This window comes from Drosophila erecta, unplaced genomic scaffold, assembly GCF_003286155.1.
Source record: "Drosophila erecta strain 14021-0224.00,06,07 unplaced genomic scaffold, DereRS2 tig00000021-arrow-pilon, whole genome shotgun sequence".
Classification (NCBI taxonomy): domain Eukaryota; kingdom Metazoa; phylum Arthropoda; class Insecta; order Diptera; family Drosophilidae; genus Drosophila; species Drosophila erecta.
The window spans coordinates 10,133,667-10,194,614 of record NW_020825198.1 but is presented as its reverse complement, the minus strand read 5'-3'; the positions used below and the strand labels follow the sequence as shown (position 1 = coordinate 10,194,614).

The 60,948-nt window shown below is 41.9% G+C and overlaps 6 protein-coding genes across 8 annotated transcripts; 2 read left to right on the top strand and 4 right to left on the bottom strand.

The window, feature by feature from the left end:
• Positions 1-6,178: 6,178 nt before the first annotated feature.
• LOC6546098 (N-alpha-acetyltransferase daf-31) lies at positions 6,179-7,897 on the bottom strand. Of its 2 annotated transcripts, XM_015158419.2 has the most exons (3): positions 7,812-7,892; positions 7,210-7,330; positions 6,179-7,115 (listed from the first exon to the last, which is right to left on the bottom strand). In XM_015158419.2, exon 3 carries the CDS (start codon positions 6,916-6,918, stop codon positions 6,328-6,330), a length of 591 nt encoding a protein of 196 aa, XP_015013905.1. In that variant the 5' UTR covers positions 6,919-7,115; positions 7,210-7,330; positions 7,812-7,892; the 3' UTR covers positions 6,179-6,327. The 2 variants fall into 2 exon arrangements, with proteins under 2 accessions (XP_015013905.1, XP_001972255.1); XM_001972219.3 differs by lacking the exon at positions 7,210-7,330 and having other exon boundaries at positions 7,812-7,897.
• Positions 6,816-7,890, bottom strand: LOC6546097 (small integral membrane protein 13). Its single transcript, XM_026976835.1, has 3 exons — positions 7,812-7,890; positions 7,210-7,330; positions 6,816-7,115 (listed from the first exon to the last, which is right to left on the bottom strand). Exons 2-3 carry the CDS (start codon positions 7,286-7,288, stop codon positions 6,958-6,960), a joined length of 237 nt encoding a protein of 78 aa, XP_026832636.1. The 5' UTR covers positions 7,289-7,330; positions 7,812-7,890; the 3' UTR covers positions 6,816-6,957.
• A 209-nt stretch (positions 7,898-8,106) lies between the features above and the next one.
• Positions 8,107-9,105, top strand: LOC6546096 (protein TSSC4). Its single transcript, XM_001972217.3, has 2 exons — positions 8,107-8,568; positions 8,628-9,105. Exons 1-2 carry the CDS (start codon positions 8,254-8,256, stop codon positions 9,018-9,020), a joined length of 708 nt encoding a protein of 235 aa, XP_001972253.1. The 5' UTR covers positions 8,107-8,253; the 3' UTR covers positions 9,021-9,105.
• A 29-nt stretch (positions 9,106-9,134) lies between these two features.
• On the bottom strand, positions 9,135-12,122 carry LOC6546095 (caspase Dronc). Its single transcript, XM_026976834.1, has 2 exons — positions 11,243-12,122; positions 9,135-10,403 (listed from the first exon to the last, which is right to left on the bottom strand). Exons 1-2 carry the CDS (start codon positions 11,687-11,689, stop codon positions 9,495-9,497), a joined length of 1,356 nt encoding a protein of 451 aa, XP_026832635.1. The 5' UTR covers positions 11,690-12,122; the 3' UTR covers positions 9,135-9,494.
• A 45-nt stretch (positions 12,123-12,167) lies between these two features.
• LOC6546085 lies at positions 12,168-13,295 on the top strand. The gene is made up of 4 exons (XM_001972215.3): positions 12,168-12,411; positions 12,470-12,677; positions 12,736-12,829; positions 12,894-13,295. The coding sequence occupies exons 1-4, from the start codon at positions 12,225-12,227 to the stop codon at positions 13,041-13,043; spliced, it is 639 nt and encodes a 212-aa protein (XP_001972251.1). The 5' UTR covers positions 12,168-12,224; the 3' UTR covers positions 13,044-13,295.
• A 1,655-nt stretch (positions 13,296-14,950) lies between these two features.
• LOC6546084 (SCY1-like protein 2) lies at positions 14,951-35,312 on the bottom strand. 2 transcript variants are annotated; one of them, XM_026977343.1, is made up of 19 exons: positions 35,130-35,312; positions 34,558-34,683; positions 34,367-34,465; positions 32,108-32,263; positions 31,906-32,026; positions 31,721-31,816; positions 31,362-31,507; positions 30,788-30,918; positions 27,968-28,082; positions 27,457-27,602; positions 26,284-26,437; positions 25,690-25,866; positions 25,545-25,617; positions 24,726-24,862; positions 24,445-24,658; positions 22,419-22,672; positions 21,601-21,660; positions 18,604-18,753; positions 14,951-15,516 (listed from the first exon to the last, which is right to left on the bottom strand). In XM_026977343.1, exons 1-19 carry the CDS (start codon positions 35,310-35,312, stop codon positions 15,490-15,492), a joined length of 2,565 nt encoding a protein of 854 aa, XP_026833144.1. In that variant the 3' UTR covers positions 14,951-15,489. The 2 variants fall into 2 exon arrangements, with proteins under 2 accessions (XP_026833144.1, XP_015013901.1); XM_015158415.2 differs by lacking the exon at positions 21,601-21,660.
• Positions 35,313-60,948: the final 25,636 nt, after the last annotated feature.

Genomic DNA, 60,948 nt, shown 5'->3' with positions numbered 1-60,948 from the left:
ATGTTTTGCTCATTTGTAGTCATCGCAAATTTCTCACAGTGTACTGACGTTAACTGCGACCCCAGCGATAACCGACATCTTGCTTGTTTTGTGCTCAACCCAACAACATCGTGAGAGTTGCGTGTTTATTTTTTTCACCTCAGACCCACTGCCTTATTTTTTCTGTTCTTTTATTTTTTGTCACTTTCAGCTATCAGTGGGTGGATGAGTGGTTGTACCTCGGAAGTATGTGGCCCCCAAAAAAAGGGGGAGTGGCAGTGTATTAAAGAAGCATCTGGCAGACCGCCCTTTGCTTTGCCAGCAAAGGCAACGCCCTTATCCTCGCCGGCCTGCTTAAATTTAATTTAAAGGCTCAGGCCGAACAAACAAGTGCTCGTGAAATCGGGGGCGTTGTCCCTATTTATGGGCGTGGCTGCAACGGCATTGACACAGCATTGAGCAGCAGAAATTAGCGTGACCAAGCCTTAATTGTGGACCAAAGTGGGGCGCTTGTTGGCCAACTTGGGCCAACTCGAAATCTAGTGTAAACAGGCAGCAAGTCAGTGGGCAGCAGTTGGAAATTTGCACAGACCACTCGAATATTCGGGGCCACCAAGGGGTTAAGGCCTTTGCTGAACCCAGGACCTTTGTCAGATTTAAACACTTTCGGACACTTCAGTTTGACACTCGTTATTGAGACTTCACTGTAAATTAACATAATTTCTCCTTTTCTATTTCGGTCGCCCATTTTTTATTTTAGGCGTAGACCGACCCTTCGATTGTAATAGAAAGTAATGCGCTTTGTGCTTCGACCCGATGATGATTATTACAAGTTTCATTTTGGTCGCCCTTTTCATTGCTCAACCTGGGTTCGTCCATTAACCGAAATGAGTGCAATTCAAAATAATATCCAAAGGACCCAACTGGGATGACACTTTCGCCGGCAACCAGAAACTTTGCCTCCCAGCAGGACATTTGTGCTGATTGTTTTGCAAAGATTTGCACCCTGAATTTTTGGGCCTTCGTATGGGGATTCGTTCATCGGCAGCTTTCGGTCGGCCAAAAATCATAAATCTTTTTAATTTCATTGATCAACTTTGGCCGGGCAAAAACTTTGGCCTGCCCCAAGGAAAGTTTCGCACTCGACTCCCCCAGGGCATATTTTGCCTGACAATTAAATCGATGGCAGATAAATATTAAACTTAAACTCTCCATTCATTGCTGCAAAATTATGTGTTGCTCGAGCAGCTCGAATTTTTGTTCATTTTTTTTTTCGCTCGCTTGATGGAGCAGCAATAAAAAATCACAGTTTATGAGGAACACGAACTCCGCAGGGGATGCAGGAAAACATGGCGGAACCGGAAAATAAATAAATGCCATAGCACAAACAAAGGAAGAATGGCGAATTGGGCGTAGTTGTGGCTCCTACGGTCCAGATAAAGAACCTTATAAATTGAAACAAAGTGGACAGTGATTGGAAAAATCAATGGGGCATACAGACAATGTATCCCAAAAAAAAGTAACTCCTTGGCGGATACTTGTGAAGCTGAAACTGGAAAGGATATAGTTAAGCGTACTGCAAACATAATGAGACAAAATGCCAAAATTCAAAAAGGCCAATATTAAGATTCTAAAATGAATCAAATCAAATATCAAGCCACTTTGACATTTGCCTTGAAGAGGCCCAAGAACTCGTAATTTGCTTTGCTCTTTCAAACCCCGAAATCCTGATAACCATATTCGTCTTGAAGGCATAAGGGTCAACTTTTAATGAACATGCCCCTTGCCTTAGTAAAAATTTTGATTTTACAACTCGTGTCCTTTGCAGCAGCGCTTCAAGAACTTACATATTCGCACTCGTTAATAACTTTTCATGTTGTGGCAGCACAGCATCCTCGTTCCTTGTTTCTGTAAATAAGTTCTGAGAAAATGTTTGCGCAGTATGCAAAACTTTTCGATTGTGGCAATCGTTCCTTGGGCGCAGTACACGTGCATCCTGGGAATCCGATTGCTGAGTTGAATTCAGAACTTTATAAATGCGGCAAAAATGTGTAATGAAAAGCGCCGATATTCTTATGAATACAGCCAGGCGAGAAGCATTGACAGCAATAAATGCATTGGGTTGCGATTTAAAAGATTAAAAAGAACCGTCCTTGCAATCATCGCCATTCAAGGAGGATTTACATATTAAAATATACAATATGCACTATGAGAGCGATGGTTAAATGGCATTTCCATGCCATGTCCGCTCACTGGAGTCGCCTTTTACGACTGGCTCATTTGAGGAAATATTTAATTTCGAGTAAATGAATTATAAATGCAATTTGCTGGCAGCTCTATTTCTTGTTTTGCCGCCGCCTTACTTATGATGCGTCTTTGTCCTCCGAGGGCCCAGTCGGAGAATTAATTACGCCGCTGAAAGTTGATTCCCGCCATAGATGGGGATGCGGATCCGGATGCGGATGCGAATGCGGATGCGGATGCGAATGAGGATGCGGAAGCCCTTGTGCCAATGCGACCACAACTGACCCAGTTGTTTAATTGAATTGAAGCCATAAACACTTGCAGTAGAACGACCACAGCCGCGCAAAACGAGAACGCGTCGGGAATGAAAAATGGCCACGGCCAGGAGCACTCGCTAAATAACTTTAATTAGTAGTGTGAGTGCGGCCATCAATCACCTTTGCTAGCCTGCGACAGAAAGAGATGGCCAGAGAGCCGGCCAGCGGAAACGGAAATGGCAAGCGGAAACGCCAACGGATGCCACGTGGCCATTGCTAAGCATTTTGACAGCTGCGCCTGTCGCCCATGCAACAAAACACACACACTGCTGCACAGTGTATCCGTGGGAACTCAAGTTTTGTTAACTTATTACTTAAGCTATGCGAAAAGCATATTGTAAAGTTGAATGTGTAGTAAGCTTATGGATTACTTCTTTATACTATATAAATTAATATTTTTTAAAAAAGTTATAGGGATGTCTTTGCCAGGCTTTTACTGGTTAATTATTGTTATTTAAAAGCCATGCGTATATTATTATTATTAATTTAGTTCTGATGCTGCATGTTGCATACAATGTTTTAGAGAATGTTGATGCATTTGTGCAAGGCTTCATATCTTTGTTAGCTCCTTTCATGCTCTAGAAATTAAAGAAATCCTGCAAAGGAGGAAATTAATCAAATTGCAAATTTCATCAGCGTGGCCAGAAAGAGATGCATAAAAACAACAAAAGCAGATGCGGGGAGTTGTGCTGCAGAGGAGCTGACTTTTTTTAGCGAGTGGCAGGCAAAGTTGTTGACATCTTGTGAGCCAACACGTACCGCCAGCCAGCAGCAACAAAAACACACATAGCAGCACACAAAAAGTAGTAAACACTTGACGGGAGCAGCAGAAACAACACGAGCAAACAGCCAGTAGTGCCAAAGAGAAGGAAGGACCAGAACTGGAGCTACAGCAAATGTTTGCTTAAAAATGATGCGAGCCCCACGAAAGAACAAGAATTTCGAAATGGGATGGGTTTTGGGATGGTTTTTTTGGTGGCTGGGGGATTGGCAGTGGGGGATCGGATGCTTCTGCTGCCACTGACAGATGCAAGACGCGTTGACAGTGACAAAGACAATGATGACGACGACGACGACGACGACGATGGTTATGTTTGGGGCTCATCATCAGCAGGCGATGACGGGGGTGTACGGATGGAGGCCAGCATTTGGCATAATCCTGCTGACAAAATGCCATTACACCATCCACACATAGTGAAGATGCCTTTTGAAGTTTTCCGTGAAGGCGGAAAAGCAACTGCAAGCTTAAATAAATAAATATGCCTTCCCGCTGACAGGAAAAGTTCGTTCGGTTAGCATGTGCACAAGTCTGGGTATTTCCATATCAAGGGGAAAAAGTTTTCAAGAGACATTTGCTCAAATTACAGTGATATTTAAATAACCCAATATTTTGTTGGCCTTACTTCTGCGATTCTTGGTTTATCACTTCGAAATACTTCATTTCCCTAATGGCTTTTTGTAGCTATGATTTATTATCGCACATTTTTAAAGTGCGTGGGCAGCCACCGCACTATCTATCTGCTATCACTCAAACTTTTATGATGATATTAACCCATTATGCCTCTTAAATGGAAATAAAATTGAATGGCACCTAACATTTTATATCTTTAGTGCGCAATACAACTTTGATGGGAACTTTTGAAATTATGGGTTAAATGCAGCTGGTACCTTTTGCTGCAAAGTGTCCAGTGCAACCAGGTATATGTTACATGTAGTCCTGTTGACTTACCACAACACTTTCGCAGTAGTCCTTGTTCCGGAGTCTGTTGCAGCTGCAGTTATTCCACTTTTCCCGAGGATCGGCAGTCACGCGAGTGGCCCAGTCATTGACAAATGGCCAGGGAACTGCTATTGTTTTACTTTTATTATATTTTACTTCTCTTCATTTCCAGAGCGCTTTTCGGTGGCGCTTTTCCCCGCTTCCTCGCGAATTGGCCTAGTTTGTTGTCTGGGATTTGGTGTTGTTTTCCAAATACATATGTATGTGTGTGGGTTTTCGCCTGGTTTCGGTAGGCCTGCAGTTTTGAGTTACTTGGCACTTGGCTAATGCTTTTGTCTGCTTTTCTTCTGCTTCTCCTATGCTTTTCTTATGCTTTTTTCATGCTTTTCTGCCAGACGGGCGACGCAGTGTCTTCGCTTGCACTTGAGGAACCGTTATCTGGGTGGTGTACGAGTGTGCGAGTGTGCGATGGTGTGTGCGTGTTTTGTGTGGTTGAATTAGCGAGTGAGACACGAACTTTTGACCCCGTTTCGACAATAACAACACGAGAAGAGCAGAGGCTTGGCTTCCATTCTCCGGCTTTTTGAACCACTGGCCGGCTTTTTGGCTTTTTGGCTTTTCAACACCGAAAGCGCTTATATTTATGTCCGTGACTGTTTTGTGGGTTTCTAAGGATTTGCCCGAATGAAGGGTTTTCTTAAGTACGCTCGCCTTATTGATTTACCGGGGCCTTATAGCCAACAAATATAACACAAATCAGTCATTTCCCATTCGATTGGGGTTAACTTTCGCGTCAATAAAGTGTGTTTACCGTTTAGAACTTTACGCACTTTCCCTATTTACGGGTTAACACACAACACATTCACAGTTCCATATGTTTAAAAGGGTTTTTCATTTGCGAATTGTTTATTGTTCATTGTTTCCGCGTTTTGTATTGATTCAGCAGGGCGTTTTTATTTCACAATCATAACAAATGGCAGTCATATCCCGTTAGTTTTTTATAACCCATCAGCCGTACTTCCCTCGCTCTTCCTCTTCCCCTTGTAAAGAGTGGAGGTACCCTTAAGGTTTTATTAGCACTTTTCACTACAATAGCTGAAGTTGCGATTTGGGTTTTGCGCACGTTTTACGTAGCTAGCCGCGAAGTGATAAAACATCCGCATACATGTTGTTTTTGCTCAGCCAGCGCCTCACGAACTGAGTTTAAGAATGGCGAACATACGCGAAAAGCCAGCATCTCAGCTCAGCTGTGATTGCAGTACTTTCGCTCTCTCTCTTTGGCGCCATCCGGAAAAGTACCGTTCTCCACGTGGCTAGCGAACAGCTGTTGCCGCACATGTTCCACTGGGCACGCGCAAAAGAAGCTCTCCGTGGAAAACTGGGAATTTGTAAAGCTCCGTTACTGGAAAATCGGTTGAGCTGGGAACAGTTTTTCGCCATTTTCATGTACCATAAACGTTTTTCCACCAGCACGACACCTACAACTTGATAGCATTGCGAAATAGCACCCAAAAGTTGGCGCGAAAGTCAACACTTCGCACATAAAGACATCTTTCCGCTTGGCCAACTTTTCGGGCCAACAAACTTTTCACATCACAAAAAGCCGACATTTTTTAACCCACATTTGGCATGAATTTACCCATTGCTTGGGGTAAACGGACCTCTAGCACAAAAGAATGTTAAATCATTTAAGGAATTCAGAAAAAATGTACCAAAGGAAATGAACACGTTTCAGAAACCATTTCTGTAGAAAGCGAAAAACTCTACTTTACAGATGGAAATTAACAGCAAATAGTTGCAATAGCAGGGTTACAATTGCAAAAACAGTTGTATTTATAAATTTTCGATTGACAATAAAAAAAAAGTAAAATTTTAAAGAAAAAATAAATTTACTCTTTAGAATCACTGAATTCATGGCTTCTAAACCCGCTTTTGTTAAAAACATTCGCGTTTGTCATTACTTTTGTTTTAATTTTAATTAAGTTTTATATGTTAATTAATTACAAAACCCTAATGCACAAAAATGCAAAAAACGTCGAAACCCGCATGCGCCGGCAGCGAAAGTGTTCAGCAACAATGGCCATCATGACCGCTGTGGTTGTGCGAGTGGCCGTGTCCGCTGGATCTGTGGGCCACCTTGTCCTCCTCCTCGCCCGCCTGCTTCGAAGCCTTGGCCTGATCCTCATCCGCGAATTCGCTGAGGTCGCGCCGCATTGCATAAGCATCCTCGCCATCGGCATAGTACTTGGGCTCCACCTCAATGATCTTGAACTTGAGGGCGTTGGTGTAGAGGTTCAGGGCAGCCCGATTGCTCTTTCTCACGTGCAGGGACACGTACTGGGCATTGAAGCACTCGACCATGGCCTGGGAGGCCTGGTTCATGAGCTTTTGGGCCAGGCCCAATCGCCGATAGGAACGCTTGACCGCTAGCGAGGTGATGTGCCCATGGCGGCTCTCCTCATTGGGCTCCGGCTCCTCCATCTTGGCCAGGACATAGCCCACAATGCCCCCCTTGTCGTCCTCGGCCACGTAGCTAAGCTGAGGCCAGGTGAGTCCGTGGTAAAAGTAGTACTTCATCTGGTAGTTTTCGGGCAGGCACAGCAGGTTGCAGTGCTGCATGGTCATTAGGTCTTCCGGTTTTGCGCAGCGGATGTTCATGTTGAGGCTGTGTTGATGGGATTGTGGATTAAGTGCTTCCTAGTCTCGGCGAGCTTTCCTGGCTCGGCCGTGCTGTTGTGGCTGTTGATTCTGGTGATCCCAAGCAAGTGGTTGCTGCTCCTCCGGCTCCTCCTGACCCAACAACTCGCGAACCAGACGAAATTTCGATAGAAACGCCTTCCAGATGAGGAACCAGCCTGCAAAACAGAGTCAAATATCCGGATGAGTTGTAGCTCGGAGCATAGAAATTCGAAGCCAATATAGCGTGATCGTCTGCGGGCGCCTGCTTACCCAACAAAATAATTGCTGCGACGATACTAACAGAGGCTAATATGGTGAAAATGAAAGCCAAGCCCGTTTGCAGGGACATTCTAACGGGGTAGCACGAAATCAGGAAACTATAAACATTAAACTATAAATGGGAATTGAAAATAATAATTAAAACTACTTTTAAATGTTTAGTTTTAGTTTCTAGCAGCGTATTAAATGGATTTTTTGCCCGATTTTGGAGTGCTATCACAATAAAAAACAGCTGTCCTCTAGGTGTGGCCGTTTTGCAACACTAAATAATACCAGGGATGCATTTTTTTTTTACCAGAAAGAGACAAATTGGGATATATTTGCAAAAATTAACAAAACCACAAATAAAAAGGTTACAATCAAATATTTCTATTAATTTGTTAATGTATAAGTATAGCTGATCTGGTTTTAACTTTTATTTAAAAGGTCCTAGCACAAATAACTGGTGTTGCCACCAAAAACCGCATGGGGTTAGGAGTTCCACTAAGCAGTCTGTAACCCTTTTTGGTTTAAGCTGTTCTATGAATCGTTCTTTGCGAAATGCACACAATACTTATAGTCCCGCGTTTGGGTTAGTTTTATTCAATATCCACCTGGCTGTTTAATTTATTTATATTCGCGAATGAGCACACTTCTTGCACACTAATTTTATACACCGGCACCAGTATGACCAGGGCTAGCGAGGGTCGACACTCCACAATATACCAGCATGAGGCCATGTTACAAAATATACTGTCTTCATACCGCCCTTGGCTTAAATATAATTGGAATAATTCAAAAAAATAGTTTTCCGAAGCAAAAATAACTGTTATAACCCTATAACGTGTGTTATAGGCAATGCCCACCCTCCTGTAAAAGATATTTAATAGTAGCTTAGACAGTCAAAAATACTTCAAGTTACAGGAAATGGAAAATACCAAAGCGATAACAGTTTTCATGTATGCATCTAAAAACAGCTGTTTTGCAGCCAACAATTTACCTGGACAAACACAACGCAATTAAACAAATGCCATTTGTGTAGTACAACTAAGTAAAATGCAGGAGTTTTCGGCCAAACGGGACGCCTTATTTGCATGTCTCGACGATGCGAGCAAGGAGTTGCGGGGAACTGCCTTGGATCAGAGCAAAGCCAAGGCGTTTTCCATCAACGCCCTCGATCGAGGAAACAAATCCGGAAACGTCTCCGGATCCGGACAGGTGATGAACTACCGCCACGGCCGCAGCATTGATACTGGCCTCGATACGGAGGATGGAAGACTGCGACGGATGCGCGGCAAGGAGAGCATTTTCAAGAAACCGGAACTTCCTATTGGACGCTGTTTGAAGCCCAGGAAAACGCCAGATTACCAGGTTAGACTCCAGTCCTTTCCATTTTGATTGACCCTATTAAAGCTCGACTTACTCCCCAGGTAAATCCACACAAATGGAAGAAGTACTCCCTGTCCGATGTGGACATTTCCGATCAGAGCAACTCCGCCGCCGCCTTGTCCTTCCTCCGGCAAATGGATGCACAGCGCGAGGCTGAGGGCGAAGATAACGAATCTCCGCCTACAGATGGCAAGATCGAGTTCAAAAGGACCAGCAAACTCAACCGCAAGCTCAAGAGTCTCAAACAGCAGGAGGTGGAGGATGTGGAGCTGGATAAGCCCCAGTTAAGGGGTTCCAAGCTGGTCATGCCGGAGTATGTAATTGGCCAAAAGCCCCAAAAATCAAGGAAATCCAAAACCAAATCGGACCAAAGTCGTGCAGCGGGAAAACTACAACTGTCTCACTTGGCGGAGGAGGATGAACAGGATGAATAGGTTAAAATTTATGATCCTAAGATTTAACAACTAGTGTCACCATGGACTTTTAGGAATGTAAATAGACTTTTATTATATAAAAACACTTCGCTGTTTGTCGAGAAATTTAAATTATTTTATTTTATTTTCTAAATGTACACAATCAAAGATCAGACTGGAGAATTGCTTTACATTTTGAGTAGTTGTTCGATTTCAAAAATCTGGCTGTGTATACTGGAATTGTACTATTTGTAAATTTCTGGCAGTTATCACATAAATTACATAATTTCGTACCTCCAAATGAGGTATACAATACGTATTAAAAAAACACTTAGAGGAGTCTTTGTTACAAAATATACATGCATAAAGAAGCACGCGAGCACAAAAGCACATAATCTAAAGGTCATAAATGCGACGATAAGAACGTAAATACGGTTAAAAAAAATGCATATACTCAGTCGGGAATGCTGCTTTCATCATGGGCAGTGGCTGTGACTACTCGATGTAAAAACCGGGATTGAAGTAGAGTTTCTTGTTGAAGCCAAGATTATCGAAGGCACCGGTCTGCATCGAACCTTTCTTGGTACGCCTATTACCCACGGAAGCGTGTGTCTTCTTTAGGATATCCTCGAGGCTTGTGTCGTGGGCATGTTCGGCCATCACTTCGCAGAACTTCTGGATGTACCAGCTGCCCATGTCGGGATCCCGGTGGGTAACATAGCCCGGCGTATTGGCATAGCAGACCAGAGTGTCTGCGAGAGTTGGCACATTAGTGCTCAAGCTGGATATGCCCTCTGTCTGGGCGTCAGGCAACTCCTCCGGTTGCAATGTATACATTGGCTCCGTGGGATTGTATTGATTCTTTGGCTGCCCCAAATCATAACTATCACCGCGGCAAAAGGGGAATATAAGCACCTTTGGCTTGTGCACCAAAAAAGGACTGATGTTCGCTTGGAAGTGGTTCTTGATCTTTTGCATATCGACCACAGATCCATCACAAAACTCCACCTTGTCCATCTCGCGCACACGATTGCCGTGTGTCATCAGTATCATCACGAAACACTCGGTGTTCTGCACATACGACGACGAGGTCACCTTGTTCAAAATTTCGAAGAACTGATGCTGGTTCAGGTTCCCGTAGGGGAAAATCGTAAACCCCAGTTCGAGAAACAAGTGAATCAACGAGTTGCTGTCCACCTCGGCTCCCTTGCGTTCGCGGGCTGGATCCGGAAAGTCCATTATGTTAACCATTAGCAAAACGCCGCGGTGCGAACGGGATTGCATCTTATATGTGCCCACCACGTCATCCGTGTATATTTTGTTCGACTTCTTTATGACGCGTTGGGGTCCCTCAATTGGACCCGTGTACGGGGTGAGTGGTCCGAGCGGATCGTGTACGGGTCTCTGTAAGAGATAATTTGCAATGAAGATAAGGTTTTATAAAGATAGGGGATTGGTTTCCCGTACAATCTGCAATATAAAACAATTAACCCAAGTGTGAGTGACGCGCACAGTGGAGAGGCCATATTTTTTTAAGGTTCTGTTCTCAAACATTCCCTACTGAGAAAATTAGTGGGATAGGTAAGTTATCAAGCACTAGACTGAGTAGGCCGGTAGTTCTACAATCTCTAGCGTTTTATTGTTCAATTTGTATCGATCGATATTTAAATTATTATTATTTATTAGGATCTAATAAATCGATTCTCAAATAAATAAGTGAAATGCTTGGCCACTTGAGCCAGAATCTGATTACCTTATATGGTAGGTACCTTATCTGATACCTTATATAACAGATCAGCAAAAGTGTATGTGCATAATTGCATAGTCAGAGTTCTCACACCGACCTAGTGATGATTTAACACCATGCGTGCCCATCACTCCGCCTTCTGCAGCGCCTAGCAACTGCGCCATTTCCAGAATACATAAATATATGTATATAAGATCGCGGCTGCAGGCTACGGAAGATTGGAACTAATTCTACAGCTTGCTATATTGTGATATCTGAATTCATTCTTCGCACCAAATCGAAAGCAAGTACGTTAAATGAGTTAACGGTTTACAATGAATTTCTTATCTAATCACATTGTATTCATAATCAAACTGCGCAGAAATTTGTAACTTGTGCCAAACTCCAGTTTTCGTATGTAGTTATGGATGCAACTGAGCGGTAATTTCACCACCATTTCACATTGCAAAGTGTACCTGTTGAACATGTGATGTTTTTGTTGTATGCTTATGATTACCTTGCTGACACTGGCTCCTTCGCAGTCTTGTGGTGAACGGGTGTCCACAATATCGGCCGACTTCCGGGAGGAATTCCGTTTGCTAAGCGAGATATATGGTGGCCTTGAGCCGGACTCATCGACGGATTCCAATAGCAAGGCGGCTTCCTGACATTTGGCCTTGCGCAGGGCATCGATCAGCTGGTTGTAGGCGGTGGGACCTCGCTGGGTGATCTTCAAGAAGAGCCGTCGATGCCTTTCCAAGCGCACATCCTTATCGTCCATGTTGAATATCTCCCCATTGAGATCCTCCGTATTTCGCAGCATCTGAACGGACAGGATGCCCAGGAGCACGCACTCCTTTGCCAGCAGCCCGTAGTTCGTCTTCTCAACCAGGAAATCCAGATTCTTGCGGATGTGCTCGCGATGCCTCTTCGGCATTCCAATTTCGCGTTCCGTCGGCTCCATTCCGGATATGGCTTACCCACTTGTTCCGGTGACTCCGCTTATTGGGAGCGCCAAGGATGATGCAGTGATCAGTCTCCAATTGGCAGTGGTATTGGCAGTGGTATTGGCAGTGAGTCACCTCAAGGTTGTTCCGTGACAGGCTTCGTTTGGCGCTTGTTTTCGTTTCTTTGTCTCCGCTTTGTTGTCGCCTTTTTGTTCTTGTTCTGCGACTTTCAGAAAGAGGCACAAATCCGCGGCCTGCTGCACTGTCCTTATTTTTCCAAAAGCAAATTACCTAGTCTACGTATTGCACTAGACGATCCTCGCAAGGATCGGGGTTCTTTGAATAAGATTTCTTTTGAAACAAAAGGACTTTGGAGCACTTTGCGCAGCCACCGTCTCCACTAAGCGAATAACTAGTACTGTTTCGCATTTCTACCACAAAGCGCGTGAGGCGTTAATACTTCAAACGTTTCTTGGTAGAAAAAATACTAAATTATAAATACTGAATGCTGTAGAGGGTCACGCTAACAAAAGGTAAACATAAACAATTGAAATGGAGGAGCAACAATTTACGCCGGAAGCGGAAAACTGCGTTCAAAAAGACGCAGTAAAGAATGCACGCATTCCGAGGGATGTGAAACTGAAGCTGCAAAGGCACCTGAACAAACTAGGCTACTCACAGCAAGTCCTGCTCGAAGCATCCACGCACCAAAACCGAAACTATTCAAACGCCGTTCTTCGTGAGTTCCACAAATGGTAATGCGCAATGTAATAGTACATACGGCCAATCCTTTCCAGAATATGTGGCCACCACGATTGGCAGGAGCGAGGAAATGGTTAAGAATTGCGACTCTGTTAGTTTAAACAACATTACCCAGTGGCTGGAACTCATGAAAAGCTCCCAACTCTCGGAACTCTGCGAATTTGAAGCAGCCGCCGCAGTGAACTATATCATCCAAAATGAGACAAAGCCATCGCCAGAGGAACTGAGTGGCATTGACTTGAAGTAGGAATGGGTTTCATTCAATTTATTTGTAATTATTTATTTGTAATATGTAATTCAGTGAGGCGTACAAATTTGTGGAAAATGCTTTGATGGGCCAGCCGCAAAAGACGATGAGTGATGCCACCAAGGCATTTTTGTCCAAAGAAATTGAGGTGAGCGGAAGGAATCATCTTTCTGAAGTAGTATCTAACAACCAACCCGTGTCCCGTGTAACAGCTCCTTATAGAGATGGCAAACACCGACGAATCCGACGATGTGGCACGCAGCATGGGACAGCGCCTATATGACCACAAGAGCTTGGATTACATGGAACAGCGGCAGAAGTGCAGCTTGGATCCACTTTTCCTGGACGAGAATCTAACGTAGAGGCTGGAGGGTAATTGAGTACAGACCATTTATTCATTTCCACACATTTATTAAACATTTAAATTCAATTTTTGTTAAATACGTACATTGTCACACGCATTTGCACCTTTCCCTCATCAATCAACCATCGATCCCACGTTTATACATTAGTACTACTATGCCAAATGCCCCAACCATTGTACGTATTAATATTCGATAATTACACTCATAATTAAGTACTTGACTATAAACAGTTTTAGCACATTTAAAATCTAGAATTCCTTTAGTTGTACACAATTACTTCGAGTAGTGTAAGAAAAAGTTGTGGGTCTTTGGCCTTGGATTCTCTCAATTGCATAACATTTATTGTGCATGATTGTTTTCAATAGTTCGGGCTGGCAATTAGCATTGCATAGACTAGAGTAGAGATAGGTAATTTAGTTTTGGTTTTGCTTCGATTAGCTTTGTTTTAAACTTTAAGAGGCATAAAAACAGTTGAGTGCTGCTTGACTCCCATAGCATCACAATAGAATCACAAGAGACAGAGTTGGCTTCACTTCAATTCGTTAGAGGATCTAGGATGGTACACTTACGATAACATAACGTACATACGATCAAAGTTACATACAAATTCGAATACAAATATAATACCCTTTAAGTTTAACCGCAGTTACTCTCACTAAAACGATCTTCACACAATCAAATGCAATTCAATAATGTACATAATATAACTCTTAAATGTTCAGTCCAGTTTGAGCTTTTGGTTTTCCCCTCTTTTCTTTGATTTTGTTTTAATCTTTTTTTGTTTTTTTTTTTTTTTTTTGTTTTTGGGTTGTTTAGTTTTCTGTCTTGTCACGTAAACATTAATTAAAATTAAGTAAATCTAATTATGTATACGTACAATTAAACGCTAGTAAACCATATCGATATGCTTGTCTAAGATGAAATAAACAACAAATTCTGACCAAACAAAATGCAAAGCAGTTTCAGGTGCATGGCAAGGATATGCTGGAGTTTCAGGATCATATTAGCATTAGCAGATTGGCATTCACCAAACGCCGATCCAACGAATCAAACAAACACAACGACAGCAACGTAACTTAAAATTGATATAGAATTAGTGTCGGTTGAATTTTGATTGTCCCGTTCCCGTTCGTGTGTTTCAGAGCACAGAGTATATCATATCATGTAGTAGAGTAGGTTGTATCGTGTCCTAGATAGAGTTCGTCCTGCTTTTGCTTGTATACATATATAAATTCATATTTTCGGTTTTCACTTCTACGCCGCTAAACATAGCACAACAATAATAATCGCTTTAATTGCCGTTTACGTAATGAATACATCTATGACATATAGTCTTCACTATATAAAGTTTCAAGAGTTTACCATTACCATTTACCACACTTTTACGCATATAGCTGCCCAACTATACAAATTGACTATAAATGTGAGTTTGGATTTGGGTTTGAGATTGAGATTGCCTTCGGGAACAGCGGCTTCAGTAATTACTGGTTCTGGTTCTATTTCGAATCGTTGGACATTGGATCGGTGGACCTTGGGTTGGATTCGTGTATTCACCTTAGTAGTAGTTTTGGGTGTATTTGGAGTTATCTATCGGTTACCAGTTGATCAAAAAGTGTATATATGATGGATGATGGGTGGAGATATATATATTGATGTGGGATTCATCACTATAAAGCGCAGGCGGGAACTCTCGAGGTTCTTGGCTAAAAATTAACGTCCCTTTCGTAATCAAGGTTATTCATATTCATTCGTTATTTTTTTTTTTTTTTGATTGCGTTTGCTGTAAAGCTCTGTGATAAGTTTGATTTCTATGGTGCTAGGTACGATGTATGTAGGTACACGATTCTCTCTTATTTGATTTCATATTTATCATCGAAATAGCGATCTGATTGATGTTTGCAAAATAAATACACAATATATGCTTGTTTCTTTATCCCTTGCAGTGTGATATGGTTTAAACTAAGTGAGTGTTTTTGTATGATTTAGGCGAGTTCAATGTAGAGGTATATTTGACATGTTTTTTTTTGTTTTTTTGTTGTTTTGCCTAGCGTAAACATTCACAATAAATATATTCAAGAATAGTTCGGATTTCTAGGAATTGATTGCATTCTGCATAGTGTTCATATGTTTTTATCTGGATTGTGTATTTCTGGTGATTATTGGGTTGTGTTTGACACTTTTGTTTTTTGATAAATAACAATTAATTTGGGATTATAATGTTGTTTTGGTCACATCAAAGTTGATTGGCTAACAACATTTAGAGATTTGACTGAAAATACTTAGTTATGCTTCCGCTTGGTATACGTTTACAATTTTCATAATTTCATATATTTATACCGCTAATATAAGTTGATTACTGGTGTTTCATAAATGGACCGAAATTGCATTAAAAAGTAATTGGATTCTTTTGAATGTATAATTATCTGATTGCGTTTCTGTATCTTTAGTTACGTCCGGAGAATAGTTGATACTGTAATAGAGTTGTTGCAAGATAAATAGATAGACCATCAATCTGGTTGTTCGGCTTCAAACGATTTTCAAAATACATACATAGGCTATTGGTATTGTTATTGGTATTGGAATTGTTACACAATTAGGTATTTTCTAGCTACTGGGCAAATATATTGGGAACTGCTGAAGCTACTTGGTATCGAAGTATCTCGCACTCCGTTACGGATATAACGTATATTACGGGTATTAAGAATACGGGAAAAAACACCAAATGATTGGAGACAAGAAGGGGAAGGGGGCACACACAATACACTGTTATTATAAGGAGTATATATATACATATATATGTATATGTATTAGCAAAATAGATGGGACTAACATCGGGTTCGGTTGTCATGCATCGATTCGATTCTCGGGTTTGGATCCTATATCCGGTATTGGCGGGTTGGAGTAACTGGAGTAACTGGATTATCTGGGATCTGATGTACACATACATATACGAGTATATTGGGTTCAACGGGTTACGCAATGCAAACTACGAACATTTAACTAGGGTCCACTTAGGGCTAAATGTACGTGTGTGTGTCGGATTTCCACCGGATGTGAGTGACTACAAAACTACTACTAAGGTACAATTGTGGATGAGTGTGGGTGTTCTCGGGAGGAGTTTCCGGTGACCCCTCGGTGACCTCTCACCTTCGGAGCTCTGGTTGACTTACGAGCATTGCTTGTCTAGGTATCGGTAGCTACTCATCCTCGATCTCATCAAGTTAGTTATACAATGTATATAGATAGTATGTATATATTCTTTAAGATTTGTCGCACAATCTACGCACTACGCACTTGGAATGCGAGAACCTTTGAACTCTTAAGGCACATTTCGAAGTAGAATCATAATCATAAGTACGGCGAAAGCGAAATAAAAATCTTAAATGCAAAAGCGGGTGTTTGGGGGTGGGGGTCGAAGGTCAAGGGTCAAAGCAACACTGATTGTGCAATAGCCAAGTGTACATTAAACAGTTACAATAAATTCGCATAAATTCGACTTAATCGTAGTAGAGTAAAATACAATACAAATGCATATATAGAGATCTGGTAAGTCAGTTAACAGATTCATATAGTTCAGATCGATATAGTAGGTATGCACGAGAGCAGGTATAGCAGCCTTCTGAAGCCTTCAGTGTCAGTCAATCAATCAAGTTTACACATATGTATGAATGTATATATATTACAATATCTCCGTGATCAGCAGCTTAATTCGATTTGTATTCAGCTTTCGTTCGCTCGTTTGTTTATCTCATTTCTCTGTTGTATTTCCAGAATATATATATAGTGCACTTCAGATGGGCAGAAAGTAAAATGGCAAGTCAAGTAGTACAGACACATTCAAAATGCCATGGAAAACGTCAATTCCAAAACACTTAGGAACACCACAAATATTGTACAACTGGATTAAAAAGAATCATAAAATTGCAGGCGCATGCATTTCAAGGGATCTATTTATTCTATTTCATCTTCTGTCGCTTTAAGTTTCATTTACAGAAAAAGCATTTCTTTCACCTATGATTCAGCACTTCGTTATTTGATTAGTCCAGTGAAACCTAAACTAAAAAATCCTATGAGTAATTTCTCTTATCATGCAACTTGTGTTCAGAACTTTTGGGAAATGGGGGCATACCTAACTTTCTTTGTTTTATTTTGTGATTAGTATAGCTTAAAAAAACGAGTTTTTTAAATTTAGAACGGATTTAATGTACAAGAACAAACTAGGAAACCATGCATTAATTTGAGTTTGAACCTTGAAAGGAGCGAATTTAATTGTTTGAACTTAATGAATAGAATTGAATGTATTAATAAATAAAACAAAATACCTCGATTTCCGCAACACACAGAAACTTAACTGGGTAAACTTAAACTAGTTGTCCAATGGTAATTATCCTATCATATCGTATAACTGCGAACTTCAACTAACTATCCTATGAGTGGGAAATGTCCTTAAAGCCGACATAAGTCCGATAAATTCAAAGTGCAGGTGCTTAGGCTAAACTAGCTGGTAATGTGGGCTTTGGCAATGATAACACTATCGCTGGATTTACAAGCACGACTTTCAGGACGACAATGATAAAGGATTTGGGCACACAAACATGCAGTGTTTGTATGTGGATGGGAACTTCTGGGGATTCTCTGAAATTTCATATTCCAATGACGAATTGAGTTCGACAATTCACATGGTCGTTATGGTTTTTGCTCTTATTCGTTGCTAGGCAGGGATTTCAAATCAACAACTAAGATAATTAATAATATCAATCAACAATAAAGATAAATAGTAGCTGTTAGTAGCCAATTTGGGCTATGTGATGGATAACTCTGTTACGTTTTTTTAGATATGTTTCAACATTAACACTTAAGGTACATACAAATACAGGACTTGAATAAATTCTCCAAAAAACAACAGTTGTGTTCTATTAGTATGCATATCATAATCAATATTAGTTCGATAATTCGTAATTGTATTGGTTTTAGTATCAAGATTAGCGTATTTAGTACGTATGACTAGGTTATAGTAGGTCTCACATAGGTACGATCATTCATTGATTGGCATATATATACTTGTATGCATAGTTTTTGCTACATTTTACCCTCTGCCCCTCTTGCATTTTTGATTTGCTTCCATTTGCTTCGATTTGGCGCCATACGAGTGTATAGTATGGCATAGTTTTGATCTGATGATTCTTTTGGTTTTCATAGACATGGCTGTTTAGTTCCGTGGCGGATTGAGATTGAGATTCATGCTCCGCAGCTTGGCCTTGTAACGCACATTGTTGAGACTCTGATTGAGATTGTGGCCGTAACTTTGGGGCCCGTAACTTTGGGGGCCGTAATTGTAGCCGGGATTGTAATTGAAATTGCTGGTGCTGGCTGAACCGTATCTGCTGGAATCGGCGTTGGCCGTAGCCTCGCCGATTTCGTTCAGATCGTATTATTGACTGAATGTGATATTGAGTGACGGACACTTTCGGACGTTGCTGTGGCTGTTTCGTGTGCCATTTACCCGCAACAGCGGCACCGGGCTAACCGTGCCGGATACGGAAGTTAATTGTCTTACCATGCCGGATCCCAGCTGCTGCAGTAGCCCCGATCCGGAGCCGAGTGGACCCGATGACAGGACGGTGGACTGGCGGCGCGACCTTATCGACTGCATGCTGGATGATAGCAGGAATGGCACACTGCTGGATGTGTTCGGCATGGAGCCACCCTGTTTTTGGGAGTACAATAAAGGAGATTTCTTTGGAAGATTAGTCGGTGCTTGTCATCGAGGTGCATTTGTATTTTGCTTAGGCGGATGCGTTCGGGATCGAGATTATACATATAATTATAATCACTTTGGTTTCTGTGCTATGTACAAGGTCTGCGATGTGGGTGTGTGTTGGCTGAACCCAGGCCTTACCGACAGATTAGTATACATTGAGCTGATGGTGCAACAAACAATCGAACAAACCAACAAACAATCGAACAAACCAACAAACCAACAAACAATGAAACAAAGCCAAACTCGAACTCAATCAATCAACGGACAGGAATAGGTCGAATCATAAAACATTGATACAAACGTATTGCAGAACACAGAAATGTTCTGTCTCAAACAGAATGAGAATATATAGGATATATAGGGTATATAGCCGGCTGGAGGTTTGTATGCACATACATAAAAGGCTCAATGCGTTTGGGTATTTATGCATATATTCCAAATCAAATTTCGCCTCGCAGACATGAAAGGGCGGGGCAAATGAAATGAAATCAAATTACATTAACATAAAATTTAATATCAGCATACTGTGTGGGTGTGCGTGTGTGTTTGCCGATTGCTTGTGTGTGTGCGTGTCTAGACCTTAAATAGTTGAGAGTCAGAAAAATAGGTAGTGAGTTGAAGAGACTGGAAGAGAAAATTAAATGGAAAATTCTGAAACGAAATTATGAAACGTGTACTCACGATCATGCTCCGTGCAAGCTGCGAATTTGTATTTTTATTTTTGTTTTTATTATACGTATTTTCGATTTTTGTTTCAATTATATTGTTTTGTTCGTACATGAAATGAAGAACGGAAATATACACACATGAAATAAACGCAGTCTTGTGTTTTGTGTTTTTTAATTTTTCGGCTGAATACAGAAACAAGCCGGTTTAACATCAATTCACAGCACTGTTGCTCAAAAATTCAACAGCAAAAAAGCCACACAAATCGGATTTTCCAATTGCATTTTCAAATGTTTTCGCCAGACAAATACATATATATATATATATAAAGATATAGTGGTGTTAGTGTTCAGGTGTACGTGGTATTTGGTGTTTCATTTGTTTCTTTCTGATACGAACGCAACATGAAAAGAGTCAAATGGAAACGAAATCAAATTAACACTGAGCACGATTAGGACATTTAATGAAGAAGTATAGTATAGTATATAGTATAGGCACAGTATAGCATAATAAACCTAAATTGTTGTATTATCTGTTGTATATCCAACCGATTGAATAAGTTTAAGAGAGTCTATCACTTAATCGGCGACTGTTATAACTAGGCGACTGTTATTTACTAGTGTAAAATGTTTTCATAATTGAGTTGTATAAGTGTTAACTTAATATTCTAACACTTAAGGTAAGGTTTCATTTCAAACCTGGTCAAGAAACTATTAATCAGTTTATTAAGAGAACTAAATCAAAACTTCAAACCTCCGACCTTATATTTTGTTAATTATCTAAATGGAAACTAATATCTAGAGAAGTTAATTTGTTGCTGAGGACAAATCACATCTGGAAGCGATTTCCTGGAAGCCCTCAAAAGTATGCTACAATTTATGTACACGTTATTGAACTCGCCCCATTTGATTGATTTTTCCTCCATCAATTTGATTATTTCGCTGAAAAGTCATTCGTTCATCAAATTTACATCGCCGAACTTTATTATTTCGCTACTCTCCTCCACTGAAGGCACTTTGTATATACTTAGAAATAATAATAGGATACGTTGGATAGGTAAAGAACATAACAAGAACACCAAAGACAACAGAAACGGAACAAAGTCCACTGCATTATATATACACCGCACTGGGTATTAGCATAGGCTTTTATTTCGCCCGATACCAGAGTGAAAGAGGCAGAGAACGGAAGTACAGGCAGTTAAAGTTGAAGAACAGGACTCTTGAAACTTGAAACTCAACGAGAACCACACAAAAATGATAATATCGAAAACAGAGATGAGAAACACGTAGAGGAACAGATTACAGCAGCGCAGCAAATGCACAAAAAATACCGAATTCAAAAGCGAAAATTATACAAACCATATGTGTAATGTAACTTTGAAAATTAAACTGGTTAAATATTCTTGCAACAGTTTTTCCATCCAAATAACAGCACAAGAACGATTACGAGTACGAGAACGAGAACGAGAGAGTTGGGCTGCAAGTCAAATTCATATTCAAACGCAGTTGCAGTTGCAGTCTCAACAATACGAGCACATATCGAAAAGGGCCAGCGAGAGACGAGTGCGAGCGAGCGAGCAACAGAAGCGGAAACGGAAACGGAAACGCATCCCCTGGCTTCCGTTCGCCATTTTGGCCGGCAATCGGTGTGTATGTGTGTGGGTTAACAGGACAGAGAGTTGGCTTTGAAGTGCTTTTGGAGACGACAGCGATAACAATGAAACGACAGTTAACAACTTGGCAAGACAAAGTCCATTTCGATGTTGGCTTAAAGTGCTGCCGACAAACGCGCACAAGAATGGCAAACGAATCGGTTCAGAAAGGCCTGACCTGGTTTTTGGGTGCTCTCTTATACCCTTGAAAGGCTTCCATTATTGCGAAAAGTATCCTTAGTTGTGAAAATATTAGTGCAAGTTTTTTAACAAAATGTTATACAATGATATATAAATGATTGCTTCAGTAGCAGCCTTTTGTAAATATATAATTTCAAATGGAATATGATTAACTAGCTTGGATTTCAATAACAGCCTTCAAGGGTACCATATCTTCGACCTGGTCGAAGCTCGCAGCGTTCACTGTAGAACCGCATTCACAAAACTGGGATTGCTTTGTTTTTTAGACTTACAACATAGACCGAGGTGGATGGCACCGATAGACTCGATCCAGAGCTACCGCGGGCACCGTACTATATTTATTGGATGGAGAAATAGAATTCGTGGCGATCGAAAGACACCGAAAGCACCGTAGGTTGTTTATATTATAATATTTTTTTTTTACATATTTGATCGGTTTTGATCGGGGAGGGGAGATAAGATATAAGAGAGTGTGTGTTAGAGCATCTGTGATATGTATACTTCGCTGCGGTTACGGGGAGGAAATGAGCTTATACATAATCGCATTCAGAACTGATCAGATCGGAAATGAAAGTACGAACCAAGGAGAGAAAACTTAAACCCAGAACGGAATGTTTCTTGTTTGGTTTTGTACGTAGTCATGTGGGCAACTCAGAACTTAGAACTTTGAACTGTAACTGTAGACTGTAGTAAACACGATAAACGCTATTCTATGCGCTATATGGCTATATATGGCTATAAGTAGTAGAGTAGCAGTAGTATACAGAGTAGTTCGGCGGGCACATGAGCTGCTGAAAAAGCCAAACCAAGGAAACAACGAAGCGACAGTGCGCACATAAAAAATTTATCAAATAAAATCTCAATGAAAGTCAAATAAAGGTAAGCCTTTTGTGGCCGACGATGTGGCCAATCGAATGGCAACCGCGGAAAAATAGGGCAAAAATAAATCAGAGAGGCACGGGTGAAAAACCACAATAAACAATGGCGGCCACAAAATGAATGCCAACAAAGTAACAGCAACAATAAAGTCAAAAATCGAAACTGAAACCGAAACTGAAACCCTGTGCCGAGCCAGACACAAACAACTTACAGTTGGCGGTGACAAATTGATGGTGGAGCCCCGCCGCTCCTGCGGCCCAATGCTCGAGTGGCGTCGCGTCGGCAGCCCGCTGCCAGGAGTACCGCCCGGCGAGGAGGCGCACGACGGAGCTATCCGGATCTTGGGGGTCATCAGCGTGTTGTCCGACAGTCGCCGGTTGGGGAACACGTTGCCCACGCGCAGGAAATTGCTGTCGGGCGACGAGGGAGAGCAGCCAAACCACCAGCCGCCCAGCATGCCGGAGCCTGCGGGCGAAAAAGGATACAATGCACGGAGAACAAATATGTAGAGAATTTTATATACGTGTGGATTTTATATGGGATTTTATATGCTGGGCAGTAAGATGTAATTTGTAGAAATGTTTCACCGTGTGCGTGTGCAATTTTCCCGCTTATATGCTGTTTTTTCACCAAATATCACGCTGACACACCAGGCATTGTGTTTTGGAGCTAATTAAGTCTAATAATGGTCGCGGCCAGGACCTAAAACACAGGCACGTACCTTGTGTCGACGTCGTGACCGCAGTCAGAGCAAAAAACCGACAAACCGAAATTCGAGTCCCAGCCAACCAAGGATTCCGACGCCTGGGTTTCTGTCACTGCCAAGGACACTCTCACATTTTGCGGTTGCGGCCGCTGCACCTGACTTGGCCCACCGGGTAGCGCGGAGCATACCACTTCCATTCCCATTCCAAGCCAATTTGTGCCGCGAATGATTTACTTGAATTCATGGCAATTGTCAAGGCTGCATCAATCACGCTGCATTCACTTTTAAATTAAAGTGAAGCCTTCGTGGTTTTTGGTTAAAACTGCTAGTAGCTTACTTTGAAGAATGTTACAAATTGTAATTCTTAGTTCCAAAAAAGAAAACTACACTTATAGCTGAATATCCCGAGTAAAGAAACTTAAAAGAAATAGTTAATTGGGCGCACCTGCCGCATGAGTTATATGAATGAAAATGCAATAAACACATCAATAGATTGACAATTTCAAAGGAAATCTCTTTACTCGAGTTAAAATTGAATGAGAATATTCCAGTATTTTGTCATTCCAAGAGCTAGATGTGCTTTTGGTTCAGGCTTTAAGATTTTAATAGCCTGATCTACAAGGCTTTACTTGGTGCTTACAGGGATTAAATAACTTTCTACTGGGGTGGCTGCATTCTGAATTCATGAATGCGGTCTGACCTTGTTCGTAATTTTTAAGTGGCAATATGCAGCAGCAGTAGACAGGTGGCAAGGTGGCAAGATGGAAGTTAGCAAGTGGGCCAATGGCAGTGGTAAGGTGGCTCTGACCTCGGTGGCAGTGGCGAATTTTCAGTGGAACAGTGGGTCGAGGTGAACTTGGCTGAGCTGCCTCGTGTCTGCCGGCGATTGGGGCCATCATAATAAATCATCATTATGGGAAAGTTCATTAGGCAGTGCAGCCTGTGTTTCCACCACCGATAATAACCGGCTCCGGGCGGTGCTTTTGATTTGCATGTTCATCATTATAAAATTATCATGGCCAGGATAATACAATTAAATACCCGGCACAATGGCCCGATGCTCGGAGGAGACCGGCTGATTAGTGGCCAGGACAAACGGCTCCTGTCACGTTCGATGAATATCAAATTGAAATCACGACGAAATTTCCAATTACACATGCCCACAGGCGGCCACTCAACCGACCAATGAAGTGGGCAGGGAGTCCTGTACATTCAGATTCAGATCAAAATCTATACATGTTTAAGGATACCCAAGCTGTAAGTACCTTCATTCTGATTACTTTTCAGTAGTTTGTGCATCAATTATGAATGGGGCATTAGTAAATGTGTATTTGCGTTCGATTGTAAATGTGTCTAATTCATTATAAATGAACCAGAAATGCTATTTCAGAGTATTTCTGAGCTTGAAGGACATGATATTAAAGTTAAATATAAAACCCATACTGTAGTTGAAGAGACCTGGCACTTTTCTCGGGAAATTCCCCAGACCAAATATACATATTTGCATTTAGAACTCGAAGGATCCACTCACCGCCAGAATTTTTGCGGGCCATGTCCTCGGCACTGGACGTCTTGCGTTGATCTATGCGCAAGTTGGGAATGTTGAAGGGTGGCGCATTCATGTTGTCCGTGGAGAACTGGTGGCGCAGGGTGCGGTGGCGTTCCGGCGAGGCCATCGACAGGTTGTCCAGCTTCAACTTGTTCCTCTGCTGCCGATCGATGGCCTCCAGCATCTGCTGCAGCACCTGGAAGCCCGAAAACACCATTAGTCGGGGAAAACTCCATCTGAAGCAACTACCCAGGCACACTTACCTCCAGCAGGTAGCAATATTGCTCGAAATTGAGTGAAGGATTCACCGTGTGCGGAATGAGCAGGGGCAGCACATTGGTGGCCATCGTCTCCACGGTCAGTCCGTAGGTTTTGTCCACAAACAGTTTATGGTAGATGCCTGAGAAATTCAATTACAAGAGCCGATTACTTGGCGTTATGTTGTTAACATCACTATAGCATTTAATATATTTAAGTCTTGGATAAAGCAAGTGAAATATAAATCACACATCCAAAAGTAGTTAAGTATCTACATTTAAGTCTATAAGTTGAAATATGTTATTGAATCCGATTTATGTGAATTTGTAGCTTATAAGAAAACATAGTCAAGCAATTAACTCATATGAAGCTCAATTTATTACTTGAGATGCAGTTTAAAGGCATTTTCAATCAATCATAATTAAAGGGAACTCTCAGTTTTCCCCCAAGCGTAAGTCACAGATAAAGTCGTCTCAATGCATATATTTGTCGCACTAAATCAGTGAGTAATCAAATCGGGTAGTTTATAAAATAAAGCCAACCAGCTGTTAACAATTAAGCTCCCCCTTATGCAGAGAACCAAATCAAATTGTCAGCCTGTGGAAAATTCGATCCAAAGTAAACCTCTGTGGGCAATTTGTATTTATCCATGCTAGCATGCAGATAAACTCGTGTAAATCTGCATTGTTCGCATTGAGCCAAGGGGAAAATTGTGCTGCATGCACTTTAATTAGTTTTCGATAATGGCTTAAAAAACAACACAACTGAAGGTGTGTGTGTGTGTGTGTGCAACTGTGTGCCGAAGGCATTGTGGTTCAACTTACGCACAGTACGCATGATGATATCGGGATCGGGAATGCGAATGTTCGCCAGCAGCGGCAGAACCTCATCCATGACCTGCCACAGAGATAGATATATGGGGTATATGATATATGCCATGATATGAAGCTTGGTGTCCGGACGACCCACCTGCGCCCGCTCCATGCGATCCATCACTCGCTCGATGCACATCAGCACGTTCTGCACAATCTTCGGATCGGTTATGTTCTTCTCGAACACCTGCTTCACCTTGGGCAGGACCATGCGGCGTATGGAGAGCTCATCGATGCTATCAAACACATTGGCCACAGCCACCACGGCGGCGCTCTGGGTGCGGAATTGTAAAATAATAATAAAATATTAATAAAATAAAGTTTACTTGAAATACGAGGGTCGAAAGCGGAGTTATACCAATTCAAAAACGTATTTTACACAAATAAATAGGGAAAACATTTAAATGGACTTTTAAATTATGCATTTTCAGCACCTAATGGGAGTGCTGACTTTTCAGGGTGCTCAACATTTTTTCCACATTTATTGAATTTGAATTTCCCTGCCGCTGGAGGAACATTTGCGGAAAGAAAATGCAAATTCACTTGCGCGGGCACTTTTGTGCTCTGAGTCAGCTTCTGAGTCGCAGTTAATTAAGAAATTGCTGCCGTAATTACACAATCAGCTCCGCCAACCCATTTCCATTTCCATTTCCAGTCTGAAGTGATTTGCATATCCGAGTGGAGCACTCACCTGCACTTGTATCGTGGAGCCATCGAAGGAGTAGAACAACATGGGCATTATGTCTGTGGTGACATCCTCCGGCTTCGTCTTCTCGATAATCAAATGCAAATTCTCGAGTATTGTAACGCTGGCCTGAATGGATTTCGGCGTATTGTAGATGACTCTAGGATACATCACAGATTTGATTAGTTTGAGTAGCTATCCTCACCGATATATAAGTGTGTATATATCACTCGAAAATTACTAAATACAAATGCGTGTGAAAAGTTGCGTTTCTTTTTCATGGCCCGGGTGTCAATAAGCGCCTTACAAGTGGCCACAAAGTTTGTCGCCAACTTTCGGCAAAGTAGTGAACTCTCTGGTGCGGGCTTTTGTGTGTGTTTTACTAATTTATGTACGGCTCACCACCAAAGGTGAGCACTCCGTGCCCCTCAGCCATCCTAGGACCCAGGCAAAGTTTCCCAGTCAAGCTCTATAAATTACAATACGAACTGTCGCCTGTCGCAGTGGGCGCAATAAAACGTCATGAAAATTGAATAACATAAAAAGAAGTGTCGCGAAAGTTTTTCAATTGTTCAAACACGAAAGTTCTCATCGCTAGACAAGAACAGAAGGGATTCCAGATGAAAAATGACGCGATTGGGAAACTTTTTCAACGGACTGTCTTTAGTAGTATCCATAATATGGAATAGAAGGGCTCCACCTAAAATGTATAAATTGCTGTCATTTTGCTGGCTCTCAAGCATTTTTCCTAAATTTAATAAATACTTTATTAAAATATACCCAAATGCTTTTGACTATTATTTGCATAATTTGTACTCATGTTATTGAGCTTTGAACTGCATTGTATGCTAAAGTATTAATTACGCCTGTTTTATTTTAATAATAACTATATTATATCACTGCTATTCGATTTGTTTGAATATACACCAGTCTATAAATACCAAAACACATATTTATATCAATTTCAGTTTGTCTCTATTCACTGCAGCTCTTAATTCCCTGTTTGCACTAAATGAATTATAAATAAAGCCCGTCTGACCACTATACGTATGTTTGAGAGCCCCTTCCGGTGCGGTAAGGACTCGAAGCTGGCTTTATATTTGTGGCCTGGCAGTCGGGCATTCAATACCTCGATACCATTGCCCCGTTTTGCAATAGGCTATAAATAAGACTACTTACTTCATGGTGGCCGACATGAGGGTGTCGTACTCCGTGAGCGTGGCCTCCTGGACGAAGAGCATGACCGGCTGCAGGACTGCGGCAAGGACCTCATTATTGTTGATCTCGGACTTGAGCATGGGCCAGATGTTCTGCCACCAGAGTTTCTATGGATAACAACGACAGAATCGAAGGCGAAATGCGGAAAGTCATTAACCAGTCTATGTCACTTCAATTGCCAATGCTAAACCATCATTAGGCGGCCTCAGACAATGGGCGAAATAAAATAGGAAAGGAACAGAGTGACAGACTCCTTCCGTTTCTAACTGAACAGAAAACAAAAGGACAGTCGCAACATTTTTGCAACCGACATAAAACGGCTCGTAATTCACAAATTGTTTGGCCGTAAAGCGCTCAACTTGACGCCATTAATGATTAATGTGCTGCCAGTTTGTTGGCCAAAAAAATGTTCGTCCAGCGGACTGCATCCGTTTCCGGTGGACAAAATTGGATGAGGAAGTGGGCCACTTACACGTGGTATCATCGGCATGGCCTCGATCAAGGTGGTCTTGTAGAACTGGGACTTCTGCTGCGTGTCCTTCATGTTGACCACGTCCAGGAATTTCAAAGCGTTTATAGGCGTATCGCTGGGAAACACGAAGAAAATACGACAACATTAATTTCAATGGCAGCAAATTAAATTACCTTACGTCCACACTTTTCATGAAAATGTATAAATACGCAAATTGTGTGCCATTGCTTTAAGTGCTTAATTGTAGCCCGGATTAGTTGGTAAATGGCATCAATTAAACATTAAGCTGCAGGCAACACCGAATGGAAATGCCACAGGAAAACCCACAAAAAATAAGCCAACGGCAATATTTATCTCTGTGCCACTGAAATTAAAATATTAAGTCCCCGCAATGCGACGCAGAGGCGCCAGCAACTTTCTAAAATGGAATTCGAAATTCTTTTCATTGTTATGTAAATCAAATTGCTGAAATTTAATTGCCAAAAAGTGTTTACTCTCGACCCGCATCGCTAATCATTTTGAATGCCCGTTTATCAGGCACCAAACAGCTGAATGCCTGAATGCCTGAATGAATAAAACAAATCGTTCAGCAAATGGCATATGGTATAAAAGCGAGCTATGGCGACGCTGTTCCTAGTTTCGCTCGGTTAAACAATGAAATCAAATCACATTGCGTATACGCAGCGTGGACCAGTTGATTTCGCTCCTCTTGTCGAGTTAATCAGGGCAATCGACCAAGCGGAAAAACCCCATTTTAAATCACCTACTTGAGCTTAAATGGAGGAAAGTTAGCTTGCCACTGATTGCCAAGACACTCGAGCCATTTGCATACGCTGCTAAAAACGCAGAAAATGTTGACAACATTTAAATTAACTTCAAAGTGCTGCCACCAACCTGACTGACTAACTGACTGGATGACTAACAACGACAAAGGAGGCGGCACGCGGATAAGGATGGGACGTCGAGATGACTGAGATTCTGATGCCGGTGGTGCTTTTCCGGTGGGGCAGGCAAAACTGATGGGGCAGCATGCTGTTGCCTTCACTGTTGCCGCTGACAGCGCGCTTAGATGCGTAGGTGGTAGCAGGGGGTATATGGGTGGATTCCAGCGTACATAATTATGGACACTAATTAAGACACATAATAAACTGAGATAATAAGTACAGACTTCATGTTCAAAAAACCGCTGAATGCAGAAATAAACGCATATATAAATAAAACATTTAAAATGTGATATTGCAAGTAGGTTTCGTGCTTAATAGGGAAACATTTTAAAAATGTATTGGTCATATAAAATTTAACATTGCAAGAACGTTTCGTATGTAATTAAGACACATCTTAATAATGTATGATTTAAATACATTTTATATGTGATATTGCAAGTAAGTTTCGTATTTAATAAGAAAATATTTTAAAAATGCACCATTTAAATTGGTCAGATAACCGGCAGATAACTTTAAACTCAAGTAAAGGTAAAAGATCCACAAATTTATTCAGCCCTTGTCAGCTAGTTAGGAATAAGCAACCAGTTCAGAATAAGCAATCAACATGTGTAAACGAATAAAACGAATAAACAAGCACTTTCTTGACCCATCCATGCTCCATGAAATTGCTTTTATGAACAGCCAATGTGGCATCAATTCGCAGCGCAATAGCAGCAGCATTACCACACAATTGCCAACGTTTTGCGCTGCTTTACATTCAATTCACCTATGGGGCATATATCCTGGAGACAGGCTGCGGTATCCCCTAGCTGATCACTGATGTACTTCATGCTTCGGTTGCGCTGTGCAGCCACTTCAGTCGCCACCTCTCCTTTGCCATCGCCATTGCCATTGCCATCTCCATCGTCTTTGGCTTTGTTTGTCTAAACGCGGCACGTCGCCATCCCCCCTTTTTCAAGATCTCAATGGGAGGCAGGGCAACGCAACAGATGCTGTCGTCATAAATCCCAGAGTCAGTCAGCTTGGGCTGAGGAGGCGTGCCACTCCAGCTCAACTGCCACAGCACAATCAGCTGAAAAGCAGCGACGCCTTACACTCAGAGAAACCAGTGAATCCCATACACTAACGCCATAAAATATATTATCTATTATATATATAAATATATTATATATTAATCCTATTATCAAACTAATAATGAATTGACGCGAATTCTTCAGCACTTCAAACAACATTGTTTGCGAGTTTAAAAACGCTACAATAAGATTTATAGCAGCACAGACTTTGATTGCATTATTTATGAATTTCAAATTTAAATATCTGAATAACGTGAAATTTCTTCGTGTGTTGTGACATTTAAGACCTGGCCGTAAGGTCACAGCTAACATTTAATTTACCTTGATAAGGTCTTCCTTTTTGTATTAATTTAGAAAAAGATCTCGAGTCTAACAGCTCTACTTGCTTACAATTTTTGCAACATCTTGCAACAAATTATTCCCAGTGCACAGATTCCATTCGCTTTGCATTGTGTATGTCTTTCAGGTCTGATTACCGCTCTCATTTGGCAAACAGACGTAATTAAGGTGTGTGTGTGTGTGTGAGTTGCTTGGGGATGGCGGTAGGACGCAGGATGAGTGCTTTGGTGGGTGGAAAAAATAAGACCTTCAATTGAATTTCAGCTACAGGTACAAATTGGCTTAGAGATTGCGTGTCGCCGGGGTTAGTGAATGTGCGAGTGTGTGCTCCCAACAGGTGTCAATTTCATTTCAAACACAAACATAGAGAGAAACAGCAACTTTGAACGCAACTGTGCAAATTGGCACACAGTTTGCAGTGCTGCCTGTTGCTTAGCTGGAACTTAATTAATTTGGCCACTCACATGAAGTACTTGATGAGCTGCAGCAGTTGGGCGGTGGGCCTGGCGGTTGCATCCCGACTGGCCATGCGCGAAGTGGCCTCCTGCAGGGCAATTGGCAGTCTGGGCATCAGCTTGTGGACCAGATCATCCAGCTGAAACGGGGATGGTGCCAAAAACTCTTCATAAGCATAAGCGAAACAAACTTTGCCACAACATTGGAAACCACTTGGGGACTTTGGGAAGCTACATCCGAATGCCCAGGACAGGACGAAAAGTTTTAATGACTAGCGCCCGCGGGATAAACGCTGTTGCTGAATCCTGGTACTCCTGCTGCTGCTGCTGCTGCTGCTGCTGCTACTCCGTCACCTGTCCGCACAAGTGGCAAAATAATTAGAGTTTCAAGTGGACTTTTTGATTACATTTGCATTTGACAAAGCTGCGAATCTAATTACAGCGCGCAAACAAGCCCATCCAAGCGTTTTGCGTTCGGCTCAAAAACTTTTCATCCATCCAATTGGCACTTGTCGCTGCCCCCTGAAAGTTGCCCAAGTCCATCGCTTCCCGGGCATTCAGAAATTAGAAATTGTTTACCCACCGTTTCCATTTGCTTGGCATAGTTGGAGGTGGAGTTGCCGGCCTGTATCAGTGGTCTTCCGTTGTTGAAGACCGCACAGATCACCATTCCCAGCGAGAACATATCGCTGAGCAAACTGCACTTGGACGTTGACTGAGTTTCGGGAGCTGGTGGGGATAGGTTTGGGAAAAACATAGAGATACAAGTTAGTAACGAACTCTTTAGCTGGATGTAGTTAGTAGTGAAATGAGAAATAGTTTCAAAAACACTTGAGTGGGTCATCTATAAAGTCTAAGTCTAAGCAAAAGAAGTAGCCATGCTTCCCTAATAAATTCCCTAATTAGGAGGTCACATGCCGTGGACAATCTGTATTTACTCACCCATAAAGTCGAGATTCGGCTGGGCCATCTTGGACACCCGATTGCTCCACGGCGGGCACGGAATGGAGCTGTTCAAATCGTTCTCATTCATTCGCTCTGCAAACCGAGTATGTGAATATGAATACAAATTGCTGACCTGGCCAATCCATTTCAATTTTGGACTCCTAAGCCCAGACCGCACTCACCCACATATTCCATGCCGGCCAGTTTCCATATACCCCGCTTGGTTATTAGTATAGATGATGGACACACATTGCGATGAATTACGTGACCAGAATAGTGCAGATACGCCAATGCCTCGGTCAGCTGGAAAATAAGAAAACGGCGGCAAATCGCTTGGGTCACGCCACCTGTCCTGAGAAACAGCAGGCTGCTGGTGCCACTCACCTGGAGAAAGCCGTACTTCAGCTCCATGTCCAAGAAATTGTATTCCTTGGCATGGGCCGGTCGCTGGGGCAAGGTGTTCGCCGCCGCCTGCGCCTGGGACGCAGCTGCTCCGCCCGCCGCCGGCGCCACATTGGTCGCCTCGTACGTCTTCGACTCCTACAGGGATACATTTTGGGGATAAATCACCAATGCTCGAAGTCAAATAAATAGAGCAGTAGTACAACTATATTTTATACACGCTTATTTAACTGCATGGAGTTCAATCGATATAAATAGGTATGTAAATGAAGTATCCATAATATTAACTATAAATCTTAGAACCACATTTTAAACACATGAATAAGTAGAGTATTTATTATCGCCTTGGCCATAATAGCTAATATATTTGACCACCTAGTTGCATAGCCTAGTTGCTAAACCTTAAAAACTACCTAATATGTTGCAGTGTACCTTGCGGACAGGTAATAGAACGTTAGGGCCAAATCCTGGAGTGAGCTAGTCGGCTGTCCCTAAATTTGTTTCATCCTCGGCTTGGATGGCAAACTACTTTCAGCTCAGTTCCCCTGAATTCCCATTCACAGGCATTGCATTTGTTGACAAGCCATTCAAATCTCTCGTGTTTCTGTTGCCTGCACGACCTTGGCTTTTCGTTTTTCCAATGGATTTTCCTTTACCTATTTTCCGATTGTTTTGTTTGTGCATGTGAGTGCTTTGAGTTTTACCTTTTTGCAATTTTCAACGTAATTTAACTCGAATCGACTTTCATAGAAACTAAAAACTATTCAGGGGGTTCTGTTCTTTCGGTTATTGTTGAGCTGTTTATGTGGGTTCAAGGAGGAGATGCTGTTGTTTTGCAACGGATCTAAACAGGAGGGGTACAGTGCGTTCCAGCACTGTAGGTAGTTTTCTAAGTACAAAATAGGAACTCTTTATAAAAGGCTAAAAAAGCATAGGATTCGAGTGCATTACGAAGCCTTAAAAAGTATGCGGAAAATATTGAACACTTTTTCTTCTCTTCCTACTAAAACTAAGTAAAGTAAGTTCACCGCTTAACTTTTCGTTTATACAAAAATCAATTTGAGTTGAGCAACTAATTTAATCCAATATTAAACCACCTTTAAGTTGTGACACGCACTGTGTGTGTGTTGGTGTGTGTGTGAGTGTGCGTATCAATTTCCGAGCTGTGCGGACCAACTGAAGCTCTTTATTGACTCAATCTTGGTAGCGTAAACTTTCCCACACACACATGCACACACAGCCACAATCGCAATCACTCACACACACTGCCACACAGACACAGACTGGCCGTGTGTGTAATTCGATTTAGTTGTGTGCGAGAGCTGGCGTTTGTGTTTCTGTCATGCATACCCATCAGTTGCCAAGTTTTGCACTAACCACTAGCCAAGAGCCACGCCCCCTGCTTCCCAAGCCCCGCCCACTGTGCCATTGTACTGAAAGTCGAGCTATGCACTCCGCTGGCCTGCGAAAACTTTAACAAAACACAGGAGCGAGCAAAATCTACTGCAGCAGCAGCAACACCAGAAACAGTGCCACAATCAACCCAACAGTCTAAACATTGTTTCGCTCTACATGGGAAATTCTAGACGAACGTCCAGTGGACGTGGACCTGCACCGCAAAAAAATCTGTGGTCCATTTGAAAATGCAAATTTTGATGTGTGTATAATGAAATACAAGAAAAATATACACAACATTTTGATCTCTGCTTCTGACTTAAACAAATATAATGAATATACTGCCTCTGTTAATCAAATTTACTTATTGCCATACTTGCTTAAGACAGATTGTAAATAAAAATATAAGAAAAAAATAATATATAACCATAAGATTGTAAATATATACCCACAAAATATAAAATATTTATTCGAAGTCACTGAATATTTCTCAGTGCCAACTGATCAACTACAATATTTGTAGAAAACCTTTGAATAACCTTTGGACACAAATAATATTGATAAACTAATCATTAACAATTAAAGAGTGTCATGTAGGGTAAATGTGCAACTGTAAACAAATGTTTTTTAGCAAACAGAAAGCTTAATGCGATGTCCTATTGATTTCGTTATGTGTGCGGGCAGTAAAAAGCGTAAATGGGCAGAAAAAGGCCGTAACCAATGGAGAACTGAAAGGCAGCCAGGCGACAGCACAAATTGCATGTCCGTGTCGCTGTCAGCAACTCAAACTGCCAACTGGCAACGGACAACGGACGACGGACAACTAAAACTGTGGCCAAAACTCACGTGAAAAGCCAGGACGTTCGAGAGGCTGGCGAAGATGGGCTCCGAGGCGAAGGCCAGCGTATCCGCACTTTCCTCGACCGTGTGATAGATTTGCAGTATCTGCGGGAGGGGAAGGAAAGGATCTTACTGGAAAAGTAATTATCGATTGGGGGTGCGCCCTCCCGCAGGAAGGCGCCGAAGGACACACTCACCCGCGGATGGCGGAAGCGCTCCAGTGTCTTCACCGAACTCTTTAGCAGCTCCGTTATGGTCTCCTTGCGACGCGGCTTGTGCAGCTTCTCCGCAATTTTCTTCTCGAATATAAACACCGAACATTCCTGCGAACGGGGATGCAATTACGTTAGGAAAAGAGTTGAAAGGATAGGGCGTGTGGTGTTATCCTTGCAACGTTACGTCCTGAAACTTGAATCAAAGTGTATTTGAAAGTAGCAGGAACTTTTACTTTCTTAGCTCCACAAACTTGGCTTATGAGAATCAAAAATATGTGACATCCTTGTACTTGAAATATTTTTCAAAACTGAGCATGAGTTAGAAATTGCGTTTCCTACTGTTAGGCATTATTGCTTAGCTACTTTTAAAACGTCAAATGAAAGTGATTTCAAGACATTTTAATTAAGTTTGGAAAAATGTTAGGAAACATTTAGGCAACTTCAAAGGAAACAAGTTAAAGCGCAGGCTATTGATTTTCGAAAATTCCCTTTTCCCGTTAAAGGTAAGCCCACATCCCAATTTGGCCAGAATGCCACTGGCTGGAAACACTCACCTTGTTGTCGCTCTTGCGGTACGCATCATGGATGCGCCACACCAATTCTGGGCCGGCACAGGCCACTGGCTTGCCGATTTCAAAGTACTGCGTAATGGGATTGCCATCGGCGACTGCTTGAGTGGCTGTGGAGGCGGCCACGTTGGTGCTCTTGAATTTGGCAAACATTGTGCCGGCGGGCATACCATCGATTAGCTTTGAGAATACATTCGAGAAGCTGCCCTGCCGCTTGGGTCCTGGCTGGGTGGGTGCGTTGCCGCCGATGGTGGGCGCCGATCCACTTCCGCCCGCTGGTTCCCCGAGTGTTGCGCTCGTCCCACTTGTTGTTGCACTTAATCCCGCTCCAGCTGCTGCTCCAGCTCCCACCGATAGCTGAGATGATGATGCGATGAGTTGTCCGCCCGATGCCGCACTGATGGACAGTCGTCCGCGATTAGTGGTCGCTATTCCAATGCCGGATGCTACTGGGCCTGCTGCTGCCCCGCCCCCACCCACTCCCTGGCCATTAAAGTTGGCGTGCCGGCTGGAAATCAATGATTGCGGCGGATCGTAGACACTGAAACCATTCCGTATAACTGGAGATGGTGGTCCGGCCAAGCCACCGCCAACGGACACTTTGCGCTGCGGCAAATTAATGTCGAGCACCGTGCTGGCGCTACGTTGTCGTACCGCTGCCACGCCTCCTGCACCTGCCACGCCCACAGCAGCCGAACCCGCCACGCCTCCTCCACCGCCGCCGACGCCGCCTCCAACGACGTACTGCTGCTGGCCACTCCTGGCCGGTGAACCCGATGCCACCACTGCCGCTGCCACCGTACCCGCTCCAGCTCCCGCTACCGCTCCCGCTCCCACACCCGCTCCTGCTCCTGATCCCACACCGGCAGATACCGCTCCTGGTCCGCCCGGCGGCGTTATTCCCACAGCGCTGCCACTGCGACCGCGTTGCACCTCCTCGACACTATCCAAACGTGAGAAAATTCTGGCCGCCGTTGTTGCCGTCTTTGATGTCTAATATGGGCCGGAGTGCTCTCCTCCAGATGTGCTGCTCTTATTGGCTCTTCCTGGAAAGAAAAAGAAAAAAGAAGCGGAGAAACCGCTAGAGTGGCTAATTTCACTTTAATTGCGGCCACTTGACATCGCTCATACGCCCCGTTGCCCAGCGACCATTTATCCAGGTACCTTTCAGCACTGGCAATTAATGCGCTTATTGCCTGGCCCGGCTTTTGTGCTCAATTTATACACTCATTAACCCCCAAAGGCAAGGGGCAAGTTTAAATTCGCTGCCAAGTCAAGGTGGGTTTATTCTATTCACAATTCCTTCGGATATGCTCGTAATTTAGTGCCACCACCTACTTGTGACTTTAGTTTAAGTGAAGCGAAATATTTCAGCCGAACGTACCCAAAACATCTCTAATTAGCAAGAATAATTCTTGGTATATTTATAGACACATTTCAATGGCTAACAAAGTGCAATTGTGTGCTACGCAAAGTTTAGACTGTCAATCATTGAAACTGCATTTTGTATATTTATTTGTGCAGCAACTTTAAGCAGATTAAAAGTTGTGCCATAACATTTATAAGCTGTGCTCTTGCGTAAATATTTATTTTAATTAAACGATTATAACTCAATGTTATTTTTCGTTCTATTTTATGCCTAAAACCACTCTCGTTGCATTTTGCACGTGCACAAATTGAAGCAAACTTTATTGAAACTAAAAAAACCAAATGTTATGAACATTCAAGTCTTACGCTATCAATTGCATTATTTTCTCTGATAAGACTGAAGTTCTATAGTCCATAACTCAACTTATCTTAATGGGATCTTGAAGTGGCATTTTTTTTACATTTTTTTGTAATTTTTTCTGATGTTATGATGTTGTGGAAATTCAAAAATGTCCAAAGACTGAAGTTCTATAGTCCATAACTCAACTTATCTTAATCGGATCTTGAAGTGGCATAGTCCATAACTCAACTTAAAATTATTTTCTATTGAATTTCTACCTATATTCCAGAAAATCTTGGGTAACGGGTATCTGGTAGTCGGGGAACTCGACTATAGCATTCTATCTTGTTTTATTTTAGTATGGGCATTTAAACTTGCGTAATGGGCCTAAAAATACTGTACAATTAAAGTTTTCACCGCCGTGGAATTCTTTGGCTGCCGTTCACAAAGCTGCACAATTAAAAGGTTAAATGAGCTTCATCAATGATCGACGAACTCGTAGAAGGTCGTGTGATTGTTGGCGACAACGTTTTACGAGAACAAATTCATGGAAATGCGCTTGGGGCATAATCACTTTATTAATTGCTGGAAATAGCGACAGCCACCCACAGAGCAAAGTATTTTTGCATGACTATTTGGCAATTGCCCAAATGGAAGCCTAATGCAATTTGACTTGGCAAGCATGTGTCAAACTGTCTGGCACATATCTAGCATTCTGACTGCACTCACAGCCGAGCGGCCCGACGACGACTTTTCCGCTTTTCCGATTTTCCGGCTTCTCCGACGACTTTTCCCCCCCGGGGCATGTCTACTCTTTGGTGTACATTCTTTGCCGACTGAATTATTCAATGCAAGTAAACATTTTGGCAAGATGCTCGACCCGAAGCTCAGAGGAAAGCCAACAAATTGACTTCAGACATCCTACTTTCCATTCCTTTTTTTTTGGCTAGGGCGGTTGGAAAGGAGGACAAGGACTTTGTGCCAACGAGGCTACATCAATTTGCCAGGAAACGTAAAACTATTTAGTGGAAAATGTTCAGTGGCCCCAGGACCCTTGCAATGTGCCGTGAAATTTTACGTTACGTTAAATAAATTGTGTTGATGGTAAATAAATAAAGTACAAGAGCCCAGGAGCCCAAGACCGCATTGTGTGCTTAACGTTGGCCATCTAGACCATATAGTCTATATGCCACTGAGAACAAAGTATCCGCTGACAAACACGAACACCCGAAGGACTCCAGACACCGGACGCGGACTGATGACGGCTGACAGAATACGGCGGACAGGATTCGGAGGACGTAGTCCGGCGGAAGACGATTGGCGGAGGCAACTTTCTAGGTCAGTATTTTGCAATTGAGGGCAAACAAGCTTAAATATTTAAGGCGGTTAAGCGTGGCGAATAAATTCGGTTGCTTTTATAGCATTCTATTCTATCTACGAGCCTTTGGGGATTTTCTAGTGGGTTCTAGACCGCTTGCGAAAAATTTTCGAATCAAATTTAAGCCAAAAGATATCTTCCCTCTGGGTAACTTACATTTCATTCCAATGGAATCTCTTTCACATTTCCTAGGAATTTTATTCTACATTTAGCGCATAGTTCATAGTTTAACTCATTCCCGGGTGTATTTCAAATGTGCTATTGTAAATAAATTTTAATTTAATTAATTGGGCTGCTTTAGGTAAACTATGCAAATATATTAAGTTACAATATGTAATAACCTAGCAAACGAATAGGAAAAACCAACATAGCTGCAAGCAAATTACTCAAATAAATATTTTACAAGGACACTTTCCGGTATTTGTTTTGAAATTTAATTATGGTTTCTAAAATTCCATCGTGCATAACATCGACAAAACAAAATCAAGTTAATTAAAGCCTTATGCGCTGGTAATAAATCAAATCACACGCTGCCTTATGTAAGCATTATGAATAAAATAAATTTAATTTGCTGCATAAAATATGCAAAATCGGTCGACTAGGTATCGTGTTTAAAGCAATATTTTTGCATCATTATTCGTTCGGCGACTGGCAGCTTTAATCGTATAATTGGAGTAATAATGGCGGTGATATCTAATCCATTGATCAGCTCGAGTTCCCAATAAATGTCATTTCCATTTGAATTTTATAAATGCTGGGCTGGGGGTAGCCTCGTTTTGGGTGCAGTGAAAATCCGTTAATGCGAACCGCTCGTGGCCGGAACACGTGGACTCTTGCCGGTTTTATTGATTTCGTCTTTGGCACGCACCCCAACTGAAGTATCCAAAATTAAATGATAAAAGCGTAGCGCAAACACAACACAGCTCCTGGAACTCTGGCCATTATTTTTGGACCAACTGGGAGGGAAAGCGAGAGATTTTCCTGCGTTAAATTTGACAAAATTCAGGCCTCGGCTTTGTGTGTGTTCGCCTGTGTATTTAACGTTCCAGCCAGCGAGCAATGGAGTTAAATTATTTTTAGCCGAAAGTCAGACGAAGATGGGCAACAAGGCAGTGAAAACAACAACATGTTGCCAACTCAAGCGCTGATTGAAGACAAACACACACCAACACCCAACGCCCAACGCCCATACTCACACCCACACCCACACAGGCACAACACGCACAGTGGCCAAAACAAACGACGGCAGACGCACGCACACACAGATGGCTCAATTAGAAAAAGGGAAAAAGAAAGCAGATACGATGGTCCTTTGGCTGCACCAACACACACGCTCAGCCAGGACATTCATACGCAACTGTGTGTCAGTAAAGGCCCATCTTTTGTTTGCCTTTGCCTCATTTATTGTTCGCCTGCCGAGCAGGACAAAAGCCATGCACAGCAACGGAATTCGTCCTAGGAGTCAAGGATATTTTTGAAGACTTAAACACAAGAACTCTGTGAAATCTGGCGTTACTCGCAAGTTAAGTTCAAAGTAAACGGTTGGCATTCACGCCTATTTTTAGTTAATGGGACTTGAAGTACGAAGGATATCGACAAAGTTATGAATTAAATTATTATATTGATTTAATATTTTTTCTTTTTGCATATATCTCATATAGAATTCATCATCAATCGCTCTAAAAGTTGATTTTCCGCGCATATATTAGCCTCATTAAAGTTGTATGCCATTGTAAGGCAATATATAAAGTGAAGTCATTTTATTTAAATGAATTTTTTGTTAAAGTAAATAAATGAATACTGTGAATCCATGAATTTTGCCTGCATTCGGCGAGTGTAACGAAGTTTCGTCTTTCACATTCAGCAACAAATGCGTTGGCGTGCCGATGGAAAAACAGAAGTGCAGTTGCTCCCCCGGTGCAAGTCATCTACATTTGGAGCGCTTCTGGCGAGGAGCAGATGAAGGAATATTCATTGCATACTTTCCAGCAATTTTCATTCACATTTCTTGCCGTCCAACGACAACTGCTGCGGTTGCACCTGCTGCAATGCTAATTACCTCCCCAAGCCTCTGCTTCAAATGAACCCGACGATCTCCATGGGTTGGGCAATAATCTGTGACCATTATAAAGGGTACAAGCCCCGTAGGAGATGCACAGTGGAAGCTGAGAGGAGTAAGTTCGATGCACGGTAACAGACGGAACAGAACGGAGCAGACCGGAGCTTATCCCCCATTTGGCATTGCCCTGGGGCAATTGGAGCATTTGCATATTACGTATACGGCACGTGAACGTGCCCGGGGAGCAGAGCTGCTGTCAGTGAGGCATTAACGCTGCTTAATTAAATCTTTTGCGTAATTTGTTTAGCCATGCGCCGCAGTGGCCACTTGAAAATTGAATGGAAATCGAGTGTGTGGCAAACAAAGGCATCTTAAGACTTTGGCTAAGTGCGACTGATGAGGATTCATAATTGAATTGCGGGTACCAAATGGTAACTGCAATGCCAGCAGAAGAGACACAATCGCAGCATAATTATGGGCCACCAAGGATTGTAAACTGTTTTCATCGACCGAAATGAAATTAGTGCCACAAGGAAACCTAATTACTGGACTCCAGGCTAGTGGGGGAAAACCCCCGAAAAAGTAACGAAACAATTCCACCGAATGGCCAATTAGTTTAGGCTGGGCTGGAGTTTTTGGTCCTGAGATGTTTTTGTTATTCTCATGCGTGCGTGAGCACAATATGTTGCCATTTGTTTGGCTAGGCGGATTAATTGCCAGGCCAATATGCGTCAAAGTCAGGCTTCGATGCCCCCGTCCGTTAATATGTTTGTCTAAGGCTTTCGGCCACCAGCCAGGATCCTTACTGCCTGAGTAATCAGTTTTCAATAAAGCCGCTACGCTCGGGTATTAAACAGCTTAAGCCAGTGCTACAATCGTGTAAACAGGATGTTCGTAGGCAAGGATATGCTGGGCCAATCCAATTGGATTGCTTGTTAGTGCTCACGCAACTTGAGTTTTAGTGTGCCGTTGCAAACGGTAGAAATCACATTTATTCAATTTTGATTTGAATTCAATGTAGCATGCTTAAATTAAAAACTTAATGAGCCAGGCCTTCGCAAGCTAAAAGAGCATGCCAAATGTATCTAGTTTAATTGAAATTGCTGTCTAGAAATGGAATAGCCCTTTTCAATTGGCTACATTTCCAATCACCAATCTAAATAATATAAATTTTGGCCCACTTGGTGTAAAAGGACGGAATTAAAAAAAATAATTCGAATATTTCGAAGTTTCAATAAATAAAACCTTTGAAACTGCAAGTGCCACAACCACATGCGACTTCTACATGTGGCAGCCACATCGACAAGGATTCCTAATTAATTTTGTGCGCACTGCATACTCAATGGCGAATATTTTCCAAAAATTGCAATGCAAAATGATGCATTTCAGTTTGCCCGGCGACAATGAATTGCAAATTGCCGTAGTGTCAAATGTGGCAAATACGTTTTCGCAATCGAATTGCGAGGGCGTTCGCAGAGCGAGTGGGCCAAAAACTAATCGAGCAGAATTGTGGCACAAAAGTGTGTTATTTACTCAACAAAGTGTACAAATAAATACAGGGTGAAACTAGGCATGTTAAAGCTGAACGAAGTGCATTGAAGTGGGAAGAAAAATCATGGGCGTTCAAAAAATGAAGAACCATTTTTTAAGAATTTATTATGAAACTCTTCGAATAATCATTTATTTCAACTGAAAAACTTTGCACGAGTTATTAAATTTACCAATAAATAAGATTTACTTAGGTATGAAAACTACATGAAAATTTAATTTAAAAAGCACACAAAAACATACATCAAGAATTCTGTGGGGAAATGGGTGCCACCAAAAAAGGGAGCTTGTGTGTACTTTTTTTGCATTTTAATTTTAAGAACGAGTCCGTTCCTCGTCATTGTAAATTCTAATAAATTATTTGGCTTGGTTGTAATCTGAGTATACGTAATGCGGACTGAATCTCCAGTGAAAACGTGTGCGAGAAAACATGAGGTTGCAAAAAATGTAGCTGTCTGTGCCATTAATTTCAACGCTCAATTATGTGCATAAATGCAGCAAAAAATACAAAAAATACACAGCAAAAAATATACAGCAAAAAGGGAAGAAAACAAACAACAAGCCAGCCAGGCCATCCACACACAAAAACAAGAAAACACAAAACATACACCCAGCGCAGAAAGTTTTCCCCCGCCTCAGTGCTCAGTTGACTTAATACTTAATGGCATTTAGGGGGCACTGTGGAAATTATTTTAAATTACAAAGCCAGAACTCGGAGAAAGTCCTTGAAGCTGTCGCTGATGTTGAGTTATTGTCCTTTGTCGGCGGGCAAAAGACATTACACTATTATGTCATTACACGGGTTTCCTTTACTTTTTTATAAATTCACGTTCTTTCCGCAGCTTAAGTTGCCTGTAGTTATTTAAAATCACTTAAAATTGGCAACATCCAGAAGTTTCCCATTTGCACTCTCCACGCTGCTTTCACATCTACTTATAACTTTTGATTTGACTTGCAGGCTAAATTTTAAGCCAGAAATTTGCATAAGTTTGGAGTGAAATTTAACGCAGAAAAAAGTAAGAAAACTCAGTTCTCGAGTGGCTAAAGTTGATGCAGAAACTATTGCATAGAAATGGAAAATTGCAGCAGGGGTGTCTGCTGCGATTGCATCCAATTTCAAGCAAATTGTTTTCATTTTGCTAAATGTCCAGAATGGAATAATAATAGTCGAGTTTCTGCGATGACCTAAATATAGCTGAAGGGCACTTAGAGCCGTGTTAAAAAATAAAGGTCATTAGTTGAGCTAAATGGTAAGTAAATCAGGCATGCCACAATTCTGTTTGATAAGGGTATTTCATTTTAATTAAAAGCTACCAAGTATACCAAGATTAAGCTATACATTTGCTTTTAATTAACAGGTATTCAAAGCAAAGGCTGAAAGTATTGTGCTCCTTAAAAGCCAGCATCTCCCACTCAACTCAACTGTTATTTGTTGTATCAGTTTCAAATCAAGCAATGTCTGTTGATTAAATACACATTATAATTTTAATAAATATGCCCATGTTGCTGGTGGAAAGAAAACTAAGCCAATCACATCCAATTAATGTAGGTTGCAAAAGACAACTACTTCTGCTTTTGAACTTCATAATCAAAAATATTCCGCACACACAAGGTCAATTAAAGTTGCCCTTCACACACTATTAAGATTTTCCATCAGACACATGTCAGTGCGAGCATCAAATTCACTCGAAATTCCTCAAATAATCACAATTTAATTAGTTGCAAACATTTTTATGACACACAGCACTTGGCTCGTATTCTGCGAGTACTTTTTAATTAGTTGCGTTTATGGTTGCGACTTTAATGCATTTTGGCAGCTGAAAATCAAGGGACACAGCCGAAATACCCAGTGAAAGCTCTTGGAAAGTTCAAACATTTTGAATGTGGTTTTCAGGGTTTTCCAGCCAGTTTTCCCCCGAATGCGAGTTGTTCACTCACCTGAAATGACCAGGTATGCCGCACGGATCACAATGCAAAACCAAGACCGCCGAGCTGTGGCAAATAAAAAATACATTTTCGCTTTTATGACTGCCATATAGAGCGGAGTGACTTAAAGTATCTTTTCCAGTGCGAAATTTAACTTTGCGAAAGTCGCAAAATGATTAAAACCACTGTTCTTGGCTGTTAAATATGAGAGAGAACAATACATTTGTTTGCCAAAATAGTACAATGGAATAAGATTAAATTCGCCTTTAAATTGGTTTACGGGCAAGAGATGCAGTTGCTCAAAAAATTTGAATTATGTATGTGTATGAGGTTAAATTTCAATAGTATTTAAATCCATTTTCACTTTTTACTAAAAATGAAAAATATTTCTTTTTATGTACAATGTGAAAAGCTTCTTTGATATTATTATAACTATTTCTATGTAATTTAAAATCTTCTGAGCCTAATAATATTTTTTCCTATATTGTTTGACAAAAAGTTTCTGCACAAAAATTTCAACTTGAAGTCAGCTCTTTTTCGGTTTACCGCTGCCTGGGAAAATTTCGTAAAATCGCCAGGAAAACTCGCGAAATCAATTCAACGTTTTTAGCACTTGATAATCGCCCAACGGAAAATGAACGGCACACTCAACGGTTAACGGCTAACGGTTATGCGATTCTGAAAGCGAGTGCTGAACGCTGAACATTTGGTACAAAGAAAGAAAAACGGCAGCGCCGACGACACTTTCACATTAATTAAACGCGTTTATATGCAGCACGCACACATACACACACAATACAGGTGTACACCAACGGGATGCGAGTGCTTTACCTGAATACGCGTTTGTGTGCGCGCGTGTGTGTGTGTGTGCGAGTCTGTGTATGTGTATATGCTGACCGTTGCGTATCCGCACCGTTGGCTCTTAGAATTCGCTGTGTGGACAGTGTGTGTGTGTCTGTGGGTGTGGGTGTCCTCTAGAAATTCGCTGCCACACGTTCGCACGCCGTAAAGTCCCCAAACAGACTGAATCTGCGACTCCGCCGGAAAGTCGAATGCTCCGTGCCGCGAAGCAACAGCTTGAAAAAGTCCCAATCAAACCCAAGAAAATGGCCCAAACTGTTGCGCAAAATGGGGGAAATGCCCCTTAAGTGCGTACTAAACGGGATATGTGGTGTGCGCATGCGTGGATCAGGGGAAAATCTGTACTAAAACAGCTGAGAAGCAACAGTTTGTTGTCGGTGGGGCCAACGGGGGCGGGTGGGGAAGTGGGTGAAGGACGCTCCGCCGGTTCCCAGAAGTGGGTCTCTCAGTCAATGTCACACTCGCAGAGGCTTGTATTACCTTTTTCGGGTATGTAAATGTGCGTTGGGCGCCACTTTCCTTGCTTTCCTTACAGCTGATCTCAGACTTACTCGCTTACAAGCTGGTTGCTCGCCTCAAAAGAAAAGTAATGGAAAACTGGCAATTACCCAGTCGGAATTTTGGCAGACCGCGTCTGCAGCAATTAGTATGCCCATCGGGAACATCGACGCCCTTTTATTTGCACATTAAACATTGAGCAGTTGGACCAACCCTATTCACCTGCCAGACGCGTCGCGCACGTGACGCAAATATATCTGCTGTATTTAATTAGTTTGTAATTTTTATGCCACACATGAACTGCGGTCAGGCTACAGCCTTCTGCCCCCTGCCACGATGTCCTGGCGGTATCCTGCGACGCCAAAGTTTGCCTTTATTGTTCGCCAGCCGCCGTGAGCGGCATTAGACAGCACTGATTACCGTCTGCCCTTTGATTTCGATGACAATGCGTCGGCTATAAATACGCGATCAATGGGTCACTGAAAATCGATACCCCTGAACAGCATTCTATTTCACTTTACTACCTAAAGAGCCTTTTCAATTCGACGCTATGACAATCTCTCTGGGGTGTCTATAAACATGGGCTTTTAAAGAACTCTGGTTAACTTTTCCAACAAATTTTCGGGAATTTTTTAGGATCATTCCGCAACAGTATTATATTTCAGATTATTTTCATGTATAAATTTCATATGTATAAATTGAACCCAACAAAGGCAGGAATGTGAAGTGCAAGGACACGCCACTCGAATCAGTCAATCAGTTTCAATCAATTCATTTAGTTCCGTTTGTATTTGGTTTCCAGTGTGAAGCTGTAGGAGTGATTCGACCTCAAAGCTATGGTTTTATGATACATCAATAACTTTTGCAGCCTTGCAAAAGGATGCCATAATCGAAACGAATAAGTGAGCGGGCTATTAATAAATATTTGTTCAATTAGCAAACTATTCGTAGATGCACTGAAACGAATGACAAGGCTAAACGCAAAGGTCATCAAAGAGCCAGACGAGCTGGGAAAATCACTTGCCCTTGCCCTCATGCATGTCTCCCCATCCATTTGGCTACATCCTTGCTGCAGTTTATTCCGCTTCTGTATAAATAACGCCGGGAAGTATGCTGCATAAAATGTGAGAGCTTTTGGAGGAGGTGGAAAATTGCGAGTGGAAAATGGTGGTGGGTGGGTGGCAAGCATAGAGGCAAGCATAGTACACATGTTTTCCCACCCTCCTCTGTTTACCTTCAATGTTTTTCTAAGTCTGTTTGCTCTGCCTCACATGCACGCACAGTCGGCCCGAGCAACAATTGTTTATTCACGGTGTTGATGCCAAAGAATCTGCGAAACGCACAGGCGAATAAATGGATACATTTTCAGATTCAGCCCAGATTCCGATTGCAAATCGCGTTGGTTAATGGACTGCACGGGATGGAATCACCATGGAAATGAAAAACCTTGCTATCCGAACAACATCACAACATTTACGGGCATTTGCAGTTCAAGTGGCCAGTTGAGCTTTAAATTTGCGGCTTTAGCCGTGCATTGATGTGAATATTGATGGCCGTCCGCCCACATGAAATAATATTATATTTAAAATCAGCAAAATACGGAAATCAAAACTTCAGTGTCGACAACCACAAGGCAAAACGAACAACAAATCATATCCGGTTTCGCTTTTGCCCATGAAAACAAGTCGAGCCTGAAATATTTCAATAATATTTGGCCTGTGTCTGCCACTCCAGTTCGCTATTCCAAAAATTGTAATTGTAATCCTAGGAATTATAAAAAAAATTCATGACTGCATGTTTTCCATTTTCACAAAATATCCGTGCATGGTTATTTAACAGTCACTTGTTTTTTGAATGACTGGGCAATTTTACACTTTTATGCATGCGTCTGCTATTGAAAGCACTTGTTTGAAAGCCAAGCGGCGAACATGTTTGGTTTAATTTTATATCTAAAGCCAACGCTGTTTTTCCATTTTTATAGCCAGAAAAAATAACTGTATTTTTTAGTGGTTTAAAAGTATTGGCAGCAAAGTATTGCTGCATCACAAATAGAGAAATACGCATAATTGTTAAGCCATGTCAATAGCTTTGTAGCTTAAATTATATGGCACTGATATAAGCCATAGTTCAGGCATTGTCACTAATTGTCGATGTTCGCTGCTGCCGTCCAAAATAATAGAGTTTAATTTGCTGACCTGGCTTAAATGTGGAGTAAACAGCACTAACCAAAACTGGCCCGAGGTGCGTACACAGCTTTGTTGGCTAAACAATTTGAAAATTTAAGTTAATTTCTCCGCTCGTACGCAGAGGCTTAATTGACCGAACGTCGGTCGCACATTTGTGGGACAGACAATTAGGTTTTGGACATGTTTTCGAATACAACAACGGGGCAACCGCAGGAGCCAACAATGTATGACTATGGCCTAATAACATTCAGCAGGATGCTTGGTTTTCTAGCTGGAAGGCTGGTTAACTGGCTGCTTGGATGGCAGCAACAACACTTTAGACCGGCCTACACTGCGGACCCGGCTAATACAAACATGAAAGTTAATTATACCGAAAGTAGACTGACATGAATTTATATGGTCTAATAATACGCCTCGAGGTGGAAGGCGAAAGGCAACTTCTATGGCAACGGCAGCCATCCCCTTTGCGGGTTTACGCTTCGCTTAATGGCGAACAATAATTAAAAGTGACAAGTAAATTAGTTTCAGACGTCAACTGATTGCGTTGAGAATGCCGGCGAAGTTGTTTCGCTAATTTTTTATTAGCCACAGCGATCTGGCGGAAAGCGATAGGGCTTAGAGCAGTTTCCGGCTTTTGAGCGGGCCAATTGCACCTGCCCAAGCTGCAGGTGCTTTTGTTTTCGCCATCGCATTCAGCGATGTTTTATTCATGCGACTATTAACTGATTTTATCACGCTACAAATATGCACTACAGGGCGTATGCATAATAAATTCCAGACACCGTTTCCAGGCATTGTTACCGCTACCGTTCTTACCGCTCTAACCGCTTTTACTGCAACAGCAGCTGCTTTCCTCGCAGGACGAATCTGTGCGCCGTTTGCGGCAATCTTCGGCGCATTTTTATATGCCCACGCTGTTTTATGACCTTGTTTATCCCTGTCACATGGCCCAAAGTCTTTAAGCACCGACCACAACTTTGATGAACTCGTAAAAAAGAATAACGAACAAGTGGAAATGAATTAGTGGCAAGGGTCGAATTAAAGTTACCCAGCAAATGGTGGTATAAATGGCCAGCGCATTCGAAAAGAACGTAGTTTTGATTCGTTTGCTATTGGAATACTTGGTAGTTGGCATTTAAATACTGTTATGTTATTTACACAGCATAAATTCCAACAAATATAGGCTTAAAAATAGAACATCAAGTCTATAATATCCCCCGATTATTAGTTCTAAGTAAAATACCCCCTGGCAGTAGGCGTACTTCGGTTCCGACTAAAAAAAAAAAAACAGGAGTCTGTTTGTGATGCCTCTTCATGAATGAGTGCGTAAATTCCAAAATGGTTGTCAAAAAAGCGTCACAGAGAAATTAATGATGACTTTTATACGCGGATATTCATGGCATTTTCATAATACACCCACCCACACAGGCACACATGTGATACCTTTAATTTGATTTCTAAAAAAAGGAGAATGTGAAAAATATTTATATCTGTGAAGAATGTCGATAAGGGACAGACAGGAAAAACAGGGAAAACCCAAATTATATAACCATAATTGTGTGTGTGTGCTTATTCTTGTGACTTGGCGACTTTTTAAAAAGCTTTTTTATGCTCGTTTGCATACACTCTGATTTTGATAGCATTCAAAGTCAGTTTAACAGTCGTCATGCGATTTATAACGCATAATAAGACAATCAGACGTGAAAAAGGAACGAATGGGGAAGTGCGGCCACGTGCAAAAAGAAACCCGCAAATAAATACTATACATATAAATTTGTGGCTTCAGGTCCTCTAAGGCGATAAAGCAAATTGACAATTTCCCCGACCGACGTCCGCTTTCCCATTTCCCGGGCAGCTTGTCAGCTTCTTACGGCGGTCAGCAAAGTTGTCAAAGTATTTGCGGCACAAAAGTTTCTCTTTCGTCCTTATTTCAAAACTAAAAACCAAACTAAACACGAACATCGAGCTCAGCAAATAAGGCTAGGATACTATTGGCTGGTTGGGCTATTGCTGGTGGGCAAAGGTAAGGTCGGGAAACTGTGAAACTTTTGTATGGGCGTTAAAATCCTTTCTGAGAAATGCCATATTATTGCCGAGCTGTGATTTGCATTTATTTTTCTTAGTATTTTACTTGAAGTGCAAAGGATTCAGTGACACGTAGGAAAAACTGGCTGGCCATATATATTAATGTAATTAAAGATAAACATAAAATGAAGATAATCATTTAATTGTTAATTGTTACTGTTCATTCAATCTTAGGTTTATTTTCGCCTATGGAGATCAAGTCAAGAATTGAATTGACCTTGATCTTGGAAGGATTTGCGATTGTTCTACCTAATCGAAAGCCAGCTCAATCAATAAATATAAAGCCACTTAGACTGATTACTCTATCAACTTTTGTTTTCGCCAAAGGACTTTAAAAAGGATTGAAAAGGGATCCTATTTTCGTTTGTTACCTTTGCAGAATATGTCGGGTGCAATCAATGCCAAATTGAAAATTCAATTTTCGTTAATCGGCTTAAGCTAACCTTATGGCGTACCTCGGTATCCTCGGTATCATAAATTAACTTTTTTCCGCCGCCAGGACCACAGGAAAATATGTACGTAGGAGTTCGTATGTGGCTCAGTCGAAACTTTTGGTTGCCATGACGAGGTTTTTGTGGTCGTCGTTGTCGCTGTCGTTGGATGCAGCTGCAAAAATGTTCAGCCGGCTGCGCAGCACAGCTAACCAAACACCAGCACATTTTATTGAGTTTTCCCCTTGTTTTTCCTGCCTCCCACCACCCACCACCCGCCATTCAGCACCCCCCTCATTCTTCATCCTTCACTCAACCATGTCTGTGAAAAATATGGCCAAGTTATTTGCGAGCAGAGTGAGGAACTCGCCGCTGGCAATTGAGTTTTGGTTGAGGTTGGTACAATTTTAGTGCTGACATTGATTTTGGGCATCTCCTTTCCTCATGATGACCCACAAAAATTTCGTTCTACATTTTAAAACAGTCTAGCTATAGCCCACAGCAAAAGTTAGCAGTTAGATAGAAGTGTAATTAATATGTTCATTGTGTCCAAGCAAAATACTTGGAATTCTTTATTAATTAAAAAATGCTTATCTGCTCTACACCTACGGAAAGCAACGATATAAGAGATACAAGCAGTAAGCGAAACTTGCCACAAATTTCATTTCGTTGTAATCCAAAACTGCAGACAACGAATTCAATTTAATATTGAAGAGCCTTGAAATTCGTGTGAAGACCTAAGATATTGAAGGTCTGGAGGTAGTCTGAACTTTTAATTAGTTCACTGGGTGAACAACAGACCGGAAATTAAGCCAGTGAACATGTGTGTGTCATGTTTTACCAGGCCCTCTCTCTCTCCACACTTACATCCACTTTAGGGATGGGCTAACCCAAACCCAAGCCCAAACCCAACTCGAAGACCGCCATCCAACGAACCAGCCAACCGACCAGTGAGCCAGCCAGCAACCAGCCACCGATGTCCTTTTCATGCAGGAAACACTTTAATAAAGGACCGGGTGACCGGAGCGGCGGTTGCAAAAATGCCTAGCGCCAGGACCTCGAGTCCACGGCTCAAAAAGGACCTCTCTTCATTTGGATGAGTGCATGTGGGCGTGGTGCAGAGCTGCGTACGTGCCACGCCCACTGAGATATGTGAACCGACCATTAATTAGCCTTTGTTTTAAAGCACAGCACTAAAATTGAAATGCATTTTTCACGTCACATTGCTGCCTCCACCGCCGCTTCGGCTTCCCCTTGAGGGGCAAATGGATGTTTATCCGCTGCGAAATGCATAAAAGCGCGCGGAGTGCATGCAAATGCAGTTGCATCCAGAATGCACTTGTAACTGCGGCGGCAAACAAGCAGGTAACTCGATTCACTCGACATCGCTATGCGGTGTAATGCGAAACGGGTATTTTTTCATCGCCACTGCAATTTGCAGGATTAAGGGAAAAAAACGTGGATGCAACATGCAAAACACTATCAATCTTCACTTACTAAAAGCTTCAATTTTTTGGGTGGAAAAAGCGGTAGATGCCATGTACTTCTTTAAATCTTCAATAATTCAGAATTTAAAGTATGCGTTGTTGTATTTATCGGAAAAGCAGTAGTTTTTATGTGTATTTATGTATCTTATATATATTAAGAAGTTTGTAATATGTAAATGCTTCAACTTTGTTAGTGGCTAATTTTGACCTTGAATAAGATGCTTGTGAAAAAGTTTCTGTAGCATAGAGTTTTGTAAATGTTTTTCAATTATCACCCAATTTGTGTTGCCTGAAGCAATCTTGCGGCAAAGGAAGTTTGACTAAGACAACATCAACTTTATGTTTATATGGAAAGTGCTCAGTTCACAAATGTATTCAAGTCAGTTGAGTGAATGGAGTGCGGCTGTCACCTGAGTGCGATGCAACCGAATACAACCTGCGATTCCCAGGTGCATCCACTATACGAGCAATAACAACAATATGCATATTTCATGGCTGCCAACTGGGCCAAAAACGAGAAAGCAAGGGGAGAAAGGTGAATAAGGCGGAGAAAGTAGAAAAAGCAGAAAAAGTCGAAAAAGTAGAAAGTGCAACCAAACGGCGGCTGGCAGAGGCGTAATCGCAGTTTGAGCTGCACTCTAGCAACCAGTTTTTTGGATTCTATCGGCCACGTCGCTGGTTTCGTTAGTTTCGCACTTGGCTGTCGGCCACATGGGGTTCCTGTTGGCCCAGTATCCTGCCGAATGTCCTGTCCTGTGCATCCCTTTCGGCCACACACATATATCTACATGTATATGTAAGGATACAAAGTGTGGGCGGGCAGCCCACAAATGCATTATCTGCGAACTTGCAACGAGCATTGGAGCTTCGCGGAGGCGGTAGTAAAAACTTCACTGCGCAATATGCGGAGTGTCAGCCAGTAGCTTTTCCCGCCCACAAAATCCTGCAGATGGTTTTCATTTCGCTTTTCACCCAGCCCCAACCCATATATATATATAAATTTTTCTTTTTTTTTGCACCAGCCACCTTGATTCTAATTAGACTCACGCACAGCGTGTTTTGGGTCTTTTATCCTGCGGGCTAACTCGATTTCCGGTTGGATGCGCTTTTGTTTGTGTCGGTGACCGGAAATTAGTTTCGTATATTCATTGCCTCTTGTTCACGCCATTATTTGTGTGATAGGGGTTTTTCATTTGCTGTGAGATATCTTATTTGATTTGGTACGCCAGCTTTGAGTATTTGCCAGTAGTTGGACTAGAAATGTGTTTACTCTAGTTGCAATCAGTTTGATCACAGAGGGAAAATGATGGCGAAACGGGTTAAGAATGTGGTGTTTATCACAGCAAATTGAGCAAGTGAAAGAATTACACATTTTCCTTCAAAAGTAATGAAAAAAATAATTGTGTAAATTCCAATTTAAATAAACACGACTTATTAACGTATCTCAGTTTTTTCTCTTTGTGTCTAATGGAAAACCCCAAATCGAAGCCACTTTTGGCCAACTGAGATGAGTCAAATGGCCAGAAAGACTGCTCATATTTCATTGGCCAGCAGTGCAGCACTCAGGGTAATGAAATTCACACAGAAGCGGAAAGTTGAGAAGCTCTGTTTGCATCTAGTTCGCTTACATGCGTAGCCAAAAATATTTACCCAAAAAGTCAACATGCATTTTAATTTGAGTGTTGCTACTCAGGTTGCAACTGGAGCCAAGTCGAGGCTCTTGAAATTTTCTCATTTGAAAGTCGAGCACACAAAACCATCGAGAGTGTGTCAAAATTGGCATTGGCATTTCAAATTCTTCTCGAGCTGGAAATACTCGAGACTCTATACTCGAGCAGTGGCAATTTGCGTCAAACCTCAAGGAATCGGTACAGATTTCACATTAGCCCCATGACATCTCCTAATGTGGCACACACACCCACACACACACAGGCAAACAACAATGTGGGAGGCCACGTAAATGGAGGACCGAGATTTGGTTTTGGCTTGTTAAAGTAGAAATAACAATTCCTAGAATTACAATAAAAGCGGCAACAGCAACAGGCTAAGTATAGGCATTACCCTTTAGATGGGTGTCCTTCGCCACGGTTGACTTGCCTCCACTTGAGGCACTTTAAGTCCCAGTCCCAGTCCCAGTCCCAGTTCAAGTTCGAGTTCGAGTTCGAGTTCCTTAGTTCCAGTTTCCATTCTCGTTCCTTTCAGCGGGGTTTTTGGTTTTGGGTCCTTTAAGTCCCGTGTCGTGTGGCGTCCGTGTCGTGTCCCTGCCTCACACCACCTCGAATACAACGAGATTAAATGTCCTGTCGCAGCGGGCTTAGGCATTAAGCTCGGGTCGATTCGCCTCCTTGCGGCACTGCCTCCATTTGGGCGGAGATGTTGCTGCTGTGTTTGTATACGGCTTGGTGAAAATTACTGGATGGTAAGTGGAAAGTAAAATCGGACGAATATTAGGGCATAAAAGTTATTTCACTGTATTAAATCCTGATTTACGTGCTTTAAATAGCAGCGAACTCCAACAATTTCCACAGTACACCAACAGTACTCCAATAGCACTCTCCAACACTGCTCCAATAACACTTTACCAATGCGCCAACTATTCCCCAACACAAATCCAACAACACACCAAGATTTCACCAGCAAAACACCAACAACACCCCAACAGTTTGCAGTGTATCTTTATCTGTGCGATTCAAAGTAAACGATGCTTTTTGGTAGCTGTTCTATTGCTGCTTATTGCAGCTGCCAACTCGCTCACTTCCTTGCCACAGCAATGCCCACAAACAACAATCGCGTCGAGTGTTGACGTCTGCACTTATTACCCCAACCCTTGGGGCAAAATAAAACCCTTACCCCCGTCAGTCTGGTTGGCTTTTGTGACCAGCTGTCAAGAGGGCTTACCCCGCTCGTTTGCCATCTTTTATGTGTTTGTCTCTACGTGCAATTCAATTTACTTTTGTGCCGCTCATATTTGCAAAGCAATACACTTGAAAATACGATGGAGCTGATAGGGACGTCCAGTTACATTATATATGTTTTTTAACCCTTTATTTTATAACTTAAATAAGAAATACCACATGTTTGTTCTTATAAGAAAAGGACTTCAAAGCTATATATTTTATTTACTCATCGGCCCTAACGCCATATGTATTTTGTTAAGTATTTTTCTCGGCTTCAGGCTGTCAGCAGAGCCTAAGTCTCTTTAAATTCTGTTAAAGACCCTGGAACGCCCGAGGTGCTAAGGTTACATAATTAAATTGCAGCCCGGCTCGGCAATTAATTAAATGCCTCATTTATTAACGCTTTGTTAGGCAATATTTTCACAAATGACTACAAAAACAAAAGAAATAAGGTAAGCAAAATTAAAGCAAAGACAACACAGCAGTGCCATAAAAGCCACCACTGCCAGAGAAACACCCAAAATACACAGACAGCAGCATATAAATTTACGCATTACGCATACGCCGCGTGGTGGCCGGGCACTGATTTATTTTTAACCTCAAAGCGTCATTCACAATAAAGATATTTTACGTTTATGACCCACAAAAATGGAAACTTTTACGTTGGCAGCCGAGCAACGCGAGCATCGCATTGGCGACGCGGCAACATGGCGTATGCGCAACAATTCGCAAGGGGCGTTCACTTGTTGCGGTTGACCGGGCTTAAACTCTAGGGCCACACAGACAACACCCACCGATCCCAATCGAAAAATACCACCTGCCAACGCTTCAGTTGACACGCCCACCCACCTAATCGGAGCCATTTTTGTGGGCCGTAATTTAATATGCGGTCGCAACTTTAATATTCTTGACACGTCGCCTTTTCGGGGTCTTCCCTGTTTATTCAGCTACCGAGGCAGACACACACACACTCACACACATTTTATAAAACAACAAAAGAAGAGGGAAAAACAATTCTTTAAAGCCACTCACTTTGGCATTCGATTCATTTGATTTGGCCGCTCGGCTGGCTTATGCAAACAGGCGGCAGCCACTCGAGCAGCCAAAGCCTTTCAATGAACGCGTCAACAATTTACATTGCCATTGCCCTCTCGATTTGTATACACACACACACACACATTCACACCACTTGCCATTCCATCTAAGGATCTGAGGGAGTCCTTTTCTCCTTGGGTCCCATGTATACGTATGTAGTACAATGAAGGCGGACAATGAAGGGAAATGGAAATTACACTGACTGAAAGGTTGTCACAATGCCGGATTGGGCCATAAAATAAATATAAAATTGATTTTAGTAGTTACAGCTTGGGTTGTGGTTTTAAATTTAACGATTTTATTGTAATGGTGTTACGAATTTGGTTACGCATAGTGTATTAATAAGAAAATGATTTCAAATTGATTAGAAATATCAAATCTGTAAAGATATGCAGGTGATGACATACAAGTTTTACATATTTACATATAAGTTAAGAGTTGAAGAAAGGTTTCTTTGCAAGCTTTAGTTGATTAATTTCCTTTAAAAAAATACTTCATTTAAAATGCAAATCTGTTAAATTGGTTTCCAAAAGCCTCCCTGGCTCAACTAACCCACACATTACGCTTATCCTAAACCAATGTGCAATTGCTGTGCGCCTTACTTCCTGTTGCTCGCTTACCTTGCTCCCCTTTTTTTTAAAGCTCCTCCCTGACGCAATCAATCAACGCGTCGAGGGTCCCCTGAAGAGCTTCCCTCGACCCAGGGATCCACATCCAGTGAAACTGTTAGAACCCGGCTCCGAATTCGGATCCGGACCTCGTCCAGCAGCATTCGCTTTGTTGTCCCGGCGCCTTTTCCCCACGAACACCACTACACACAATCACACACACACAGTACGCCGCACGGACAGCAAATGCAAAGCAAAGGTGTTCGGCCCTCTCGTTACGTAGCCGTCAAGTGGGCCACAGGACAATGGCAGGGCTCACACTGCGATGAAGCGATGAAGCGGTGAAGCCCAGTCGAGTCCAGTGGAGTCGAAGGGCAAGGGTTTCTGGCACCGGCGACCTGCATAATATTACGACAAATGCTCAAAACTTTTTCAATAAGCAGCAACTTTTGCCTGCATAATACACAGCAATATATAAGTACAGATACGATGGTATTAGAAATGTGTAAATGTTAATCAGTTGATGAACCATAATTTCGTGGACACATTAACATTACCACTTACATTTTTCAAAATTTCAACAAAACGTTTGCTTTTGAAACATATCCAATCAAAAGACACCACAAATTTGTAGTCATTTTTTTCCTGCTTTGAATGCCGCAACAATTTGCATAGTTGGCCGTGGCGAACGGAACTGAATTTTGAAAAATTCATAGTCCATTCGGATGATGGTTTTCAAAGGGCGCCACATAAATAAATAATCTGTTAGCTCAGTGTCTGTATGAATATGATGAATCTAATTTGCACACCATTTACGCCAGCATTCGTGCACACTCTGGATACACGTATATATATACGTATATATGTGTGTGTACTGCACCGGAAATGGCGACACATCTGCAGAGGTGTCAATCAAAATGGCGCTGACTGCCAGCGGATACACTATATATAGCCCCTCCCCTGCTGTCCATCTGTCAGTTTGTATCTTTGTCACAGTCGAACTGTCGGCAGTGCAACTAAAATGATTTGTCAACGCTGAGCTGTGAAAAGCTGTTTCTTTGTCCAGAACGTCCACTGTTGGTTATCCTTTCAACAAAAATGTAAAAATGGGAAAATTTTAGAAAATTGGTGTGCGAAATGAATGTTGAAAAGTTGCACCTAACCTAATTAAGTATTTCGTTAATGTAAAAATAAATGAGAACTTTTGAAAAAGTTTTAAAGGTGGGAATACAAAGTTGGACAAATTCCGCCAACTAAATTAAACAAGCTTTCAAAAGTTAATAATTGGCTTTACCCTTTTACCTTTACCTTATTTTTTAAGGCATCTATCTGTCATTTATAAAACACAAAATCGATCTGCGCTGAAACAATGCCACAGATTTATGCATGCCAACGCTGGCAATTAAGGGTATTTATCGGAATCTTATTTGCCTTAATTGTGGGAAAAGCTGGGCTTTAATCCACCGATGGGCAGTGATTTCGTTCGTCATCTGGCTGGTAATTGCAATTGATGGGCCATTCCATGGCCCTGGATGCGAATGACACTGGCAGCCATTTGCTGGCGATGACGATGACGATGGCATTATTAAATTGAAGATGTTGATCATTTATAAGGCAGCACGTTTGCATATTTTATAATAAATGAAACGTGTGACAGCATGCTTAACTTTCGCAGCCAAGGAGCTGTGTCCTCCTGTCTTTCGCTTTCGCTTTGCCCTGCCCCATGTGGCAGCCCCATGTACAAGCCAATGCATTTTCCTGGCTCACAGACACTCTCACTCATACCAACGCATTATTTAAATGGAGCATTGCAACAGGCACAGGCCACATAACCTTCGTATTCCGACTCAACTGGCGTGTGTCTGCATCGGTCTATATAATCGTGCGATGTGCTCGCTTGTCTCGCATATCTGGGGGTTCACATCATCGTCGACGTTGTTATTGTTTCGGGTATTCCCTGAATCCCGGAGGACTGGTGATGTTTGGTCTCTTAATGATCTTGACGAAAAAGAGCCCTGGGGTGGAAAATTGTTTGTTTGCCCTGGATCTTGGAGGAAGCTATTACATTATAAATTGATTGCTATTCAAACTTGTTAGCTTGTATTTCAGCTTGCTTTAAGGTAAATTAATGCATAAAGCAGAAGTATTTGCACTAGCTGCTTTTGATCAGACAACACTGATACCTATTTTCCGGACTCAAGGGTAATATAGATTCTAGAGATATTTTACAGATAATCCTGAGCCTGGACTTGGGTACCCACATGCTGCGGCATTAGGGTAATCCAGAGCACTGGAAACTCGACGTTTCCGCACTGCGACGAGAAGTGTCGGACATGACTGGATTCCCCATAGCCCATATTCCATATTCCCCAAGCCCAACCCCAATCCCGCTTTCCCCCATTTCCTTGATTAGGGTGCAGTGTCAAGTGGAGAGTGGCGGCGGCGGCGATGACCTGCAGATACTCGGTCAATTTAGTGCGCGTTGCACATGGTCATTGGGTATGATACGACAGGGATACTTTGTCATGGTAGAGGCGAACTCCTCCAGACACTTTCCGCACCCCGTTGGCAGCACCCAACTCAGCAGCAGGAAGATGAATGAAGTCATAAAAGGCATTGGCCTGTGTAAAAGGATACAATCCGCAGACGCACACACCGAAAACAAGTAAAAAGGACTCCAGTCGCAGCCGTATAATCAGGATGAGTAGATCAAAGCGAATGCCGGCGGGCGAGGGCTGAAACATCTGTCCACCAAAAGCAGGACACAAAAAAGCACACAAAATCAGGCGACATCCATAACGATGTAAGCGATGATAACGATAATGCCCACGATGACGGGCAGCCGTAATTAGGCCATAGCCTGTCGGCCAACTTGGTTTAAGCCAAGACCCAGACGAGCCGGCAACTAGTGAAACTTTAAAGCCAAGCTGGGGATCCACGAAAAGATGTAACGTAGAAAAATAGATAAATTATAATATTACTTTGTAATAATTCGAATATTATTACTATTTATATACTACAGAAAATGAATCTTAAAATTTAGTGCTAATTACCTTTGACTCTTCTGAAAGGATGTAGTGCATTTCTTGCGCAAAGTATTTCTGCGAGTGTGGGCGTTGGGAAAAGTTTTAATCAGGCAATGAGATCCAGCGGACAGTGCTGTCTGTTAGCCAGGTTAAAACCCGAGGCCTTGGCGCCGTGACGAACTTTTTTAATGAGCAACGTTTTGCGGCTAATAAACATTTGCGTGCTGGCCGTTAGCAGTTGATGTTGCCATGACGCCATGTTTTTAATTGGCAGCCCAGGTCTGGTCATTTGCGTCCCTGAGGGACCGATGCTACACCATCCAAAAGGCAATTGAATATTATATTAAATTGCCACGAACACAAACACACTCCTACACTCTTATACCCACGCACACACACACACACACACACAACGACAATGGGCACATTATATTGTGACAACAATTCATTAAAAAATGGCGCCAAGGACAACGAAGGACCATTGCCGAAAAAGTTATGAAAAGCATTGCGACCCATTTGACATGACGCATACGCCACGTTGGTCGTCAAACAAAAACAAAGTTTTTCGCCGGGCTTTTTACTTATTTATGTTTATATCTGCTTATATATAATACACACTCTTCTTATGAAAGGCATTACTGGATTAACACGCCTCTCAACTAGCAATTTTGACACATTGCATTTTAAATTTCTTGGGAATTAAGACTTCTGCCATTTAAAACGCCATTTATATTAATTGAAATTTAAATATGTATGCACAACAATGGTTTAATATTTACTCTTTTTAAACATTGTGTTTGATGTATTTTTTCAACGACCATATGAATTGATTGGTTTTTTGTTTTTAAACCATAAATGGTTTTCGTTTGTTTGATCAAGCCGCTGTTTAAAAAAAACTGTTGTATATTTAAGCCAAGCCCCCGTTTTTGTTAATACCAATTGCCATTTTTTTATAAATAAACAAATTTTGATCATAATGATTTCGCTCTTTAGGAACATCGGCAGCCAGAACTTTCCCAACTTTTTTTGCTGAAGCTGGTGACTGAAACAAGTTTTCGACATTCAAATTTACTTGGTGAAGTTTTCGGGTTTTTACGTCTGCTTTTCCCTTTTTTTTAGGGCGCGCCATGGTAAGTATAACTTTTTTCGCCCTTTTATTTTATTTTGATTTTGCCGCCATGGCCGTTGTTTCTGTTGCTGTTATGATTATTATTGTTACTGTTAGCAGACAGCAAATCAACAAAATTATGATAAACAGCTGCAGGTATAAGGCCGTTAAACGAAAACGACCCAAAAACGAAGGTCCTGAAAGCAGGAGCAACAGGCAAAAGGACGAGCAAAAAAAAGGAATGACAGCACGGTTGGCCGCCTGTCCTTTCTGGAGATCCCGGGTCTTCAGTTAAATTTCTTCTTCCTTTTTTTCGGACCCTTAACTTCCGCGCAACACTCTCTTTTAGCCCGTCTGTGTTTTTGGCATTAAGGGACTTTTCGGGCTCATCACCATCGAACACAATATAATCATTTCGTTTTTTCGTTATATTATTTTGGGCGCCGGAATGGCAGCGAAATAAGATAAGAATACAAAGAATAAAATCAACTGAAATATTTGCACATGCTAACGGTGGCGCGTTAAAGCTTTTGATCTTTTCGTTCGTTCCTCACTTGCTGACTGCGATAATAACGCAGTCATGTGGGTGGAGTATCCCGGAGTGCTCCCGGCTCCAAGGTGACAGCTATTCGCCAGACCAACCGACTGCCAACGGTAGCGCCTTCCCAGATTTTCCATATTGCCAGGCAAATCGGGCCAGCGCCCTTCTTCCCTTCCATTTTCCGCCCTTCTAAATCCCAGTGGCACATCAAATTTTCCAACGCTCCAGTTGAGCATTTTCGCAGAGGGCGAACGAATTTCAGGTGGCAGCCTCGCAAATATTTGCATATTTGATATTTATGTACCAACAACTTTATACATCATGTAGAGTTTCCATATCGATTTTGCCGCCCTGCCATCGAT

What these genes read in the sequence shown, in the direction of transcription:
- LOC6546098 (XM_001972219.3), bottom strand. Translation starts at nt 6,918, where the DNA reads ATGAACATCCGCTGCGCAAAACCGGAAGACCTAATGACCATGCAGCAC.
- LOC6546097 (XM_026976835.1), bottom strand. Translation starts at nt 7,288, where the DNA reads ATGTCCCTGCAAACGGGCTTGGCTTTCATTTTCACCATATTAGCCTCT. An exon ending in CGCAGCAATTATTTTGTTGG is followed by an intron (nt 7,116 to 7,209) that starts GTAAGCAGGCGC and finishes TCTGTTTTGCAG; the next exon opens with GCTGGTTCCTCATCTGGAAG.
- LOC6546096 (XM_001972217.3), top strand. Translation starts at nt 8,254, where the DNA reads ATGCAGGAGTTTTCGGCCAAACGGGACGCCTTATTTGCATGTCTCGAC. An exon ending in GGAAAACGCCAGATTACCAG is followed by an intron (nt 8,569 to 8,627) that starts GTTAGACTCCAG and finishes CTTACTCCCCAG; the next exon opens with GTAAATCCACACAAATGGAA.
- LOC6546095 (XM_026976834.1), bottom strand. Translation starts at nt 11,689, where the DNA reads ATGGAGCCGACGGAACGCGAAATTGGAATGCCGAAGAGGCATCGCGAG. An exon ending in AAGGAGCCAGTGTCAGCAAG is followed by an intron (nt 10,404 to 11,242) that starts GTAATCATAAGC and finishes TATCTCTTACAG; the next exon opens with AGACCCGTACACGATCCGCT.
- LOC6546085 (XM_001972215.3), top strand. Translation starts at nt 12,225, where the DNA reads ATGGAGGAGCAACAATTTACGCCGGAAGCGGAAAACTGCGTTCAAAAA. An exon ending in CTATTCAAACGCCGTTCTTC is followed by an intron (nt 12,412 to 12,469) that starts GTGAGTTCCACA and finishes AATCCTTTCCAG; the next exon opens with AATATGTGGCCACCACGATT. An exon ending in CTGAGTGGCATTGACTTGAA is followed by an intron (nt 12,678 to 12,735) that starts GTAGGAATGGGT and finishes TATGTAATTCAG; the next exon opens with TGAGGCGTACAAATTTGTGG.
- LOC6546084 (XM_026977343.1), bottom strand. Translation starts at nt 35,312, where the DNA reads ATGCCCGCCGGCACAATGTTTGCCAAATTCAAGAGCACCAACGTGGCC. An exon ending in GCTCCACGATACAAGTGCAG is followed by an intron (nt 25,867 to 26,283) that starts GTGAGTGCTCCA and finishes TTCCGCACCCAG; the next exon opens with AGCGCCGCCGTGGTGGCTGT. An exon ending in CATCCACCTCGGTCTATGTT is followed by an intron (nt 18,754 to 21,600) that starts GTAAGTCTAAAA and finishes TCCCAAAAACAG; the next exon opens with GGTGGCTCCATGCCGAACAC.